Here is a 60948-nt window from a genome sequence, read left to right on the forward strand (position 1 = left end):
AAAAGGAACAAACAGAGCTCAGAGCCGCCCTGAAATGCAGCGATGAGGACAGCGGGGGGGGGCAGTGGGGCTGCATCGCCGCTTGTCCCATGGAAACAGGCACATGGCGCGCGTGGAGGTGCGCAGTGACATGGAACAGACCCGTCCTGTGGCTCCAGCCGGCACAGGGAGGGCTGTGCCGTGCGTTTCCCAACGTGAGGCTGCACTCCCACCCCAGTTTGGGGTTCGGAGGGGCTGTGGGTTCCTCTGGTGAGGCTCTGGGAACAGAACATGCCCACATCTCCTACCAATCCCAGCAGCACGAGCAGGGAGGTGCGATCCGTCACAGTGCAGAGCTGGAAGAAAAGAGCAGGGAAGGAAGTTTGGTGGAAAAAAAAAAAAAGAAAAAAAAAAGCAAGAAAAAAAAAGCAAGAAAAAAGAAAAAAAAGAAGAGAAAAAGGAGAAGCAGCCCCACGAAGTGACACTAAAATCAGGGCTTCGGCTTTGGCTTTTCCACCTCGGAAGCATGAAAGCGGCTAAATTAGCAAAACAGAAGTAAACTGTTGACTGCTTCATTGCAGGATCAAGTGTGATAAATGGAGGTTTTGTTCAGCCTCTGTCCAGATGTTGTGTCTACGCTGGGTGTTTTTTTTTTCCTTTTTTTCCCTTTTTCTATTTTTTTTTAATTTTTTTTTTTTTTTACATTCTTGGCCCGAGGCCCATATATATTTTGGATACTGCAGGGAGTATATAATATCATTGGAAAATGATGTGGTCTGGTAACCTTTTAAATAACATTTCCTCCCTCCTCTCTTTTCTAATAGTTTGTTTTTCTTTCCATGTTTTCCTTTTATTGGGGGGAATTTTTTTTTTAATTTTTTTTTTATTTTTCGGGCAATCAACAAGGCCGAAATTTTAAAGCAAACCAAACAAACAACCCCAGCCCCATCCTCCCCCCCAAATAAAATAACGTGAGAAAACACCGCTCCCCTCCCAAAATTGGAGGGACTCATAAGGGCGCGGGCTGAGGATGTGTTTGGGACTCTTTTTTTTCCTGTCTAGAAAACCTTCCTGGTTATGTTTTAGCATTCCCGGCGCGTTGGCTCAGCAGCCAGCCTGGCTGTGGGGCAGCACCTTCAGCTCTTTGCTCTGTGGGCATTGCTGCAGCCCCGACCCCAATGCGTGGGGTGGCCCCGTGGGTCGGCAGCACCTGCAGTGCTGCTTTGAGGAGCACAGAGTTAAGGTGCTTGCAGTGGATGCACTGTTACAGCAGCAGGGAGGTGGCTGACCTCTCCCCATGGCCCCGATTTTAGCATCCGCACCCCATAAAGACAAGCCTTATTGCTGCCTCTTGGCAGTGCTGTGCATCCTGCAAGCAGCAGGGTGCTGCACGAGCTGCTCTGCCCCACGGCACTGCTCCAGTTCCATGCATCCCTCCAGCACCCCATGCTGCAGGGCTCCCATCTTGATTTTTCCTTAAAATCCCACTCTGGGTGGCTGTGCCTCGGTTGGCAGAGCTCAGCTCGGCTGCAGAGGGAGGCAGGGCACAAGATGAACCTGTGGGATCAGCTCAGCCACTGTGGACCCACACGTTCTGATAGGAGCACTTTGGGGTCCCACCAACACAAGGGAGACAGAGCCCAGGCTTGGCTATGTTGCAGGCAAAGGGCAATGAGCAGAGGGGTGCTGAGCAGCACCAAAATGTGTTGGTTTCACCCCCTGTGCCAGCAGGGTAGGCTGGGAGCTGTGGGGCTCAGGGCAGGTTGAGGGGCGGTGCTCCCCATCGGAGCTGGTCTGGATGCCCCCCAGTCTGGATGCCCACAGCCGGGGTTCAGTGTTGCCCTCAGCCCAGGTACCCCATCCCATAGCTGCGGGGTGCTGTGCTTTGGGCGCTCCCCATTTCCCAGCACAGTGTTTTGTGCATTTGTTTTCCTTTTCCACGCTGATGCTAAGCAACTCCTCCCCCCCTCAGCCCCTCTCTGCCCCCCCCTCCCCCCAGAAAAAAAATTAAAAAAGGTGAGAATTTCAGCAGATAAATTTTGGCCACTCATAGCAGTAAACACCTCCCAGAGTTGCTCCCAATTTTTCTCCCCACCACCACCTCCCCCCCCCTTAAGGTAGCTGTGCGGGAGCTCTGCCAAAACGCTGCAGTCCCAGGGGGAAGCTTTCCTCTCACTGAAAGAGCCCTCGCGCCTGCCAGCCCAATTAAAACAACGTGAAAGGAAAGCAGCATCTGGAATTGCGCTGCCTCTCACAGCCAAGTCACAATTGTTTAGTCTGAAAGTCGGCTCAGGCAGAGCGGGGCTGGCTGCCCCCACATCTGGATCTGCGGCGAGACGGCCTCCTTGGCTGCGGGCCTGTGTGCATGTGCATTTTTAACTTTAGGATATGCTGACAAGTTAAGAAGTCAGAAAGTCACTCACAGCAACAGCCTCCGCGGCCCCTTCCTCCCTCCGCCCCTTTCTAACACACACACGCAGTTGACTAAATACAATTTTCTGACATCCTTTCATCTGGAGAGAGTTTCTTCCCCTTCCAGCCTGCAGCCCGGGTCCCCGAAGAGTTATTTGAGCTGAGCCAACACATGTGAACAAAAAGGCTTCTCTTTGCCTAATGCTCAAGGGCCGTCTGTGCTACCCACATTGCGCCGGCAGCGGGGCCGCCCCGTGTGGGGACTGTCCCTGCCACCTGGCAGGGGGTGGATGCCACTGGGATGGGGTGCCACTGGGATGGGGCCGCCAGGATGGGGTGCTACCAGGATGGTTGCCAGTGGAACAGGGTGCCACCAGAATGTGGCTGCTGTGATGGGTGGCACAAGGATGGGGTACCACCAGGATGGGGCCACTGGGATGGATGCCAGTGGGATGGGATACTGCCAGGATGAGTGCCATGGGATGGGGACACTGGGATGGGGTGCCACCAGGGTGGGGTGCCATCAGGATGAGGCCACCAGGATTGATGTCACTGGGATGGGGTGTCATCAGGACAGGATACCACCAGGATGAGTGCCACCATCATGGGGCCTCTGGGACGGGGTACCACCAGGATGGGGCTACCAGGATGGGATGCCACCAGGATGGGTTGTCATAGGGATGGGCTGCCACTGGGATAGAACAGCCATGGGGGCAGGGCTGCCAGTGGGACAGGGTGCCACCAGGATGAGCTGTCGTGGGGACAGGGCTGCCACTGTCACTGTGGCAGATGCCAAAATGGGACTGGAGTGTGATACAGATTCCCTTGTGCCAGCTCAATGGCATGAGAGAGTGAACTCAACCTTGTGTGCCCCTCACCTGGCAGTGAGATGGCGTCAACCAGTCCCCATGGGTGGGGGCCCTGAAGCACAGATGGGTTCCATGGGAGGGCAGCCCCGTGGCCCCACGCACGCTTTGGGGTGAGCTGTGGGATTTCTTTGCAAGTTCCCACCCCCCCCATGCAACCCCGTGCTGCATCCTGAGTGCTGCAGGAGCGTCGCCACCAAACTGGTTGAGCAGCTCTGCGGGTGAGTTATGTTGTTTCGAAAGGCTCCCAAACACATGTTGTTCGCAAAGCTCTCCTGGATAAATAAATACCAGCATTTCTCTCCTGACCTTTACTCTTTGCCGGGTTTCTCCTAAGCGCAGAGCACACGAAATAGCTGCTGTGCTGCCCGCAGCACCCTGCTCCAGGTGGTTGGGTGCGTGGTGCTGCAGGGCACATCTGGAGCCTCCTGCACATCTGGAGCTGCATCCTCCTCCCTCCTGCAGCCCCAAGAGCCGGGAGCATCGATGCTCGCCCTGCCCTGGGCTGAGCAGAAATGGGAGAGCAGCGCTGCCGTGCCTGCACTCACACGTCCCATGGGAAGCCTCCAGCTGGTGCCACACCACGGTACCGATAACAGCCAGCCCTGATATGTCAGTTGGGTTCCATTTATTTGCTTTCTGGTTTCCAGGCCCACCAGGCAGAGGGCTGTGCCTCGCGGGGGCCGGGTGCTCAGGGCTGTGCAGTCTATCCAAGCCTCATGGTAGGCAGTGTTTGCTCTGAAACCTGTCGTGTGGCTTTGTTCTGCCCAGCATGCTGAAATGCTGTGAGATCAGGGGAGAACATGCTTTCCTACAGCTATAAAAGAAATAAACCCTTTACAAGCACGGCCTTACTGCAGCCCTATCCCTGCAGAGCCCTGAGTTGTGTCAGAGCAGCCCCTGCCCTCTGCACAGCCCCAAGGGTACGGGCGGCCATCAGCTCCCACCCCGCCGTTGTGTTGGCAGAGCTGTGCCTGCATCGATAGCGGCCTGATGGATGGCTGGGTAAACGAGCCTTGTGTACCGACGTGGGTGTCATGCTGACAACAAACAGGGCTTTACCTGAGTGTGTCATACGTGCGGGAGGACGGTAAATAAGCAATGACACGTAATGCCGCTGGAAACAAAGGACTGGGTTCCTCCTCTGCAGGGCACGTTGCAGCAGAAGCAATCGAATGCCTGGTCATCTCCTTGGAAAGCACTGGGGAAAATAAGATCAGCTGCCTGGGGAAGGAGAAAGGGACGCTGTGCCTCGCCCCAAGGTCCATGGGGCAGGGGCTATCTGTACCTCGGTCTGTGCAATTCAATAGGGCACCGTGGGCAGCACAGCTCCACGGGATGGAGAGCCCACAGCTGTCCCCATGCCACAGCCCACAGCTGTGACACACACTGTGACAGCCCAGACACACACACTGGGGTCCTCCAGCCCCTCGTGCCATGCCACATCCTTTGGGTGGTAATTACAGCCCTGCCACCATCTGCCATCAGTGTTTAAGCTCAGGTCCAATTCCTCCCATTCACTGCACACCCCAGGCATGTCTTTTCTCTCAGCTTCAGGTTCCCCACCTGTGACACTGGGCTGGAAATGCCCACAGGAGAGGAGTACTGCTGGGCCCTGGCTCCCGTCTCTCTCCCTTTTCACCCCGCAGCGAGGCAGCGATTTCAGGAGGTGCTGAGCCATAAACCCATGGGCTGAGGGCAAATCCCAGTGCCACGAGGAGCAATCCCATGGGGAGAACAGCCCTGGGGTGCCAGGCGCAGCCGGGAGGTGAGGGGACCATCGCACCATGAGGACCACATTTTTGCTCAGCACCCCCAACCCGTGCCACACGCGCACATGTGCACACACAGCGTCTCTGGGTTTATTTTATATTTTCCCTCGTAAAGATTTGTGTCCGTGCTGCTCTCCTATCAAAGCCAGCAGCGGCCCCTCGGATAAACATGCGGTCAGGAGACAGAAAACTCCAGGCTGAAACACCATTCGTTTCACCCATAGCAGCATAAACTGAGAGGCTTTTAAGAAGGGCGAATGGTTTTCAGTAAATCTCTCATATCAGCAGAAACCTTTGAAAGAGTTTGTTTAAAGGCTGTGGAGATAAACAGCCCGGCCAAGTGTTTGTTTAAGATGTATGTACTCTGTGTCGACTGGCAGGCTGGTATTTGTGTGTGTGGGGGGGTGACCCTTTGCATGCTGGGGCTGTGCGGGGGCTCTGGGGGTGGGGGTTGTAGGGATGGGGGCTGGCACTGAGCTGGCACTGGGGCAAGGAGCTTCCCCCAGAAAACAGAGCAGAATGGGGATGATCAGAGCATCCCACACAGCTGCTGCATGGGGAGGTGGAAAGGCGAATGGTGACCCACTGCCCCAAATCAGCATCTCAGCACCAGTGCCAGTGGGGCAGCACAAGTGACACTTGTTTGTTTGGTTCAGAAGGGACCGAGATCCACTCAGTGCTCACTTTTTCCATCTGGAAGCACCTGGATATCGGGGCTCCATCCTGGAGCTGTGGTGTCCCAGGGGGATGGAGCCTGGGGCACGGTGTAGGCACTGCTGTTTGTGGCTCCTCGGGCCATGAAAACTGAAACACTTAGAAGTATGAAATGGAATTTGGAAGAAACAAAAATCCAGAGCAGAGCGTTTTGTTTACAGAAAATCAGATAATCCTGTTTGGAGCTTTTGGAACTGCTGCCATATTTCCAAATGTTCGAGGCACTGCGTGTTCTCCAAACAAACCCTTTCAGAACCCATCCTGAGCTGCTCAGCCAGGTGCTGCCCACCTGCTCCCACTCCCTCCACTGCACCCTGATGTGCTGCTGCAGTTCTCTTTGAAAAGTTCTGATTTGGCCCAGCCCGGTGACTTCTGCAGTGTGATCTCTCCGGATTATCATTGCTGTGCTTTGCACACTTTCCCCAGCCCAAAACAGCTGCTCCCCCCCTCACCAGGGACACAGCACAGCCATTCCCGTCCCTTTGCAGTGACCCCTCATCCCACGGGGCCGTTATCGGGCCCTCCACAGCCTTTCCCAGTACAGACTAAACAACGCAGCTCCTCCAACCCTCCCCTCGGGTTCTGTTTCCCAAACCCTTATCAGAACCCTCCGCTCGCCTTTGAACTCCCCCCGTGTGCCCCCCTCCCCCCGCAGCCCTGCATCCCCGTGAGCCTTCCGCAGCCCCTCCTGCAGCGTTGGTCAAATGCAGCTCATGGGCTCCAGCCCAGATATCCGTCCCATCACATCACTCATTCCCAAAGCTGTTTCCCAGCTTTTTGCTCGCTGGAAAGTTCCTGGAGCTGCGCAGCAGTGCCTCCATTGGGATCCAGTCCTTGAGGGGGGAGATGGGGCCTTCCCAGTCCATCCCTGTGCACTGCAGGGTCAGGGGGCAAATCCTAAATCCCACCTTCCTCATTCTATGGGATTTGGGTCTCCTTGGTTTCTTCCCAGCCCACGAAGCAGTCCTTCCCCCCTGACCCCATCCCCGCTCCAGTCCCTGCGCAGAGGAAAGCCCCATGCAGACGCCAGAGCCCCCAAGCCCACACTTTTCTCTTCAAACCTCAGCACTTCATCCTCGCTCCCAGAAGGAAGGAAGGAAGCCCCTTTGTTGAGCACACAGCCTGTAATTTCCCTGTCAGCTCCTAGCAGCAGGTCAGTGTTGTGACTGACTGAGCGAGGATCGCTCCCTTCAGGGTAATTACACCAAATTTCCCCCTGAAGGACGGAGAGCTTTCCCAGGATGCGATACGAGGAGCCCACATCTTTCCATTCGCTCACATTCCCCACTTTGTGGCTGTCGCACTGGGAAGGGCTGCGTGTCCCCGCATGGGGACGGAGCTCACGGGCGGATCCGGGATCGGTGCCACCTCCTCTCCCCATCCCTTCCCTCCGCATGGGTGGCACAGCGCAGCCCATCCATCACCACCGGCCCCGCGCTCACCCACCGCGCATCCAGGAGTCACTCATCAACAACAAACAGTTAAAAGGAAGAAAATAGGCTGGAAATATCAATGCACTTTGGTAACAATAAACCCTGCTTTTAATTTATGCTAATATGTAGGGTTGTGGTGACAGTAAGAACAAAATTACAGAGTGGCTTTCTAGCTGGTAATTATCCCTCCATTTTCGTTGCTCGGGAAGATGGACACACAATTATGCTCTCTTGCTGTATATTAATACGGATTCTTGACATCTTCAGCAGACCTGGAGCTGTCATCGGGCTTTTTGTCTACTTTAATTGAAAATTAATGGTTACTGTGTTACCACGGAAACCGTGGCAATGGACGCCAATAGCGCTCACATATCAAACAGGCACTGGTGGCATTGTCTGTCCGTGTTGACCTTGAAAGTTAAAAGAAAAACTTAAATTAAAAAAAATAATAATAAGAATAAAAGGGGAGAGGGGTAGGAAGGAAGGAAAAACCTCGGGAACAGAGTTGGGTGCTGGGAATTAAAGGGAGGGGAGAAGGAAAGAAAAGAGGGCACAGAGCAAAAAACTTGGAGTCCTGTGTGCCTTTAAGGGGAAGGGAAAAAAAGGCTGGAAGTGAGAGTCGGAGCAGAGAAGCAGCGTGCAGCTCTGGGATCCTTGTGGGGACATCGGAGTCGGAGTCCCTGGGAGGGGAGGGCTGGGAGGTAATGGGTTGTGTGCAGAGAGAAAGGGGTCTGGGTCAGGAGCTGGGATCCCCTCCTGCTGGGAGCGTGGCTCTGGCTGCTTTGCTTCCCTACTGTCCTCCCGTGCGCCCTCAGCAGAGCTGTCACCAACTGGGCAGTGAGACCCCAAAGCAGCTTTGCAAAGCAGAGCCCAGATCGGCCTGCTGGGGTGCAACACGAGCTCGGTCTGTGCGGGGGAGCTGCAAGGGGATGCAGCCAGGAGATGCTGGGTGCTCCAACCCATCTTGCTCTGTGCAAGGAGAGGGTTTTTCTGGGGACTGCTGGGTCCCATTCCCATTCTTGCCACAGCCCCGTGTCCATCTCTCCGTCCTCCAGCAGATCCCAATATTCTGCACCCAGAGGAGCTGCAGGACCGGCCTTTTCTCCTCCCTCCTCGCTCCCCATCACACTCCCAGCACCCTCAGTCCTGCTCTCAGCAGGGTTGGAGCACGGGGAGGGGCAGCCGCTCAGTTTTCCCGTGCACCACAAATGTCGCTTTGCTGAAGACAGCTTTGCGGGGACATTGCCAGCTCCCAGGAGGAAGGCAGAGACATCCCCAGGTGGGAAGCATTGAGAGGACGTGGAACAGGAGCAGTTCCATCAGAGTAAGCCAGTGACAGGCTGTGCCCCGTAGCTCTGCTCTACGCACATCCCATCATCCAGCAATGGGGTGGTTGTGGTGGAGCTGCCACCCAGCACCCACACACCTCCTCATGCTCACTGCTTCCACATTCCTGAACACAGTGCCAGTGGGAGGGAGACCCAGGGCCTCCGAATCCCCGGTGCCCTGGGAGCCCGTCCTCTTCCTGAACAAACAAGGAGGCAAACGTGGCAGAGGCGTTCCTGGAAGCGGAGTCTTTTTTCATTTTCCCTGCATCCCTGATCCCAACCTTAATCCCTGCTCTGAATCCTGTCAGCCCGGCTGTTCTCGTGCTGACATTGCTGCAGGCACCTTCCCTGCTGCCTTCCCTCAGATCTGCCTCCTCCTGGGACACCTAAAGAGGACTCCAAGCTCTCTGTGCCGCTGCGCCATTCGCTCCGTGCCCTGCAGCAAAGCGATGGGGTCCTGGGGGGATGGAGCGGGCGGAGGGGGACGGGCTGTGGGGACAGGCAGTGTTCTGGAGCAGGGATGGGACCGGAGGCAAAAGCAAGAGTGAGGGGTGGGTGGGGATGGGTGCTGCTGCCTCTTCTCAGAGCGGGTCTGTATGACGGGACCACGCACAGCTCCTGCTGCAGGGCCCAGCTGGGAATGATGGCTGTGTGCAGTGGGTGGGTGCTGCAGGGAGCTGCTCAGGGCACGGGAACGGGAATAGAGAGACGTTTCCAAGGGTCCTTTAAAAAGCAACAAAGCACGTGGATTTAAATGTTGCGAGCAATAAGAAACGCATATTTTCTTGAGCATACCACTTCCCTATGAACTTAAAATCCATCATTAACCCCGAAACCCAGTGGTACCCACAGCCCAAAAGAGGTATCCCTGCTCTGGAGGAGGCAGGGGACTCTGAGCACCTGGGGGGTCCCGGCTGCATAGTGGCAGCCCCTCTCTGCCCCAGTGCTGACCCGGCTTCTCCTATCTGCTCACTCATTCTCCTCTGAGCATGCACACGGACGTGGAGGGGCTCAGACCCGGCCGAGGGCTGCAGTAACCCAACGCGGGGGCAGAGGGAGAGGGCTGAATTCCTTCAAGAGCCTGAAAATATCTTTCTTTTTTGAAATGTTTGTATAGCATGACTTGGCCGATTTACCTCATAATATCTCACGTTGGCCTAAAGCCGAGGGCATTAGCGAAGCTGTGAGCCAGATAAATGATTCTAGCGCTTTTTCTTCTCCATATCTGCTCTTACAATAAAAAGGGCCCTTTCCTTCCAGCCGCTCCCGTTAACCCAGGCGGTGCTGGGTGCAGTCGTGGTACCCAGGAGCACTCCTTGCACACAGACAAGCACCAGCCCTGAGAGGGGGCTCAGGTGGGCCATGTCAGAGTGCACTGCCGTGCTGGCCAAGGAGGGGAAGGAAGGGATGGGAGGGAAGAAAGGGAAGGAACAGGAGCACCCACATCCCCGCTGGGCAGCGAGCGGTGCAATGTGGCACGTGGAATCCGCTGGTGCTGTGCTGCATGGTTTGGTTTGCAGAGGCAAAGGGGCTTGCGTGTGAAATAACCTCAATTAACCTGCAGAAAATCCCCAGCCCTTACTTTGTGGTGCTTGCGGGGAGTGGAGAGGACCTGGGGGGGCCTCAGAAGCACATGGGGGTGCCGGTGGATGGCTGCAGAAACCATGGGGGGGTCAGCGGGACTCCTCTCCCCATCAGCTCATGTCCCAAAAACAGCTTGCTGTGACCTGGAGCAAGAAGGTACTGATTTCATTTAGCTCAGCTGCTTTAAAGCAAGAACAATTCCACCAGTGCTGGAAGTGCTCAGTGTGTGGCTCCAAGCTGGAGCTGTGCTGGTTTGGCAGGGGATGCGGTGGCTTCTGTGTCGATCACAGCAGCCTCATGCCACACATTTGGGTGCGCATGAATGGGAGTGTATTACTAAGAGTGCTGCTTTCCCAGCTGCTTCTCACAACGACACCTCACCTCTGCACACCAGACAAGATGGTGCAGCTGGAGAGACACCAGCCTTGCTGAAACCTGGGTGGTGTAGTGTCAGAATTGCTGCTGGGTACTGCTAGGGCAAAGAGAAGCACTGAGCAGTGGGCCCAGCCAAGCAGAGTGCTGTGCAGCGCCCGTGTGACACACACGTGTGTGCAGGGCATGGTGGATACTGCTCCTTTCCAGGTGCTCTGGGATTATTGCACACCAAACCTCCAGGGAAACAGTTTTCATGCATTTAAAGAAGTGATCAGCCATATGAGGAGGAACGTGTGCTGGGCTCATCTGCAGCAAGGTAAACACAGCAGAGGCTTTGGGACACTGCTTGGAGAGATCAGGGATCAGAAGTGATGCTGTGTTCAAGCTGTGATCTCACATGAAGGACCAGAACCCGAACCCCACTGAAGGCACAGAGGGGGTGAGGGCCTCACTGCAGGCAGAGGTGCACGTTCAGCCCCAGCTCAACTTTCCCAAATGCCACCGCTGTGCATCAGGGATATTGGGCACGTGCTCTGCCCAGGCTCCTGCACCCATCCCATCACTGTCAGGTATCTCGTTTGGCCCGGGGGGAATTATGCCACAGATAATTGCCTGTTTCCTGGGTGCTGCGACTGGGCTCCGGGGTGAGGGTTTGGGACGAGCCAAGCTGGGTGCGTACCTCCCTGCACGGCTGAGCTCATGCTGCAGACATGGATGAGGTCACTGGGATAATTGCTCTCCCGAAGCGCCGTATCTTGCTGGAAGAGGCTGTTACAAAGGCGGAGAACTTGCTAAGGCAGAAAGTAGATTGCATGCCCCTGGCCGAGGGGAAACTCAGCAGCAGAGTGTGCCAGGACCTCCAAAACTCAGCCCTCGGGCTGCAGGGCACAGCAGGGGAGGAGACGCCCGCAGCCGAGCTGAAGCTCTTGAGGAAGGCAAGGCCCATGCCTCAGTTTCCCTGCACGCGCAGCAGCGCCTTGCACAGCACTCAGAAAGCATTGCAAAAACATCCCAGGAGCGGTGGCATCACCCATCTGACCTCCTTCCTCCCACCAGGGAAAGCACCGATGTGTTTCATCCCCCAGTACAGCACCGCTGCAGCCTCAGGGTGACCCCAGCGCTGCCCTTCCCGCAGCCCTCGGCGGTTCCCTTCGCTCTGCTCTCAGCTGGTTCTTCTCCCCACGGCCCCATGACAGGTATTTGAAAAGCTGAGAGCAGCCCTATCGCATCCCGCAGCCACTGGGACAGCCAGACGGCGAGGAGATGGAATCAGAGTGAGTTTCGTGGGGAAACAAACAGAAATACTTTTGTCAGCACACCAGAAAAAAAAAAAAAAAGAAAAAGAAAAAAATGAGAAGAGGGGGAAAAAAAAAAAAAGAAAATAGCCAGTCCATGGAAAAAATCAGCTCTTTCCTGAATAAAGCAGAAAAAAATGCTGCCGTATTGAGCTGTGACATATGGTTACACAAATAGAAACCACAGAGGGGAAAATCATGTTTTCTCTTTCATTATTTATCACTCTCTAACTGTCTCCAGCTGGGTGAGTAAACAGCCTCATTGGGCTGTAATGAGAACAGCCTGCTGCCACTGTGCTCCGGGCTGCCGGATCCGTGCGTGTGTGTGTGCGGGGCTGCGAGTGCTGCGTTCCCAACCCTATCCCCATCCACATCCACAGCCCTACCTCATCCCCATCCCATCCCATCCCATCCCCATCCACATCCTTATTCCCATCCCCATCCCATCCCCATTCCTTTCTCCCTCTCATCCCCACCCCCAACACATCCTCATCCCATTCCCATCCCCATCTCATCCCCATTCCCCATCCCATCCCCACCCCCTTCCAGACTCCATCCCCATCCCATCCCCATCCCACAGGGACAGGGACACGCAGTCCTAGCACTGTGACATCCTCTGTTCAGTGAGCACTAACTGTGTGCATGCACAGTGGCTGCTCCCGGCAATCGTTCGGGGAGTGATGTGCCCCATTTCCTCCCCATGAGCCACACTGCAGATTGACTCCTAAGTGTCCCGTGAAACAGCCGTGTCAATGGCACATTGAGAAAGCATCGGTGCAGACGTGGGAGGCGGTGGAGGACAGACTGTGCTGCTTTCTCACTCTGATTTCAGCGCTGCATCGCCAGCTCTGCACACTGCGGGTCCCTTCGCTGTGCCCATGGTCCTGCTGCTCCCCAAAGGCACTGCCCATCCCATCCACTGCTCCCCACAGGGCAGTTCTGTGGCTCTCAAGGTCCTGAGGACCAGAGACCACAGCCACGCTCCCTTCCCACCAGGACTGCAGTGATGTCCCCTTTGGAAGAGGTGCCCGTCCCACCAGCCCTGCTGGGGTCCCTGCAGGTGGGTGGCAGCAGCTGGCTCATGCCCCCCAGCCCTGATGCCTTTCTGGGGAGAGATCAGCCTTTTGGATTCAGATCCCCCCAATTAGGCTGTGGATTAGGCTCTGAATTAGGTCAGAGTATCAGAGGGTCCCTCCTCGCTGCCTCCTTCTTTCCCCTCGTATCTTTCTTGGCCCCAACCCACGTGCATAGACTGAGGGCATGAGGCTCCATCAGCCTCCCCTCCCAGCACCCAGTGCCCACCACAGGGACCTCGGGGCCATTGCATCCATCTGAGCACTTTGGGGATAGACAGTTCTGCTACAAGGCAGCAGGTCCTTAAAAATGAGCAATGGGGGTGAGCAGTTTCCCATGGAGACTGACCCACTTCTCTAGCAGAGAGCAGCAGCCGTCCCTCTGCCACGAGCAGCACTCCGAGCAGGACCTCGTCCCTCCAACAAATGAAGAGCTATCAGCACTCGGCTGCGTTCCCAATGCAAACTGACCCAGTTTTGAATGCTCTCCTCCCACCTGAGGAATAGTATATGCCACATTTGGAGTGAAACTGGGTCACTGTTGAACAAAGGTCATGAAAGAACAAGGAAAGACTTTTCAGTTGGAAACCCCATTTTCCACGGTCCCAAATAAAGTTATAAATAGAGTGGCACAAATGTGCACGGAGCAAAAGAGCCGCGTGTTTACCCAGTACAGCCAGCTGAAAAATCCGGCTTGAACCAAACACCGGTTTCACCACAACTGCGCTTCCTGCGAGCTCACGGGGCCGGGGGGGGTCAGAAGGAGCAGTGAAGAGCCTGGTTAGAAGCCGACCTTCTCCTGCTAAACCTTTGCCCCGTCCCAGCGTGGCCATTGCTGCGGGATGGGGGCATTGCTGAGCTCCCCCAGGGGACAGCCCAGCCCGGCCCGGCACGCGCTCCATCCCATTGCCGTAGCACTGAACCGAAGCCCTCTTACAGTCAGAGCTCGCTCAGCTCTCACAATGCCAGCTGATGATCTAATCCTGCCCGCTGCCCCGGGAAGGGATTGCACTCGGGGCTCCTTTCCGCAGAATCCCAGAGATGAGCACCGGATTTGGAGTCATTGAGAAACACTGACAAACAAGCAAATGAAGGGGAAAGCGTGGGGCTGAGCTCGCCGGCAGGCAGCTGCGCAAGGGACGCTTTCCAAAGGGCAGGCAGGGGTGAGCAGGGGCTGGGGGGGATCGCAGCCTTCTCAAGCTCCTTATGGCTGATCCCAAAGTGTGAGCAGTGGGCTGGGAAACGTCTGCCTTCATGTGAGGAGCACGGAGCCCTGGTCATGAGATGGGCAGCTCTGACCCCTTGCTGGACCTGGTTTGGAAATGTCCTTGTTTGCTGGCAGCTTTGCACACACGCACACACACATCTCTATATCATACAGCCAAACTCTGTGCGTATTTTCTGTTAACGTCCTCCTCGTGTGGATTTTAATGAATTGGCATCAGGTGAGCACTATCACTAATCAGCAAACGTTAATTTTACAAAAGGACAAAAAGAGGTTTCACTCTAATTGATGGAGAATCGGTCATTCCATGCCGGGTTATTTCTCCGAGCTGAAGCTCTCATCCCCAACGCTGTGTCACGAGCCTGGGCTGGATGGGAACACCCTGTGCCCTACCCACTGCTGTTGGTTATGGGCTGGGCTTTGGGATCCCTGCTCCCATCGGGGCTGTGTGCCATGCTCCACACACTGGGGCTGCGCAGGCTTTTATGGCAATGCGATAAGGCGGCTCTCTGTGATAGGAATCTTCGCCTTCATTAAAGGGAGGAGAAAAAAAAAAAAACACCACACCACGTTGCATTTTGAAGGCTCACAGGGACAGTTCATTAAGCAATCAGCTCCTTTAATGAAATATTTCTTTGTTAAAATATTCATTGATCTGATGCAGTTTTGCATGCAGAAAGGGAAAGATGCTTTTCTGCAGAGCATTCCCAAGCGGATCGTGCCCCTATCATGGGTGTGAGAACTCCCCCCTGGGAGGAGCAGAAATGTGGGGCTTTCCCCTTGTTTTTTCCTCCTGTATCTCGGCCCAGTGATGGCAGGCAGTAGGATGAGGAGGAAATTGGGTGAGAACGTGTGGAAATGGGCAACTGTAGTGTGAGCAGAGGTGGTGGGGGGTCGAGGGGAGGGCTCAGTTCTGTTTGGGGTGCACTGAGGACCTGTTCCACTGGGGCTGCGGGCTGATGCCATGGGGTGAGGGAGGAGGAGGGAGCGTGGGGAGCCGGGCCGAGAGCACTGGCAGAGGAAGAAAGAGAGGAGGGGAAAAATGTATCCTGAAATGAACAACTGCAGACAAAGGGCCAAGTCTGGCTCCCCCCCTTCCTTAAACCTTACACCATGAGTAATCCCGGCTCCACGGCGCAGTCACCGCGTGCGGGTGAGCATCTCCCCAGGGAAGCAGGGCAGACAAACACGGAGCACAGCCGTCCTGCTCCGGATGAGTAACGTTATTTGAAAAGCAGAGACATGACAGACAGGGGAGAGGGGAAAAGAAAGAAGTAAAAACACATAAAAAGCACACACAAAAAAATGCAAGGAGAGAGAAGTTGGGGGTGCTGCGGCTCTGGGTGCCAGCATAGCACAGCATGGCACAACATGGCACGGCATGACATAGCATGGTGCAATATGGCACGGCGTGACATGGCGCAGCATGGCATGGTGCAGTATGGCAAAGCAAGGCACGGCATGGCACAGCATGGCACAGCAGGACATAGCACAGCATGGCACGACATGGCAAGGCATAACATGGCACGGAATGGCTCCACTGCAGTGCCGCGGTGCCGGCTCACTGTTGGCGTGCTGCAGCGCACTGATCCACGGCCCTGGGCTCACTGCCTCCTCCCTCTCTCACGCTGAGGCTTTGCAGGCACGGAGGAAAACTGGTCCCTGTCTGGAGCCCTCCCCCCCTCCCCACTTCCTTTTCTCTGTGTGTGGGAGCAGCACACCCACATCACACCCACAGCTCCCTGACACCTCTGTGCAAGGAGGGGAAACTGAGGCACTGCACTGCGAACCTCGTGCTGTGCTGGGGATGCTGCACCCTCTGTAATATCCCCAATACGGGAAGGCTGAGCTCCCATCCCCAGGGGTTATCTGGGTGTGTGGGGGGGCTGTGCGGGACTCAACGCAGTCTGTCGCTTTAACAGAGAGCCAGGAGCCTCTCATCACTTACAGTAACTCGGTGCATCATTGCTTTGCCTTGCGCAACACGTGCGCTGCTCCAAGAGCTGTGGGCTGCCAGCACATCCCATCCACCTCCTCCTGCCCCCAGCGCCCGCACAGGACCATGTAAATGGTGGAGCCCCAGAGCGCTGCCAGGCACCGCTGTGCCAAGGGCTGTACGGAAACACGGGCTGTGCTAGAGTGAAAATAGGATTTTCTGCTTTGCACCTTGGAAGGGATGGGAATTTGGGGCTAAGCTGTGTAAATGCACCCTGCCCTCTCTACTAACTATAAATCCAGAAGGGAAAAGGTGGCACTCTCCCTGTTTTCCATATTTTCCCATCCACAGATTTGTTTTCCCTTCTTTCCATCTTTTATTTTTCACTGTCATTATTTTACTTTTTGTCTTGTAAGAAGTCAGGGAAGAAGCAGAATCCGGGACTGTTCTCATCCTCATCCTCTCACTGCTTTTCAAACAAGAATAAACTCAGCTTTTCTTTTTCAAGCTGCTCTGCCACAGCAGAAAAGATTTCAGCTTTCTGTCAACCTGATGGCAAAACGGAGTCGTTCCCTTCCAGGTAACCGCCTCTGATTGAGAACATCCACTCACCAAAGGTTTTCAGTGCTTTGATGGGGGAAGCAGAAGAGGAGAAAATCCCCAAAACTAGTCCATACACAGTGCTCCTGCAGCTGCCCCACACACCGTGACTGTGGGGTTTTGGTCCTGTCGGTGTGTCTGGCAGAGGTGTGCCTGCCTCCCACTGCATCCCACTGCATCCCACTGCATCCCACTGCATCCCACTGCATCCCACTGCATCCCACTGTATCCCACATCTTTCTGCCAGGCTCTGCAGCTCCTCTGAACAAAGAGGGATCTCTGGGCCGCCCTCCATCCACCACCTCCCCTCAGTGGAAGCCTGCCCATGTCTTTTTGTGCAAATCCTTCCCTCTCGGATGCTATTTGATGTCTTCAAAGGGGCTATTCTTATGTGGAGAAAAGAGGGTGAGCTCAGGTCTGACAAGGCTCTTCGCTCGCAGCGCAGCTATTTTTTCACTCAGAAGAGTGCCAGTTTGGGATTTCAAGACAAAAAAAAAAAAAAATTCTCTTTTTCACAGACTGATATTTGGGTGAAGAACTTGCAAAGTCAGGACACTGCATCACCGTGGGGACGGGAAGGAGGAAGGGGAGCAAGCACATGGCTGTGTGTCCGGGGGGGAAACAAAGCTCTGCGTGCTGTGCAGACACCTCGGGACGGTCTGAGCACTGCGGGCAGTGGCACGTGGTGCCTGCCCCCAAACCAGGGGAGCCCCAAACCAAGGAGAACCCTAAATAAAGGGACCACACACCAAGGAGACCCCTAAACAAGGGGACACCAAACCCAGTGGCCCCCAAATCAAAGGACCCCTAAACAAGAACATCCCAAACCCAGGGGGACCCATAACCCGAGGACTCCAAACCAAGGGAAACGAGGAGACCCCAAACTCAGGGGGATCTCTAAATGGGGTGACCCCACACCATGGAAACTCCTAAACAAGGGGACACCAAAACCAAGGGATTCTACACCCAGGGGACCCCTAACCCAGGGACCTCAAACCAAGGGGACCCCAAACTGAGGGGGACCCCAAACCAAGCTCAAATCCAAGGGGGCCCCTCGATAAACAGACTCCATACCAAGGGGACCCAAGCCATGGAGACCCTGAAAAAGAGGATCCCACACCCAGGGGATCCCAAATCAAAGGATCTCTAAACAAGGAGACCCCAAACCCAGAGAGAGCCCTAAACAAGTGGGCAGCAAACCCAGGGGATCCCAGATCCAGGGGACCCCAAACCAAGGGGACCCCTAAACAAGGAGACCCTAAACTCAGGGTGACCCCCCACCCAGGGGACGCAGTGAGCCCCAAAAAAGGGGCCCCAAGCCTGGGGGGGCACAGCCGGGGCCCCATATGCTGCGCCTGCTGTTCTGCCCCACAGACATTCCAGGTGCACAGCTTTTTGGCTGAAGAATAGCTCTGATTTTTGTTCTCGTTTTTTTCCTGTTAAAAACGAAATGCTCAAGAAAAGAAAAGAAAAAAAAAAAAAAGTAGTGAAAAAAAGCTTCTCATTCCAATTTCACTTTTAAAACTATTTCATTTCTCCAAAGCCCATCGATGTCCACTGAAGCACGAGCAGCGCTCCCACGTTGGTGCTGCTGAAACAAACTTCGGCACTTTGCAGAACAGTTTCTTCCCCCGATTCCACGTGAGATTTGCTGAGCTGCCCCCGGGGCAGAGCTCCCCCCCAGTCCCGGCCCCGAACAGGGTGGGTTTGGGGTCTCACAGCCATTTTGTGATTTGGGGGGGGTGTGGGGGAGGTGGGTCCCCATCACCGCGCTGTGATTTGGGGTGTGGGCCCCCAGTCCGGATGTGGGGCGGCAGATGGATGCCGGCTCGGCCGCTTTGCCGCGGCGGGGAGTCGGTGCTCTGGTGGGGGTCGGGGCCCGGTGGGTAGGCGTTGGGGGGCGGGGAGGGGGGTGCGGGGGTCACCCCCTCGCCTTTTCCCTCCGCACAGCGGATCCCTCCTCCCCCCCCCCCCGTGCCGCCTCCGGAGCCGCTCCGCCCCGTGCCTCAGTTTCCCTTCCAACGCTTTTCCACCGGGAGACCAAACGCGGCGGCGACCAATTAACGCGGGCACTAATTAACAAAAAAGGGGGAGGTGGGGGCGGCACCGCGACCAGGAAACGCGGGCGCACGCGAGTGGGGACGGCGCTTCCCCCACACAAAGCGGCGGGCGGGCGCGCTCCCCCCTTCCTCCCTCCTCTTCCTCGGGGGGGTGGGGGGGGCGGGCGGGGAAAGCGGCTGCACCTGCTTTAGAGGAACTATGGTAGGGCGGCCGGCGCCCGCCCCGCGCCGCCGCGCCCGCGCCGCCGCCGCCACCGCCGCCGCGCCGAGCGGAGCCCCGGAGCTGAGCGCGGAGCGAACGGCCCCGGCCCGGCCCCGGGCTGCCCGCGCTCCGCACGGCCCCGGCGCGGCGCCGCCCAGCCCAGCCCAGCCCAGCAGCCGCCGCGGGGCTCCAGGGGCGGCGGCGGTGCCGGTGCCGCTCGGGCCGCCATGGCGCTCCGCTCCTAAAGCCGTCAGCAGCCCCGGCGCGGCCGCCCCGTCGAAGTTTTTTCGGTGGGGAGGAAGAGGAGGAGAGGAGGAAAAGGAGGAGGCGGTGCGGCCGCATGCCCGCCGCGGGCCCGCGCTCTGCGCGATCAGGTGGGTGAGAGCGGAGCGAGGGGGCGACGCGGGACCCCCTGCCCCGTCGCGACTGGCAGGTGTGGGGCTCGGGGGGATCCGCGGTCCGGAACTCTGCGGGCACGGCCCCCCCTCTTCCCCCCCCCCGCCCCTCTCCGCGCCGCTCGGAAGTTTGTGCGGCGCTCGGACAAAGGCGGAGGGAGCGGGGTCGGTGAGTGCGGGGCGGAGGGGGGCGGCTCGGGGGGCTCCGCTCGGTGTGTGGGGGAGAGTTCGGGTGTGCGGGTGCCGGGGGCGGGCGGGGGGCTCCCTCCCCCCCCCCCCAGGCGTTTCCCCGCCGGCAACGGAGGAGAAAGAAGCGGGGGGGGTTTTGGGAGTGGGACTCCGAGCTGACCCCGTGCCCGCTCCCCCCTCCCCTTCGGCCCGATCCGCTCCGCAGCCCCCACCGCTCCGCGCCGCGCTCCTTTGTTGGGACTTCGCGTTTTCCCCCTTCGTTCCGTTGCTCGCCGCAGTTTTCACGCCGGCCGCTTTGAGAGCTTTTTCTTTTTTTAATTACCATCATTTTATTATTATTATTATTATTTATTTTTCCCCCTGTCCTTCCCACCGTTTCCACCCCCCCTCGCCTTCCCTCCCCTCCGCATCCCGCAGCCGTTCCCTCGGTCGGGAGCGAGAACTCCAAGCGGAGCGGCCCCAACTTTTTGTACCGCACCGCCGGGCCCGACCCGTGGCCGTCGGACCGCTCCGAGGTGAGGGGGGGAGAGCTGGAAAAAATGATTAAACATAACAATAATTAAATTGCGGGAGGCTGCGGAAGAGCCCCGCAAGTTGGGGCCGGCGGGGGGGACGGTGCGGCGGCTTTCGGGGTTCGGTGCCTTTGTTCGTCGGGGCGGTGCGCCGGAGGGGCTGCAGGGAGGGAATGGGGCCGGGGGGTTACATTGCATCGCCTCCGCGGTGGGACAGCCCCGCCCGAAGGATCCCGGCGGGGTACGGGGGGGGTGGGGGCTCGGTCCTTCCCCGCCGGTGTCACACGGCTGCTTGGGGACGGCCGCTCAGTCGGCGGAGCGCTCCGGAGCAGCGCCGGGAGAGAACAAGTGGAGCGCGGTCGGCTTTTCATTTTCCAGCTGGAGATTTTTTTATTTATTTATTTATTTTTTTTCCTTTTCTTAAAAACTCACCGACCAAACCCAAAGCGCGGAACTGTTTCCTCTTCTCCTTCCCCCTCTCCCCCTCCATCGCCGTGCACTTTTGATTCGGGTAAATCAGAACACTCCGTGCTGTGCTGGGGGGGTAAAGTTGCGTTGGGCGCCGCTCTGCTTTGCACAGCCCTGAAGGAATCCTCTTCCATTCCTCCCAGAGCCACCGGGCACGTTGTAAAGCAATAAAAAAAATAATAATAATAATTAGTTCTTAGTTTCTGTATTAAAAGCTTGGCCGAACCAGAAGTAAGATTACTTTTTTAAAAAATTTATTATTATTATTATTATTATTATTATTATTATTATTATTATTAATGTATTTCTTTGTGTTAAAAATCTCCGCTGTGTGATGGGAAATCAGTGCAGTGCAGTGGGATCTGTTGGGGTCTGTGTGCTGTCCCCCCCTCAATTCCCCACAAGCAGAGCTCTGGGGCTCCTGTAAAACCCGACTCGGAGTTTCTTTCTTTCTTTTTATGAATTCCCACCTTTCCTTCAAGTCTAAAGCCCAACAAGCCCCCGGGGGTGGGTGGGTGGATGGATGGAGAAATAAGCGGGTTTGTAACATTTCTCGTATTCCTTCCCCCCTCCCCCCCTTCTTTTTTTCTTTTCTTTTTATTATATTATTTCCTCATTTCAATCTAGATGAACAACAGGGAAAGGCCGTGGGGTGAAATTCTGTGCGTGGTGTGGGGCTGTGAGTGGGGCCGGGTTCGGGGGCTGCTCTGTTTGTGTATGTGGTTTTATTAATTACTGGGGGGGGTTGCTGTTGGGGCCCCCCTGGCTCCGTGTTTGCTCAGCCCGTGCATTGCTGGGTGCAGTGAATTCTGTTGAGCTGCTGCATGGAGCCTGGATTTGGGTTTGGGGCAGAGGAGGAATAGGGAAAATCCCCCATCCCGGGCTCAGGAGGTGCCCCCCAGCAGCAAGGTCCTGGCAGCGCTGTGTGTGGGGAAGGGGAGCGTTGGGGCTGTGCCTTTATTGAGGGAAGGTGCAAGGAGAAGGCGTAAAGGTGCGCTTTGGGGTCGTGGCCTTCCCTCCTTTCCCCCCCCGCCCCCCCTTCCCACCTGGGAAAAGGGTGGCATTGCTGAGACCCCCACTAATTTTCCGTCCTCCCTCCTCATCCATGACTTTTATACAGCCGTGTTTAAACGTAGCACACGGCTGTGTCTGTCGGTGCCGGGGGCTCAGGAGGACTCCTCTCCTGCGGGATGTTTTCCCTTTGCCGGGCTCTGTTGGAGCCCGGAGCGCTATGGCTGCAGACTGGGGAGGGTTCCAGCAGAGCCCCCAGCCCCACTAGGAGTGAGCGCCGGGAATCTGCTGCGCTGCGCTGCGCTGTCCGCTTTGATTTCCATCTCCTGCGGCTGAGCCGTGAGCTGGGGACGGAGCGGTGGGGGGAGCGGAGCCCCGGGCTGGGACCCGCCGCGCAGCCCGGCGATGTGAGCGCACGGCCGGGTCCTGCGGGCGCTGTGCGGGGCTGCGCCGCTCGCTGTGATGCTGCTCAGGACTGGAATCGCTTTGCAAAGTTGTGCTCCGATGTAAAGCCCGCGGGTAGCGGGGAGCGCTGCTGGGGATCGGAGCGCTGCGGGGAAACGCGTTTGGGAGTGAGAAGGTCCGGGGGGGGAGATGGGGCGAGAGGAGATGCTGCGGCTGTGCGCTCTGTGCTCGGGAGCTGCGAGCTGGGCCGGGGATGTCCGTGCAGGGCTGTGCCGAGTTATAGTGCCGGCAGCATTGCTGGGCACGGGTTGGCTCAGCCCCATTTTTTCTATTAAAAAAAAAAAAAAAAAAAAAAGGATAAAAAAGTGAAATACAATAAAATAAAAGCTGCGTTGGCCGCGTGCTCGGAGCCGTCGGCTCAGCTCGGCGCTCCCCATCCCCGCACATTGGCAGGGAGCAGCGCTGAGCTTCGTGCTCCAGCAGAGTCCTGCTGTGCTGCAGGAATCGGGTCCGAGCAGCACCTCGGGGTGGTGGTGTGGTGGGGTTGGGGTGGTGTTTCTGGTTTTTGTTTGTTTTATGTATTTTATTTCTAAGCAGAGCAGAGCATGACTGAGAAGCAGAAGGGGTTTCTTGCGGCTCCTCTGCCTGCACGCGTTTATCAGAAGTGTGGAAGGTGCAGTAATAAAACTTTTTTTTGTTTTATTTTTGTTGTTGTTGTTTTGTTTTTGAGGAGGGGGAGAAGATTCCTTTCAGGTACACAGGCAGCTGTGAAAACATGCACCAAAAATAAAAATCTTTTTTGACGTACTGGATGGGGGGGGGGGAGAGGGAAAAGAAAACCCCGCCGGGGGCCCCGCTTTGGAGGCGATCTGAAAGCTGTTTATTCTGCCTCATTGGCAAAGCTTCTGCACGTGACTGTGCTGGGAGGTGGTACAGGGACCCCCCCCTTCTCCCTTCCAGGGGTTCTGCTGGGCCGTGGGGCTGTGCTGGGCGGTGAGCAGCTCGGGGCAGCAGGCAGTGAAGCAGCGCGTTGCCGTGCACCTTGCCCAGCTCCTTGCACAGCTGGGGTTATTGGGTCGGGATGGTTTGGCTGTGCTGGGGGGCTCATAGGATGCAGAACAGTCACACATTGCCCAGCACCACAGCCCAGCTCAGTCCTGCCTGCCCCTCATTGTGTGTGAGCACGGAGTTGATCCTGCACACCATAGGGTTCGGTGAGTGATTCTTATTGCTGCTTTCCTGTCAGTTTGTGAGGGGGTCTGCCCTCTGTCCGTGTGTTCTGCATAAGGACCACCCCTGAGGAGCTCGCACATTCCATGTCACAGGTGTGCTCAGTTTCAGGGACGCAGCCGCTGGGCTGGGCGGGCAGGTGGGTTATGTAGGGAAGGAGAACAGCAGGGCTGGTGCCGGGGATGCGCTCCGGTTCCCCCCAGCAGTGGGTTTGTGGCTCCTTGAGGTGTGTGGTGATGGTCTGGGGAAGCGTTGGGTGCCCTGGGATGGGGTTGCCAGCACGGTGACTCCATTCAAGCCAGGTAGTCCTGGAGCTGCTGTCAGCCCCAGTGGTAGAACAAGGATGGAGATGCATCCTCAGCCCCGCTGTACGCAAGCAGAGGGCTTCGGGGCCTCAGGCTGTTGTTGGGAGCCTGTGTGCATAGACAGCAGCAGAGCTGTGTGTGTTGTGCGTTGGGAGAGATTGGCTGCCACAAAACCTGAGGTTGGCTCAGAGACCTCGTGTTGTTGTCCTGGTGGTACCCTGCAGCCTCGCCCTGTGCAGGGGCTGTGCTGGCTTTGGGGCTGCACAGAATGCCGGAACGATGTGGAAGTGGAGCAGGGCAGCGGTGCCCAAGCAAACCCCAAACCTGTGGCAGTGTGTGTTCTGCCTGAGGCATCTCCTCCATCTCTGCCCTGGGAACAGCCCTGCATCCCATCCTGCGTGTGCCCAGTGCTGGGGTGGCAGCTCCCCGCAGCAGCGCACAGCTCCGAGGTGGGAGATGAGCGCAGTGATGTTCACCTTCCTGGGGATGGGGCAGGGAGAGAAAATGAAGCATGTGGGGGGCAAAGTCCTTTAGCTCCTGTGGCAGGAAACGTGGATTTTGAAAATGTGCTATTCAGGGCACAGCTGCAAAAACCACTTCTGCTGAGATGGGTTTGGGTGGGGATGAAGCCGCAGCACTTATGAACACCACGCTGGGAGATGTGTGCAAGGGGGCTGCAGCAGAAGCAGGGCTGGGCTGTAGGTGTGAGGTGGGAACCAGGGAAAAAAGGGGAAAATGGATAATGGGGAGCTGACAGCACACCTCGTCCTGCGCCGGTGCCGCGTGCTGGACCAGCAGAGATGCATCACATGGAGCCACTGTGCCCATCAGAACTGCGAAGAGGAAGAGAAATGGGGAAGGAGCCCCGACCCCCCAGCACTGGGTGAGGTGTGCCTGGGCAGTCCCACACTGGGATTTGGGGCCACACTTCCCTCCCGCAGCCGCACGCGTTCCCCTGTTGCTGTCTGCAGGCGGAGGTTTGCGCTTTGGTGCTGCTGGGGTTGGCTGTGCTGCAGTGCTCTGCTCCATGCGTCGGGTCGTAGCTTGGCTCTGCTGCCCTGGGGTGAGGAGCTCGGGGGTCTCTGGATCCTCCCCAAAGGTTGCTCCATTCAGGCTGTTGGCGCTTCGCCTTTTCAGCAGATTTTATTGATACTTAACGTGGCGCATTCTGCTTTTAGGATCTCTTTGTGAATCCCTTGAAGGTTTCCCCTTGATGCCGGCAGGCTGCAGCCCGCACAAACAGCTCTGATGGCAGGGAGAGCTGTGGCCTAAATCTGGGTCAGGCTTGGGGCTGTAGGATCAAACAGTGCGTGAGCCCTGCAGGTGGCATGGAGCACAGCCCCATCCTCACTATGATGCAAGGGCATTGAAGCAAGTGGCTTCAAAGCAGGGTTGGGGTTAGCAGGTGCCCAGCAGGGCTTGGGGCATGGGGATCACCAGAGGGGTCATCCCTGCTGGAGTCAGTGCTTTGTGCAGCGTCCCTTTGCTGGGACGTGCCCTGAGGAAGGGGGATGTGCCCTGCCCTGCTGCTTCCCCGCATACCCCAGCAGTGCGGCTCAGTGCCTGGCACACACCAGTGGCTTCGGGGGGAAACCATTTCCAAGGGGGGCCATCTCTCACCCTGCCCATGCTTCAGGAGTGGATGCAGCTTTGGGGCAGGTGGGGGCTGCAGCCCTGCCCCATCTCTGCGGTGCTGGCAGTGATGCCACAGCACTGTACTGTGGCCGCCCGCTCTCGCTCACCCCAGGGTGGGCAGTGGGGTCCCACGTGCCGTGATCCCACTGCACCCCCTCACCCTGGTGCGCCCCATATCCTTGTGAAGGGGAGAAGCCCCCACACTTTGCCAGGTGTGCTTTGCGGTGAGGATGTACCTGGCGCTGTGTGCACGGCACAGCACTGCCCATAGCACTGCCTGCGCACCCCAACACCGAGCAGTTTGGGTTCTCCCGTTGTCAGGAGCACTGCCTGCACTGTGCAGCACCCAGGCAGTGCAGTCCCTCAGCACAGCTCCCTGTGCTCTGCCTGACCCACAGTGCTGCCACGACTGGGGCACCATAGCCATAGTGCTGCAGAGCAGGAGGTGCTCAGGGAAAGTTGTGCTCCACCGCTGCCTTTTTCCTTCTCTCTCCTCATGAGTGGCAGAATTTCTGGATGGAAACCACACGGAGATGGGACTCGAAGTGGAAAGCATCGGCGTGCAGCAGGCGCTGTGCTGGGGAGAGTGCTCTCTGGGTGAATTTTTGCGCAACCATCACCAAGTCTGGGACAAAAATTGCATCATCCACGTTCTTCCCACCACGGAAATAATTGCCGTGAAGTCTTTGCAGCTCCAGGACTGCAGTGGTGTGTTTCTCCTGGCTCTCACCTCGGACACCTCCCTGCTGCTCTCCTCTCCCTCGTGCAGCTGGGCACTGTGCTGGAGCACCTGTGGGCATTTTCCCTCTCAGGTGCAGAGGGAGGGGAGGGATTTGCACGTTGTGTGTGCATGCACGGCATGCTGCATGCAGGTGCTGCTGCATGTCCCTGCTGCATGTGCTTGTTGGTGATGGGGAGCAAAGAGGCACATGTGTTGTGCGGGAAGGAAGACACTTAAGCCCCAGCCTGCATTTGCAGGGCAACGCTTAGCAAGATGCTGGTGTCGCAGCAATGCATCCTGACAGCGGGACGTGCGGGCGTGGGGACACAGCTGGGGCTGCAGTACAGTGCACATGAGCACGGGTGTGTGCATCTGTGCATGTGAGGAGAAGTGTTTGTCTGTGCACAACAGCACAGGTGTGCGTGCGCAGTGTGTGCATCCATGCACCTGAGCAGAAGTCTCTATGCACGCATATGAGCACAGATGTACGTGCACCCGTGTGCCCAGACGTGCTGTTTGGTGCACAGGTGTGTGTCCGTGCACACTGGCACAGCTGCACACAGCCGGGTCCCGTTGGGGAGCAGCGCTCGGAGGTGCCGTTAATTATCTTCATGGGGTTTTGCAGCAGAGGTGCCCCGCTGCTGAGCGCCGTGCAGCCCTCAGCCCGTGTGGGACACGCGCGTTTTCCTCCCGTTGCTTTTCTTTAATTTCTTTTTTTCCCCCCAGGAGTTTGGAGTGGGGTTTTTTTGTTGTTGTTCCCTGCGGTTTTTTTTTTTCTTTCTCCCCCCACCCGCTTCGTTATCGTTTTTGTTAATTAGATTGTGACGGGAATGGTCTCTATTCAAACAGCGAACCTCGGGGATGTGCGCTCACAAGTGCGTGTGTTTCAGTGTTGGGGGGGTTGAGGGGCCTTGAAAGAAACCATTTTACAAATAATTTCTTCATAAAGCTCCTTAAAAGCAAAGCCCCCCCTAATTAAGCGATTTGAATTTCCCCGTTAACCGCTCGGTGCCTCCTCGGATGATTAGAAAGGGATATTCATTTATGCCTTTTAAACGCCGCCCCGATTAAAATCAGAGAGATTTTTTTTTTTTTTTTTTTGCCTTCATCAAAATCTAACATCCTTGAGAAATTAATTTGATGCCTCTTGTTATCAATTAATTGAATCTCGTTGGGAGAGAGCCTGGTGCGGTGGGCGCTGTGCCGGCCCTTCCCTTCCCGTTGCTTTCCCCCTCTCTTCCCCTTCTGCCGCTGCTTCTGAACGCTGTGACATTATAAAAACTCGGCCCTGCTCCTCCTTATTTTCACCATCTCATAAAATAAATGAATAAAACTCGCTCCCCCCGCTCCCCCGTCCCTCCTCCCCCGTTCTCTACAGTTCCTCCAGTACAAAATACCCTTTTTTCGTTCTCCCTTTCCTATAACTTACAGTGGGAGAGAAAAGAAACTTGGTGCTTTAGCAATCTCCCGGCGTCGCGGAGCAGCCTTGGTCCGTCTTTCTTCCTTTTCTTTGCTGGATATTGGATATTTCATTTGAATCTCCCTCTTTTCAATTAAAAGCTCCTTCCCCTCGCCCCGCTCCATTCTCCTCCTCTGTCTCCGCAGTGATTTTCCTTTCTTTAATATTTCAGCTCCATCCCCGGAGATGGATCTGCCCGCGTCTTTTTTTTTTAAATAGACTTTTTCTCCCTCTATTAAACTTTTCCAATCTTCGTCCCTTTATTTTTTTTTTCACCTTCCCACCTCTTTAAGCAAAAAAAAAAAAAAAGAAAGAAAGAAAAAGTTATAAAATCAAACTTCCCGAGTGCCCCAGTTCTATATTTAAATAACTGAGCCAGGAAAACCTCGGCGCCGGCTCCATTTGAACTCTCCTGACAGTGAATGCGGTGGGTTTGGGTTTGGGGTCCCACAGTTGGCCCCACTGTCTGCTTTGGGGTGCTGAGGGCTTTGGGGTGCTGTGTGGTGTGGTTCCCTTTGCTGCGTGGAGCAGAGGGGCTGCAGGCGGTTGTGTCGGAGTTCTGCTCCCCTCCAGCCCTGTTCTGCATCCAGCATCAGTGTTGGTTCTCTCTGAGCTTCTGCTGCGTCCCAGCACTGCTGCTTTTGGGCCCCTCTGTCACTCTGGACTTGAAACCTTCACTCTGGACCTCAGAAGACCATCTCTCTATCCGTGAGCATCTGTAGGGGACCCTAAACCCATCCATGATTACTGCAGGGGATCCCACATTTCCTCCGTGAGTTCTTAGAGGGCATCCCAAACTCATCCATGAGCATCTGCAGGGGGCCTCAAACCCACCCATGACTGCCTGTAGGGGATCCCAAATCCCTCCATGAGAATTTGCTGGGGACCCCAAGTCCCTCCATGCACACTCATGTGGGACCCTAAACCCATCCATAAGCACCTGTGGGACATCCTAAATCTTTCCATGCACATCTGCAGGGGGGTCCAAGTCCTTTCATGAGTACCTTTAGGAGATCCCAGACCCATCCATGAGCACCTATGGGGGATCCCAAACCCGTCCATGAGTACCTATGGGGGATCCCAAACCCATCCACAAGCACCTGTGGGAGATCCCAAATCCTTCCGTGAGCATTTGTGGAGGACCCAGAATTCCCTCCGTCAGCACTTATGGGACACCAACACCCATCCACGAGCACCTGTAGGGACCCCAAACCCATCCATGAACGCCTGTGGGGTGTCCCAAACCCACCCTGTAGGAAATCCTAAGCCCAACCATGAGCACCTGTAGGTTACCCCACACTCACCCATGAGCATCAGTGGGTACCCAGTGTGGGATGCTTGCACCCCTGCCCCATGGTGGGCGCCCATGGGTGGCACTGGGGTTCCCCTGAGTGGTTGACTGAGGCCCAGGCACCGAGTCACTATTTAATTAGAGGTCCCTGATTAACAAAACTTGGTGTTCGGCTTCCTCCTGCCCTCGTCTTTCCTGGCTCCGAATCAATGGCTTTGATATGCTAATTAGGGAGTAATTTAATTTCAAAAGGCCGCAATTAACAAGGGTGTTGTGGACATGCTGTAGTTAAGCGGCGTAATCTAATTTGCATTAGTAACAAGCAGGGACTAATTAGAAGCTTAATTAGACACTTAGACGGCTCTTGTGTTTACTTTCTTAATGAGATGGAGTGGGGCTCTCTCTGTCTTTTTTTTTTTTAATCTTTTCAAGAGCACAACGGAGGGAAACGTGGCATGGAGCCACGTGCCCGGCCCTGACCTTTCTGGGGGGCTTGGGTGGTCCCAAAAAGTGGGGCAGAACCCCCATACGGAGTCAGAGCATCGCTGGGTGCAGCTGGAGCACCACTGGGTGCAGGTGGAGCACCACTGGGTGCAGCTGGAGCATCACTGGGTGCAGCTGGAGCATTACTGGGTGCAATTGGAGCATCCTCGTGTCTCCAGGTGCGCCTGGTCCGGGTCGAGCCAGCAGTTGGGTGACCCTCTGGGGACATCCCCCCTCGGTCCCTGGCGATGGGGAGTGCTGCCCCATCACCCCATGCCCTGATCCTGGGGTGATGCAGCCCATGGGCAGCGTGCAGTGCTCAGTGCTGCCCGGAGGAGTCGCTGGGAGTGAGATGAAAGTGGGAGATGAAAGCGCCTGGAGGTGCGATCCCATTAAAGCGGTGCCCAGGCTTAGCCAATCCTCGGTCCTTTAAATCTCTTCTAATTTCCAGTAATGCTTTAGATTCATTTTAGCTCCCCCGGACTTTTATTTTTAATCCCCTTTCCACATTTCCATGTGTTTATGTGTTAATTAAAGGGTAAAAAGCCATTCTCCAAGCAATCCTGGCTGCCTCGGATTTGGGGCGGCCGCGGAGCGTTCCCACTGCTGTGCATGGGGCTGGGGACAGCCACCCCATAGATGCCATATCCCTCCTCCCAGCGCCCACCGCTCCATCCCCTCCACGCTCTGTGTGTCCATCAGGCTGTTAATTGCGTTAATTACAGAGCTCGGAGGTGTTAATTGGAAAAGCCCGGTCCCATGCCTGTGGTGTGCGTGTTGGGGGTGTCGGTGGAAAGGAATGGCGCAGACACCGCGGGTTAGCGGCAAGTCGGGATGTCAGGGAGATGTTGCTGCTCAGATTAAGCGATTGTTAATTAAAAAACGACGGTAATTAATATGCTCTGGTTACCATATGGCACTGCTGAAGGCCGGGGGAGCTTTCGTTGCAGAAGGTGCACGCTTCAGTGAAAGGAGGAAAAAAAGCGCAGACCTCGCCGTCATCATTTTTATTATCTTTTTTTTTCTATCGGGTTTTGTAAAACTTTTATATGAATGGAAATATTTTCATTACGACGAGTGCTTGCTTTTATGACTTCCTGCACAGTGCTGCTCCGTCCCATCCGGGCTGCAGACTTTGCATCGCGGGGATGGGGCCATCCCCCACCCCACCACATCCCACCCCATCCCACCCCATCCCACCCCATCCCACCCCATCCCAATCCACCCGATCCCATCCCATCCCACTCCATCCCATCCCACTCCATCCCATCCCTACAGCTCCTCACTGCAGAGATTTCCTCCCATTTCCCAGCAGCTCTCGCCATCGACTCATCCCCATGGCCAGGAAAGTTGATATCCTTTCCAAAACTCTTTTTTTGGGGGTTGTTGGTTTTTTTTTTTTTTTTCCTTTTTCTTTTTTTGGCCTTTTTTTAATGCTTCCTGTTGTAGCTCTGGATGTTGCTGTTCTCCGTATAAAAGTCAGATCTCTCTTTTTCAATCCTGCTGAGGGGTTGGCTGCAGTGAGGCCGTGTGACTGCGGGACCTGTGGGTTCCTTGCGTGGCTGCACGTGTCCAACACTGCAGAGTTTTCTGTAGGAAAGTGAGAAAAGCAGCAAAAAAATTGAATTTTTCTAAAGACTCTTGCTTTTGGGGCAAAACAGGAGGAAACGGAGCTCCAGCTTTCCTGGCTGCTTTGCTCCTAATGCAGCATCTGCAGGCAGCATCCCTGGAAGCTGCTCAGCTTGAGCTGTCCCAGGGCTGCTGCTGTGTCCCCACGCACATCCCCAGGCAGTGTCCTCCACGCACATCCCCTTGCAGCAGTTGCAGCATCCCCCAGGCAACATCCCCATGCCCTGGAGCGTCTCCATGCAGTGTCCCCTGTGCACTTCTCCCCATGCACCTTCCCTGTACTCAAGGTGCAGAGAGCCGGCAGCCCCACTTGGGAATTAATGTCAGTCATATACCCTGCGGAAATGACTTCTGAAATGCATATAATCTCAAACATGCAAATGAGAAGCTTGCTTCACCCTGTTTAATATGAATGATCAGCTCCTGAATAGCTATTATTACACGCCACATTTCAGCAATTATGTTGTTCGCGGTTTGTCTTGCTGTCTTTTGGGGCGGGGTTGGGGGAAAAAAGAGAAGAAAAAGGGAAAAATGGTATTTCTTGTCCCCGTCCCTCGTGCTTTATTTCCTCCTGTTGCAGATCAGCTCTGAGCAGTGGTGGTGGGCAACCAGCCCATAGCAGGAGGGCCTTCGGGATCCCTTCCAACCCAACCATCCCATGGTTCTGTGATCTTTAAGGAGGTTGTTCTGACTACTGCTGCTGCATCTTCTGCTTTGTGCCCAGCTCCGCCTGCTCACACAGCAGCAAACTTCCAGGCTGTGTGCCCTGCAGGAAAGTGCTGTGATGCCCTACGGAAAGGTGCCAGCACTGCTGGGATCTTTAGGGGGAATCACGTAGTGTGGCCTCCTCCAGCCATTCTGAAAGTTTGCGACAGCGCCGTCTCCCTCACCTCAAAATGAAATATTTTGTCATTTCTGAACCTGTGATAAACTCTCACATCCTGGTGCTGGAGGTGGGGGTGCTGGAGGTGGGGGGTCACGCTGTCTTCTCACCCTCCGCTCTCTCCTCTCCCTCAGGTCCCTCTAGCACGTCATGATGGTGGAATCCGCCTCGGAGACGATCCGCTCCGCTCCATCCGGCCAGAACGGGGTCAGCAGCCTCAGCAACCAGCCCGACGGGGGCGGGGGCGGCGGCGGGGGCCGGGAAGGGGCTGTCAGCGGGGATAGCAACGGGGAGCTGAGCCCGGTGGAGCTCCTGCACTTCCAGCAGCAGCAGGTAGGAAGGATCCGCGTGGGTAACCCAGTGTTGGGCACGGGGTTGTGGTGGGGACCTCTGGGTTTGGCTGTCCCAAGTCCTGCTCTAATAGGGACACCCGGAACTGGCGTTGTGCTGTAATAGGGATGCCCAGAGCTGCCACCCAGCTCTGCAGCCAGCTGCCTTCTGGATATCCCCAACCGCGGTGACTCCACAACCTCTCTGCGTGCTCTGTCGTGAGGTTCTCCAGATATTTGGGTTTGGGGCAGCATTTGTGCGCGCCCACCCCTCACCCCCAGGGCTGCTCCAGGAGATGGGTCGCACCAAGCCTGGTTCTTGCACACACCTTTAGAGGGACGGAGCTCTGGCAGCAGCCTGGCTGTGCTCTGCAGGGAAGAGTTGCCTGTGCTGGGGAGGGGTTGCAGGCTTGGACCCCTTGGGCGCAATGCACGAGGAGGAGGAGAAAGGCTTTAGGAATAAAGCGAAGGCCACGGACAGTAAAGCAGGAGCAGGTTTATTCTGCTTCAGCCCATCCAGCTGGGTGAGTGCTGGGAGCTCAGAGTGCACTGAGATGAATGAAGCTCACGTGCACAGCAGACACGCATGGAGCTGTGTGTGTGCACTCCATCCTGGCACACACGTGTGCACCTTGGAGGTGGCAAACACATCCCCGTGTGCCTGCAGGTTACCTTTCTAAACAAACTTTGGAGAAAACGTAAATTTTCCTCCTTGGATACTAAATAAGGCAATGATCCCTGCCTCGTATGGAGATCGCCTCCCTGAGCCATAAATTCCAGCGTGAAAGCTGTAAAAAATTGCTGTGTCTGATACTTTAGTAGTGAGTGCTGTAAATCCATTACCTGAATAACAGCCGTTTCGCACGCAGTTAAGCCCCTGTTCCCCTGCTCTGAAGGGTAATCATGCGTGTAATGCTCCCGCGAGTCACCCTGCCAGCGCCTCGCTCCCCTCCCCGGCCCCGAGTTGCACGTCGGATGGATCGGGGACATGCAGCCCTGTGCAGGCAAAGTGCTGTGAGCTGCGGGGAGGGGGAGATGGGGGTCTGCACGGCGCTGTGCTCTTGGCTGCACCCGTACAGGTGCACAGTGCGTGAGGGCCCGGGCTGCATCTCACCTCTTTGCCCAAATCTCACCTCTTGGCCCAAATTTCGTCACTGTCCCCAAGTGTCACCCTTCTGCTTCTCTTCCTTTAGGGCTCCCAGTGTCTCTGACCTGGCATGTGGAGTTCTGAAGGCAGAGGGTCGGGTACAACAAAACCAAACGCCATCTGCAGTGCCACACTTGGGGAGGGGAGGTGACGTCCCCACAGCCATCCGTATTCCTGAGCACCCGCAGGGTCAGGAACGATATCCCTGGGCAGGAAGCTGTGCGCCGTTAGGTGCTCTATGAGGGCCTTGCATCCAGCCCCTGTTGTTGGGTGCTGCTGTCTGACAGCTCCTCCGTGCTGAAGTCACCCTTTTCTCAGCCGTGCAAAGCAGTGGAGGGTGGGGGGCATGGAAAGCCAGCACTTGGTGCCCCCACCTAAGCTTGTAGAGCCGCCAGTGGCTTTGAACTTGGACTTGCTCTTATGGGACATTTCCCAACAAGGTCTCGTTCTCTGCCCTCATTTTTCGGGTTGGTTTTGGAGCTGTGAGCTGCATCTTTGGGCTCTGCTGGCTGAGCTCTGCATCCGATGGAGCGGGAATCCAGATTCCCTCTGTGGGTTTGGACCAGGGCTGCTGGGCAAGGTTCAGAGTTTGGTTTGGTGGTGCTGGGGACCCCTACTGTACCCCTGGGGGAGGTCTGTGCATCGTGGGCTGGTCAGCACCCTCTGGGGCTGCTCTGTGCCCTCCTGGCGCGTGCACCTGTCCATCCCAGCCCATCTCTATGCCATCCATCCATCCCTTTGGGAGCACCTCCCAGGCTCTGGAGGGACCGGAGCGTCCGCGCACCCCCTCCCCTCCCTCTCCCCCAGCCCAGGGGACGGCGTTGCCCTGAAATCCTCAGCTTTCAATGGAGGGGCCCCGGCTGCAGAGCCTGAATAGCTCACGCCGCTTTGTGCCGGGGCTGGCGGAGGGGAGAGGTCGGCCGGGGGCATGGGAGGGCTGCCCGGCCCCCAGCATCTCCCCCCGCCGTTGCTGTGGGAACGCTGACAGACCTCCAGCGCGCCGGCATCCGCGCCCCAAAGCGCCCAGCTGGGGCCATTAAGGAGGGGGGTTAACCCAGGGGTTGGACCTGACCCCATCCAAATGGGGGAGACACGGGGCGTGGGGTGGGGGGCACTGCCCGGTGCTGGGGTGTGGGTCGGGCAGCACTGGGACTTTGGGGTATTCAGGTGCGCCCCATCACTGGGGGGGCTGCTGCTGCTGGGGGGATTGTGCAGAGCAGGGCCCCAAGAGCTGGGGTTGGTTTGGGGCTCACGGGGTTCCCAGATTGCTCCAGGAACGTCCTCCCGTGAGTGTGTTGCACCTCAGCCTTTCCAAATGCTGTGCCTGCATCCTCTGCCCGAACCCCTGATGGAATGGGGTCAGCCGGAGCCCCTCCGTGTCCCCTGCGCACCGCAGAGGCTGCACAAACTCAGGGCACCTCGGTGGCACTGGGCTGCACAGTACCCGCTGATGCCACGGGGCACCGCAGCGCTGTGCTTGGCTCAGGTTTCCCCTGAATTTAGGGGTGTTTGGGGTTTTTTGTTCTTTTTTTTTTTTTGTAATTGAAATTCCACCCTAAATTCCAGCTCCCCGCTGTGCGGTCCTATGGAAAAGGAGCGTCTGGAGAGCTCTGCTTCTCCCGCCTCAGTTCGGGGTTTTGTTTTATTACACAAAAATAGAGAGATATTTACAGCTCATTGCAGACGCGTGCAACATGAAGGGCGAGTTCTTAGGGGAAATAAGGCTTGCAAAGAAAAGCAGCAACTTGGAGAAGTTGGAGGGAGGGGGGCGGGGGCAGCGCTCCGCGATAGCGCGGATCCCATTGCACGGCACGGGGCTCCCATCTCCCACTCATGGCACAACAGGGAGAAAAGGAAACTCGTCCCTCTGCTCGGCGGCCTCTGAGTGCTCCTGAGTGCGCTGCGCACAAAACAGGAGGGATTTGGGGCGGTGGTTTCTCCTTCTTCACGGGGTGGATGGGGGGAATCCCGCAGCGCTCTGCCTTTGTGGGTCTGACCCCAGTCCTCACACAGGGGAGGAATGGGATCTGGCAGCGCTGCAGAGGCCGCCCAGCACTTTTTTCTTTCCCTCTCCCTGTGTCATTTTGCTCATTCTGCTCTTTTTTGAGCCATTTGGTTCTGGTTAAGCTCGGCCGGGGCTGGGCTGGGTGGAAGTGCTTTTCAATATGGCATCATTTACCGTTAATATCCATCTAAAAATATCTGCGCCTCGTTTTAATAGCTCTAATTCTGGAATGTGACGATGTCATTTTTATGAGCTTAGTGTAAAAACTCTCCGTCTTTCTTTTTTTTTTTTTCTTTTTTCCTTTTTCCATTTTTCCTCTTTTCATTTTTCTTTGTTTTTACCTTTTTTCATTTTCCTTTTTCTCTTTTTTTCTTTTTTTCTTCCTTTTCCTTTTTCCTTTTTTTTACTTTTTTCTTTTCTCCTTTTTTTATTTTTTATTTTCTTTTTTCCTTTTTTCTTTTTTTTTCCTTTTTATTTTTCCTTTTTCTTCTTTCCTTTTTTCTTTTTTCTTTTTCCCTTTCCTTTTTTCTTTTTTCTTTTTTTTCTTTTTTCTTTTTCCTTTTTCCTTTTTTTGTTCTTCCCTTTTTTTTTCTTTATTCCTTTTTGTTATTTTTTATCTTCTTAAATTTTTTTTCCTTCTTTTATTTCTTCCTTATTTAAAAAAAAAAACACAACTTTTCATCCCATCTCAACCTCCTTTGATCCTCCAAAAGCACAGAGGGACAGCAGGGGACACGGCCCATTTATGAATGCACAGTCTGTGCACTCACAGGCAAAATTCAAGGGGTGATATCATTTTTAGGGCAATCGACCCAAGACTCTTTGCAATTTTTCCCCATTCTTTCAGCATTTCGTGGTGCTCAGCGTGCACGTGGGGCTGTGGTTGTGCAGCTCTATGGGGATGGGAGTGCTGGCTTTTTTTTGGGGGGTGCCCCTGTACATGGTGTCCAGGCACTTCTCAGGTCCTTCCTTCACTTCTTTGCAGTGCTTACAAAAAGAAAGAAATAAGTTCAAGTATTAAATGAGCAGAATCCAGCCAGGTTCCAGTGCTGGGGCTCACAGCTGTGCGTTGGGGTCTGTCTGCATCTCCCGGCTCACAGCACTGCAGCCCCACAGCATCAGCTCCCAGCGTCAGTGTCTGAGACACTGCAAACTTTTTTTATGGGGTAATTTGCTGATCAAAGGGAGCCGTCCAGGAGCATGATGAATTTGACACAACCCATTCGTTCCTAATTACGGGTAACATGCTAATGACTCTTGAATAACACCGTGCAGCCGGCTACAATTTAAGAAAAAAAAAATCATCTTTTTCTCTACTTGCCGGAGCCGGGAGGTGAGCACACATCTGTGCTGGGGGAGATCTCCATCCCTCTGCCTCCCTGCGGTCCCGGCACTGGGTGGGGTGCACCCCTCTGTACCCCTGGGAGAGGGGATCCTGGCGCCGTGCTGGATGGATGCACACAGCCAGGGTGCCCTGTAACCAGGGTGCCCCATAACCATGGTGATCAGTGATGAGGATCTGTATAACCAGGGTGCCCCATAGAGAGGATTCCTGTATAAACAGGGTGCACCCACCATAACCGTGGTGCTCTATAATGAGGGTGCCCTAGACTGGGGGCGTCCTGTAGAGAAGGTGCCATGTAACCATGGTGCCCTTTAGTGAGGGTGTCCCATAGCAAAGATGTCCTATAACCAGGGTGCCTTATAACCAGGGTACCCTATAGTGAGGGTCCCTATAACTAGGGTGCCCTATAAACAAGGGTGGCCTACAACGAAGCTGCCCTATAACAAAAATGCCCTATAGAGAGGGTGCCCTATAGCAAGGATCCCTATAACTACCATGCCCTATAACCAGGGTGCCTTATAGCAGAAGTGTCCTGTAACCAGAGTGCCCAATAAATAGTGTCCCTAAAATGAGGGTTCCCATAACCAGGATGCCTAATAGCAAAGATGCCCTATAACCAGGGTGCCCTATAATGAGGGTCCCTATAACCACAGTGCCCTATAACCAGATGCCACAATGTCTTTCCTCTGCCCAGGAAGTTTCACCATTCCCCTCCCACCTGTCAGCTCCTGAGCACCATTTCCCTTTGATCCCATACAGCATTTTTGGGGCTCCATGCACATCTGTGCACATCCGTGCCCCGTCCCATGGCTGACCCGAATTGGAGCAGCAGTGTGGGGGCAGCAGGCACTGGGGGGGGGAGTGGTGCCCTGTGTGCGGTCCTGAGGCCATGCCATTTTTTTCCTGTAAATCTTGTAATTTCGTGCTTGAGAGCACACCAAAGTGAGGCAGCCAGCAGGGAGTGAATTAAATTCCCCCCTGAGAGGTGGTGGCTCGGCCCCCTGCGGCCCCACTGCTGCCATGGGACACCTGTGGCACTGTGCCCCCAGTGCCCTGCCTGCCCAGTGCTGCTGCTCACTGTCATTGGTGATGCTCAGCACAGAGCTTGCAGTGATCCCAGGTCCTCCTGGAGCCCTGCAGCTCCTCACTCCCATCGGTGCACAAAGAGCAAACAGGGCATGGGGGGGTGCAGGGAGAGCTGTGCTGCAGGGGTTTCCTGGGGGGCATTGGGCAGCAGCTCCAGGCAGCCTCCAAAGCTGTAGGGGGATTCCATGCGGTGCGGATGGAGGAAGCAAAGCCCTGCACAGCTCTGGCAAATGGACATGTGGAGAGCTCTGAAAGGCTGCATGGGGGCACAGGTGCTTGGGGCTGCTCTGCACAGGGCAGCTCTGTGCATAGGGCAGGTACACACATAGAGCAGATCTATGGGGCAGCTCTGTGCACAAGGCTGCAGTCCCACTCCCATCCCCAACCTGCCCAGCTTCTGAAGCCCCGCAGTGCGATGCAGCGATGCATCAGCTCCCTCCACCCTTTGGCTTTTAACTGGAATTGCTGTTTTCATTTTGAAAAGTAATTAAAACATCAGACCTTGAGCTGTCATAACTGTCACATGGCTTTGTGTGCGCATTACCGATGCGCATCTATCGCTGCTAATAGCAGAGAAGAATCACAGCCCGGGGAGGAGCGTGCCCTGCACCAGCTCTGCAGGCCACAGGAGCTGAGATTCTGTTTTATTTCCGCAGTGTTTGGGTGAAGTGGTGGGTTTCTCCCCTCCTCTTTATCTAGTGAGGATGTATCAAGCTGTAGCCCAATATGTAGTATGAATTCTTAGAGCCTGCTCCTTCTGCTGCCGTGCGACTTCTTGGCGCGGTGCCGCAATGCAGGTGTCCTCCTGCACTTCCCACAACCCCAATCTGGGCAGCAGTGGGAAGCTGTGGTGTACGCTGTGTGATGGCACCCGGTGTCTTTGGGCACGGGGCATGGCAGGCGCTGGCTGTGTGCAGGGTGCAGTGATGCTGGATGCACGTAGCCATGGGAAGGCGCTGGGTGCTGCGGAGGAGTCTGGCAGAGCAGAGGCAGTGCTTTGCGCCGGGATGCGCTGTTGGTGCAGGAGAGCATCTTGTGCTGCCCTCCTCTGTGCCTCCCTAACCAAACCCACAGGGAACCACAGTGGGAGGACCCATAGCTGGAGGGCGAGCGAGCCCGGAGGGAGGAGGAGGAGGAGGAGGAAGAGGGGCGAAGGCAGAGGGCCCCTTCCCGCCGCCCACCCCGTGTGTCTCTTTTGCAGGCTCTCCAGGTGGCACGCCAGTTCCTGCTGCAGCAGGCCGCGGGGCTGAGCTCCCCCAGCAGCAATGAGGGCAAGCAGCCGGCGGTGCAGGTGAGCCCCAGGACCTCCCCCTCTCCAGAGCTTTTTGGGAAGGGCTCGGCTGCAAAGCGGCGCTGATGCGCAGGGCCGGGGCAGTGCCGTCTGTGGATGGCTGCAACACAGCAGGAGCCCAGAGAGAGACAGATGCCCTGCAGAGCTCAGGAAAGGTGTGGGCTTTGGTGCGTCAGCCCCTGGCTGCATGCACATCCCACTCCTTTGGCTGCCTCTGTAACAGCAGGATGGGAAGGAAAGGGTTGCTTGGGGTCGAGGTTGTGTTTGAGGGAAAGGTCCCCTTGGGGGATGTGGAGGGATAGTGGCATGGAGAGAAGGGCACTGGGTGCCACCTCACCTCGGGGCAGCATTTGGATAGGAAGTGTAGAGCTTCCTGATTACAGGGAGGAATTCATGCCCACAGGTGGGCACTGGGTTAGGGGCAGTCCCTGGGGCCAGAGCCAGTGGGTCCTTGTGCAGGGGACCCATGGGGTGGGTGTTGGTGGCACTGAAAAATGGGCTTCCAATGCACACGGTGCCATCAGAGGAGGGGGGTCTTCTTCTGGCTCTGTGCCTTGGCCAAAGGAAGGGGCAGAGAGAAGGGAGAAAAAGGACAGGGAAAAGCAGGGGGAGGGGGGAAAGTGAGCCCAGAGAGTGGGGGAGGTAAAAAAGAAGCAAAACCCAAGTGAATGGGAAGTGACAATTTAAATAGCTGTGTGGAGGGGCTCTCCCTTCAGGCTAATTAAATTTATCGGAGAACAGCAGGTTACCTTATTAGAGCCACGTGGGTTTAATTAACAAAGGAAAGTAATTAGTACGCGTGCTCCCCAAGCTGGAGGTCCTGCCTATGCCAGGCAGTGGGGAGGGGGCTGCGTGGAGCTGGGAATGGGCTCCGGTGGGCTCCTCTCCACCCAGCACAGAGAAGAGCACCGGGATGAGACCATCGCCTGTGCCCTTCCCCTTTGCTTTTCTCATGCTGCTGAATTGCATTTTGGTTGCAAGCAGCCTCTGTCCCCTTGGTGAGGGGCTTTATGTTTGGGCTGCCCCATGCACCCCGTGCTCCTGGCCTTGCCTCGCTCTGTCCTTTGGAGGTTGTATGGCCGGGGCATGGCTGAATTTCAGCATGCATGCAGTTCCGCTGCTCCCCGAGCCACGTGGGTGCCATCACATCCCTGTGGGGCCGGGGGGGACCCACACCCCCAACCTCCATGGGGCCGAGCAGCAGTGAGTCAACATGAGCTGCAGGCAGGCGGCCTTTTTCCAGCGGTGTTTGCAGGAAGGAAATGCAGTCACCGCATGGAAAATCCCGCGCGGGACAAAGGCAGTAAGAGTGAAGTCACGTTCCGGTAAGCGCTGCGCGCCGCTGTCCGTCTGTCCGGCTGCAGCAGGGTTAACTGCATCTGCCGCCCTCCTCCCTTTGTGTTGCAAAAGAACTTGTGAAAGTTGTAGATGTGAGTCAGAAATAGCTCATAACTCAGCAGCCCGGCCTCTTCCTCCCCTGCCCGGCAGCTGGAGCGGGATCTGCGCGGGGGGAGATGGGGATTAAGCGGGCTGCTTTGAAAGGAAGTTTATCTGACGGCAGTGGTGTGGGTGAGACTGGCCAGGAGGCTGCAGGGCGAGGAGGAAGAGAAGGAGGAAGAGAAGGAGGAGGAGGAGGAGGAAGGCTGCGTGCCAGCGCTGAGCACCCAAACCCGAAGCGCTGCGGGTTCCCCACTGCTGGGGATGGGATGTTGGTGGGGCACTGTGCCAGCGGCAATATTAATGGCAGTCGGCAGCAGTGCGCTCCTGAAAGCAAACAGGGAGCTGCTGCTGGGTGCGATAGGGATCGCGGGCGGTGTTTCGTGAGTGTGAACCCTCGGTGCCCCCAGATGCCTGGAGGTGTAGCTGAGCACGGAGCCATGCAGCTGACGCTGGGCTACAGCTGCAGCCCCAAAGCCATCGCCCTGAGATGTTTCTAAGCATTTCTGCTTCTTCGGAGCCTTAAAGTGACGGTGCTTTTGGCGGAGGGGGACAAAGGTGTGGCATTTTGCAGTGAGGGCTCTGCACGGTGCTGCTCTCCATCGCTCACAGTGCCCACGTGCTGCGATTTCGGTGCCACGCTTCGTCCATTGCTGCATCACGGGGTGACCAGAAATCAGCCTCTGGGGCCCCTCAGTGCCGCTGCACAGCTCTGAGAGGGGACGGAGCGCCGGGGGAAGGGGAGAGGAGTTCGGAGCAAACTGCGGGAAATTGCTTTTCTTTTGTCTGCGGCGGCGGGGAGGGCAGCGGAGCGGAAAAGTGTATTTTGTTGATTTGAAACTTGAGTGAAATGGGTAATGAAGACAGATCAATACTAGCCCTTCCGCAGTCCCTCTCCTGAAGGAGGGCAGCAGCCCGTCCCGCTCAGCTCGCACCGCGCTGCATTTCATCTGACCCCCCAGCCCGGCCCTGGCCCCTGTGCTGAGCCCTTCTCCCCCTGCACTGCACTCCCTTTCCCCTGCCAGCAGCCCGATTACACCCCATTAGTGCACCCCTTGTTAACGAGGCACTCAGTGGGGATTGATCTCCACATTCTGATCGGGGTTGGGGCGCAGGTGGGACGAAGGCAGGGGCTCTATCTCCTGCCATTCTGAGCTGACACCCTCAGTTTGTAGCTGTTGCATTTGGGTTTTGGGGCCGTCATTGCGGAAATGGCGATGCTCCTTCCCCATGGCTCCGTGTGATGCTGACTGTGGGATTACTCAAAGCTGGAATGGGTGCTCCGCTCCGTGCCCCGCTCCTGCTCCCGCTGCAAGGACGGTGTGTTCCCTGCAAGCCATTAAAAAAAAAAAAAAAAAAAAAAGTTTTTAAAAAAAAAAACAGAAGAAAGCAAACAGCATTGCTCCCCAGCCCAGCCAAATCGGCTTTGGCTCCGCATGGCGCTGAGCTCCCCCTTAACACCCGTCTTGTTTTCCACCCCCGCCCCATCGCTGGCACGGAGGGATTACAATCCCGAGCGCCTGGAAAATCACCCCCGAGAGATCGCGCTGGCCGACCCGCGCTGCAGCGTTGTCGGGGCTTTTTGTGAGGTGGCCAAAGCTGTTAGTAAGCAGTTCTGCGGGGTGGCAGAAGGCCAGCGGTGAGGCAAGCCCTTCTGTGCGCCCATGGCAGATGCCAGCCCATCACACCGGGCGCAGCGGGACGCAGCTGGGGCTGAGCCTGGGTGCTGGGCAGCCTGAAATGCTCCCATCTCCCACGCTGCCCATTCCCAGCTGCAGTGCAGCTGCATCCCAAGGGCTGCCCTGTGCCGTGCCCCCTCCCAGCTGCCACCAGCCCCCCTGGGTAGCACCTCCCCGGTGTCCCTGTGCCGGCAGCAGCTGTCCCATTCCCCATCCCCACACCGGATAAGCGAGCGCAGCGGGAGCGGACTTTGCTGCAAGTGGGAATTTCCCATTGGACTCCAAGTTCCTGCCCTGCTCAGAGCCATCGCAACATCTGGGCAGGGAGCTGCGCTCCGCCGATGCTCACACCTCACCACACCACCTCCCCACGTCAGCCCCGCGTCGGAGCGCGGGAGAAAAAAGGCATTTAATGCAGACAAAGGTTGTATGAAAATATAATTCCGCTTTTGTTAGCAGCCATCAAACTCTAAAAAGCGTCGCTTTTGTTTTCTTGTAACGTTGTGAAAACCTCGTGTCGGATCGAGAGCTGGGGCCCTCTCGACTAATCGCCTCTCCTTTGTGTTTTTAGATTATAGGGGCAATTAGTGTTGTCAAAACCTCTGGCAATTCTCTTTGCTCTTGACAGGGTGTCAGTCCGTTGGGCGAGAAATGGAAGGTGTTATAACTCTCTGGTAATTAGGATGCCTCCGATTGGAAAATGCCAGCAACGGCGGACGAGGGGCCGTGGAGTGGGGGTGGGGAGGCAGCCAGGATTGGTTGGGGAGGGGGATGCGTACAGCAATTAATTAGGGGCTCTCATTCCGAGCACGCTGCCAGCTTGATGAATCGGTGTAGGGAAATGAGCAGGATGCTCTCCGCTCCCGGCACACGGGCACGGACCCCGCGCACATCGCTCCTCACCAGATGTGTGCACAGCTGCACGCTGCCACCTGAGCACTGCGTGGGTAGGGGGACACCGTGGGGTTGGCTGTGGCTTGAGCTCCTCCTGCCCGGCTCGTTGCTGGGGGTGCTGCTGTCGGATGGGGTGTCAGCCTGTTCTCTGCTTGGCCCGTATCCCTGTGCTGGGACGTCCTCAGGCCCCACTGCTGCCCCTGTGAACCAGTTAATAACTAACCCCGACCCGCTGGTGCCTGGGGGGGCTCACGGTGACAAACGGAGCTCGGCGCGCTCCTGACACCTCCCTCCAGCCTGGTGCCTGAGCAAACAGATAAGCCTTTGCAATCTCCCTTGAAGGTCAGCGCGCTCCGGTGCGGCCGGGTGCCGGCGGGGGGAGGCAGTGCTGGGGCTCCTCCCTGGGCTTAGGGTGAGCTGCAGCCGCAGAGCCACCAGCGTCGTGGATCTGTCTCTTGCTTCTGGAGGTCTTCAGGCCCGTGTGCTTGGTTTGCATGGGGAGCTGGCTACTTTCCTGGGAAGAAGCACCCAGGGAGCTGTGGCACCATCCTGCAGTCTGGGGCTGGGAGTGGGGCTGGCTGCTGTGATCATGGGGGATATGCTGGGGAAGGCAGTGCCCATGCAGGACCCGCTCGCATCCCCTTGCTTTGTCCCAGCCTGTACCCATGGTGGGTGGACGAGCTGTTCCCACAGCCCCCCTCCAGCACATGACATGGTGGTGATGGGGTCACTGCTGTCAGCTGGAGGGAGAGCTGTGATGGAGAGCCTCATCACACTCTGCTCCATTATATGCTTTGCAGATTTGGGTAACAGGGATCTTCCCTCGACGTCCTCCTCCTGCATGCACTAAGAGCCCCGGAGGGCACAGCGCTGCCCGGTGCTGCTTTGGGGTGTTACCCATTCCTATAGGAGGGCAGGGGCTGGAGCTGGGGCAGTGCTGGTTCTCAGTGCTCCGTTCCTGCAGGCATCTCTCTGCCATCAGCACCACATCACATCCCCACACTGGGGTGAGGGTGATCCCAGCATGCCGGAAGGCATCACCAAATGGGATGTGGAGATAGGGGACACAGGGGAGGTGGTTGGCAGAGGGTTTGGGATGGGGGCTGTCAGCATATGGGGAAGGCTGGGACGAGCAGTGTGGTGACATGTGTGTCCCTCCTTTCCGCAGGTCCCCGTATCCGTGGCCATGATGTCCCCGCAGATGATCACACCACAGCAGATGCAGCAGATCCTGTCCCCGCCCCAGCTCCAGGCCCTCCTGCAGCAGCAGCAGGCAATAATGCTGCAGCAGGTAACGCTGCTCCCCCTGGGGCTCCCACCTTCCCTCTTGCCCTTCTTGCACTGGGAGAGCTGCTCTGCAGAAGGCAGAGCAGAGCACACAGTGCTGTGCCCTGGGGCCAGCATGGGACTGGCATGGGGCTGGGGGCCAGGCGGGTGCTACATGGTTCCATCCAAACCCAGAGCTGGTTCTTGCAGTGTTCCCAAGTGCTCCTCACACGTTAAAGGAGCAATGAGGGAAGAGGAGGGAGAAGAGGAAAAAAAACAAACCTGACTGCGGCACAAAGCGGGGCTGCTCAGTAAACACCTCCGCTGGCAGAGAGAGGGAAGGAGCGATCCCACAAGCATCCTCCCCGCCCTTCCTCCTGCCTCCAGTACCTGTTTACTCCAAACAGGCTGATAAGGGCTCAAGGTTGGCCCCAGGGAAAGAACAAAGGGTAAACACTACCCTGGGTGGGTCCTCCCGCAGCCTCTTTGGAGCCGGATAAAGAAACACGTTTGACTGCAAATTAAACAACCCAGGCCGGAATAGCTCGCATTCTCCACCAGAAGCAAACCAAACATCACACCTCTCACCCCTGACCCAATGTTCCCGCAGCCGCGCTCGACCATGCGGCAGAGCCCCGGCTTTGATTGGCTTTCGGGTAAACACCGAGGCCTTCCAAACCTGTTCGCCGACAGAAAAAGCAAAGTTGCTGCTGTCAGCGCTGTCAGCCCTGAGCTGATAAAGGCTTCCCGGCATCCAAAGGGGCATTCCTGAGCCAGAGCCGCCCACCCGTGCTCACCCCCCGCCGCCTCCGGCCCCACCAGCGGTGCTGTGCTGTGGGCCCAGGCTGGTGGCCGTGGGGCTGAGTGCTGCAGGACATCGCCCTCAGTGGCTCAGTGGATGGGATGTGGGTCTGCCTGCCGGAGTGCCCGCCGTGCCCACAGAGCCTGCAGAGGGCGTGGGGCAGCGGGGGACCCCCCCAGTTCCGCAGCAGCATCCATGGGGTGTGTGGGGCTGGGTGGGAGATTCTCTGCTGCTGGAACGTGGAGTTACTCATATCAGAACAGATGCGCTCACACCTCATTGAGAGCCCTCTCCTGGGTGCCCACTCCATGCTTGGGATGGGAGCCTGGGGGTTTGCTTGGCTGCGGGGGTGCAGAGCTCTCAGAAGGGTGCTCCCAGGTTTTATGGCACATGGGATGGCCCCAGTGGTGCTGTGCTCGGTGCTGGGCGGCTGCAGGAGCTGCGTGGCTGCAGCACGGGGCTGGCAGTGCAGGGCAGAGAGCCAAGCGGGTGTTGCTGGTGCTGATCCGTCCTCTCTCCTCCTGTCCCTCCCAGTTGCAGGAATACTACAAGAAGCAACAGGAGCAGCTTCACCTGCAGCTATTGACACAACAGCAAGCCGGAAAGCAGCAACCCAAAGAGGTGAGCTCATGCAGATGGGTTCTGGGCCATCAGATCTGGCTGCAAATAAAAGGGGACCAGCAGGAAGAAAACAAGGCCTGTGTGAATCCCAGCACCTGGGGGAGAGGCAGGGCCTGTCAGAGGGGACGTGGGACTCAGTGGCCCCTGGGATAAATCCCCAAATCCTCCCCTCAAGGGGAGGGCAGAGCAGGATTGGCGCAGCCCTGCCCCATTGCATGGCCCCAGTTCACCCATATGGCAGCAGCGCAGCCTCTAGCAGGAACCTAGAGCACGGTTTAGGAACCCCTCTCTCTTCCCCACTCGCTGTATGTGGTGCTGCCAGGGCTGTTCCATGATGTGCACGTTGCTGCACCCCCAGCACTGCTGCTCTCTGTGGTCCATGCTGGCACCCACTCGAGCTTCACAAGGCTCTGACTGTGGCTGTCATTGCTGTGCCCACGCGGTGTGCAGGGGTTGGCCTTCCTGCAGCCATCTCTGGGAGCTGCAGCTGCTGCTCTTGCTCCAAGATCAGAGCTGGCTTAAAGAGAGTATGGCAACTTGTAATTAAATGCTACAGAGGAAAGGAGAAATCTGTCTGCTGAGAAGTGCTGTGAGGCAGAAGGGGCATGGCCAGGATGGAGAAGGGCTGTGCTGTGTCCCAGAGCTGTTTGCTGTGCTGCTTTGCAAAGGAGAACCCTCAGCATCCCGGTGCTGTGCAAAGGGCTGCTGAGCTGCTGCCCTGTGCCATTCATTCCCAGCTCACTGCTCCCAGAGCCCCACATAACATGGGGATCGCTGTGTGCTCCAGTGGAGGGGGCTGCCCCTGCTCCCCCCCCAGCCCATTCCAGCACAGCCCCCCGAGTCCAGCAGGGCTGGGGAGGGGCGGTGGGGGGCTGCCTCTGCCTCACCTCGGCGTCAGCTTAATGAACTGCTCCTGTCACTCCCTGGTGTCACGCCGAAACTCCTCTTGATGTGCTCATAAATCAAAGTGACGGCGCCTCGCACCCCGTGAGCTGCACCCACTCAGCTGCAGCTAATGTAGGCAGCGCTGGGAAGGTGCTGCGGCCCCAAACGGGGAGGGTCACTGGCATAGGGGTGGGGGGACACTGAGGGATCCAGCTGGGGGATCAGACCCTAGCAGGGAGCCAGGCCAAGGGGTTCAAGCTCTTAAATCACGGCAGGCTCTTCTCCTGCGTCCCATCAGGGACCCCCACCAGTGGGTGCCGTGGGTCAGACCCCCCCAGGTGCACACTGTGTGCACAGTGCATTCCAACCCCGTGCAGTTTTTGGCCGTCTGGTGCACATTTGCTCTCTGAGGTGGGCAGAGGGGCTCCCCAGGGGGGGATGTGGCCCTTGATGTGGGCGACCCCGATGCTTTCCCATACTTGTGCTGCGGAGCTGGAGGGACACACACGTGGGTTGCAGTGTGTGGAGCTGCAGAGCGGGGTGTGCCCACGGGGTCCGGTTCTGCCACGCTGAGTGCCCCGGGGATCCTGATGACTTCATCCACTGCCAATCTGCCCCTGCTTCCTGCCGGGAAGTGCCATAAATGAGGCAGTGTTCGGGGAGCCCAGGCATGCCCAGGGCCCCCGGGGAGGGCGGTGACGGGGCTGGGAGAGAGCAGGGAGAACCCGGCCTGGCTCCACTTTGGGGTGAGGACAGGGCTTGCCAGGGGCACGGGTGTCCACCCCGAGTGCACAGCCCTGTCACGTTCTCCTCCCTGCATCCCAACCCTGCAGGGCCACAGCATCCAGGGTTCCTCTTGGCCCAATGCATGTGGCTTCTCTGAGCAGAAATGGCTTTATTTCTGCCTCAGCCTCCACCCAACAGGGAGGAGGGCGGTGGTGGATAGGAACCCAGCATCCCCCTGGGGCTGAGAAACCTGACTGAACGACATCTGCGCACTGCAGGGACAGTGCTGCCCGGTGGCCAGGGCATGTTGCTCTGGGCTGCACCCATGTGTGCTGACTGCAGGCTGAGCTGCAAGCTGAGCAGGGAAGGAGGGCCGGGCTTAGGGGTCTCTGCGCCCAGTGAATGGGGCTGGGGTTGCAGTTGAGACCCCATGCACAGCATGCCTGTAGCTCGCTGCTCCCAGGGGGCCCCGTCCCGCTCTGTGCCCCATGGAGCAGCTTTGCCATGGGGGTCGGCGCACTGCTGCCAGCCTGGCTCCTCGCAGCCTGCAGACAGTGTTGGAGAAAACAGAGAGGTTCACGGGGTTAGCGGGCTGCCTGCCCTGCTAATGAGGCCGGGCAGCCCGGGGCAGCTCCCCTCTCATGGCCCGCTTGGATTAGCAGCTGCCTTTCCCTGTCCCTAATTGAATTCTCTCCCCTTCAGTTAATTCTCATGGATTTCTCAGTGCTTCCCCAGGGACCCATCCTGCCTAACAAGTTTAGGGCCGGTTCCTCTGGTCAGAGCGTGGCAGGGTGGGGAGGAGCCCCCCTGGTCTGTGCCCCACATAGTGACACCGGGGTGGGCGCCCATGGACCAGCAGCACAGGGTACCAGCTGCCCTGCGGGCTGCCTTGTGCCCCCACCTAAAGGGACTCATAGTGATCATCTGTGGGGAATGGAGGTCGAAGGAGGGTGTGCACAGCCGGTGTTTGTTAGGGTGCATTTCGGGTGCTGGAGACCCCTCTCCATTGGTGATGCTCTGTAGGCAGAGCTGTTTCTCATGCTCATGTAAACAACCAGCTCTGCTTGCTCTCTCCCTCTCCCTCTCTTTTCAGTGCTTTTTTTTTTTTTTTTCCTTTTTTCTTTTTTTTTTCCCACTTTCCTTTTCTTCCCCTCCTCTTCCGATAGATCAAAGCCTGTTCCTGGCGCGGCCGCCAGCCAAGCAGGCCCAGCAGCACGGAGCCCCGGCGTGCTGCCCGCACCTGCAGCCGTGCCCCTGCCCTCCCCGAGGCCACAATGCCAGCGCTCACCGTCTCCCTTTTGTCTCCCAGCAGCCGTTAGGGAACAAGCAGCTGGCGTTCCAGCAGCAGCTCCTGCAGATGCAGCAGCTCCAGCAGCAGCACCTGTTAAACCTGCAGCGCCAGGGGCTGGTGAGCCTCCCGCCGGGCCAGGGCACCGTGCCCCTGCAGACCCTCCCCCAAGGTAAGGTGCGGAGCTGGGGGGCTCGGCGGGGGGATCCTGGGGTTGGGGTTTCCCCGTGGGGATGTGCAGGAGGTGGTGATTTGCACAGTGCAGGAGCAACGCTGAGCACTGGTAGGATGGGGGGAGGGCGGCGGGTGCTGCTGGGCCGTGTCCCCCGCTGATGGCTGTGTCCCATCCCCACGCAGCTGTGTGCCCCTCAGACCTGCAGCAGCTCTGGAAGGAGGTCACCGCTGCCCAGCCTGTCGAAGACAGCATCAAACAAGAGGGTCTCGACCTCACCACCAACACCTCCAACTCTACCTCGTTTTCGGCCGCCAAGGTCTCGCCTCCCATTTCCCACCACCCTCTGCCCAATGGGCAGAGCACCATGCACACGCCGAGAAGGGATAGGTAGGGACGGGCTCCAGCCATTCTGCTTTTACCCCTGGGAAGATGGGTTGGAAGCAGAGGGTCTGCAGGGTTCTTTCTTCCCCACCTTCTGTTCTGTGATGACTGGGAGCCATGCAGCCATGGCTGGGGAGGTTCTTGGGGCTGACCCCCAGAAAGTGCCCGAGCACCCCCGTTCCATGTCTCTGTGTCCTCCTCTGCAGCTCTTCCCATGAAGAGACCCCCGGCTCTCACCCTCTCTATGGCCACGGAGAGTGCAAGTGGCCTGGCTGCGAAACCCTCTGTGAGGACTTGGGACAGTTTGTCAAGTAAGTGCGGCCCTTCCTGGAGGGAGAGCTAAGCTTTGGGGCACCCCAGTGCAGGGAGTCCTGAAATTAGGTACCCAGACAGTGCAAAAGGGGGAACCTGTGCAGAAGGGGAAAATGTGGCAGGCCATGCTGCTGGAGGAGGAAAGACCCCATTTAGGGCTGAGGGGGGTGCAGCTCCCTCCTGGGGGGAGAGGAGGAGAGGAAGCAGATGGCAGCGCGGCAGCTGCTGACACCGCTTGTGGGCTCTGCGCTGACTGATTAACTCCGCTGTCGAAGAGCCCTCTGCTAGCGTCAGGGTCAAACAAATTGTTTTCACGCTTCGTCAGAGGTTTACTTAATTAGTTCATTTGCAATTAGATCTCTTTGTAGCCAGGATTTTTAGCAAAGACATCAGAAGGAACTGACGGGCTCTCTCGCTTGCCACGTTCCCCCCTCCTCTCAGCTGTCTGCTGGCGGTGGGCATGGTGCTGCTCATTGAGGGCTGGGCTTCCAAAGCCCTCCTGGGCACAGTGAGGGCAGCTGGGACCGTGCCACCCTGCCCATCCCCTGGGATGGAGCTGGGCAGTGCCTTTGCTGGGGGAGGATGAGGAGGAGGAGGAGCGCGAAGGCATCTGTTGGGGCCGGGAGTGGTGAGTCAGTGCTGCGTGCCCTCCTGCCTCTGACTCACAGGGTGAAGCCAGATAAGGCACTGCCGTGGCTCTCCAGGCATGTTTGCACGGGGCAGACAAGCCACCTCCGGTTTGGAAAGCTGTGCTGGGTTGGCACGGGGGGGCCAGGGTTGGCTGCGCCACCCCCAGCAGGGAAGGGAGTCGTGGTCTGCATGGTGGGGCTGACCCGGTTGTGGCCTCGGTGGGTGAGGGGCACATTTCTGGCACATCTGAGAGTAAAACCCCACATTCTCCTCCTCAGACACCTCAATACAGAACACGCACTTGATGACCGAAGCACAGCCCAGTGTCGAGTTCAGATGCAAGTGGTACAGCAGCTGGAGATACAGGTGGGTGCTGCTGCACATTGGCCTGGTTGGAGCAGCTCCCTCCCAGCTCTGTGTGTGCTCTGCAGGATGGAGAACGGGGTCAGGGACTGCTGGCGAGACGACCTTATTCCCAAATCCTTCCAAGCATCCGTCCCAACCTGCGGTGCTTCTGTGTTGTGGTCTGGGTGGGCATTGAGGCATGGAGCACTCATAAACTGCTGCCCCATCCGCAATTCACAGCCCTGCATGAATCTGTAGGAAAGGACGAGCCATCCCTCCTGCCTAGGATGCCACAGTTGCCCTCCATGGGTACAGGGGCTGCTGAAAAGCGGGGTGCTGAGCGAGGAGCCCAAGTGTGGAATTTGGAGCCCGGCCAAGGGATGCTATTTTTGGACAGCAGCTCTTTAAATAGTCCTTTTCCCACTGCCTCCGACTCCCCGAAGTGCTGTGCGTAATTCAGTTCATAGGGAAGGGAGGAGATAAAAAGGGGGGAGCGGTGCTTTTTCATCTGGAGGCTGAAAGGGGTGAAGGAGGGGCAGGCAGGGCTCTGTGTGCTGTCCCTGTCCCCATCCCATTCCCTGACCCCTGAGGGGGTCAGGCACTGAGGGGCCGCATTTGGGGCACCCGGTAGTGCTGTTGTCACCCTTTCCCCTGGCTGTCCCTGGTCTGTTTGTGCCAGGTGTCACCACAGGGGACACAGAGCCTGGTGTTGGGGGGGGGGATGCACAGCAAACTCGGCCCCCTGCTTCCCGAGTCCAGGGGCGCTGCGCTGCCATCGCCTGCTCTTGGCATAACGCACGGGGTTGAAAGCAATTACCGGGGCTTAAAGAGGGGAGGGAAGGGAGAAGGAAAAAAGCGAATCCTGAAGGGCTCGCAGAGCGCTGCGTGTGCGAGTGGGGAGCTGCCACCACAGCCACCAATTATAAAGTTTTCAGCACGGAGCTCCCGCTGTGTCGGCGGAGGGCGTCTGCATCACGAGGGGGGACCTGTCAGCTCTAATGAGCGCCGCGGCAGCGCCAAGGCAGCCGAGCTGCTCCAAACTTGCACAAACTCCGCACTGGCTCTCACTGTTAACCCCTCCCAGCCCGGGTTTGAGGGGTCGTGGCAGGAAGGGAAGGTGATGGGAGGAGAGCGCGTGTCAGCTCCCATCGGCTGCGCCGAGCTCGACGCTTCTCCTGGTGCCACAGTGAATATTTCACCCTTCCCCGCACACCAGGGAGTGAATGGGCGGGGGGCACAATTACAGTGATGCTGAGTGTCCGGGCAGATGGATGGGTGGATGGATGGATGGAAGGAAGGACGGAGGGGTGGACATGGGGACGTGGGAACACGTGGGGATGCCCCCATCGCACCTGACCCGCTCCCTGCTGCTTCCTCAGCTGGCAAAGGAGAGTGAGCGCCTGCAGGCCATGATGGCCCACCTCCACATGAGACCTTCGGAGCCAAAGCCTTTCAGCCAACCTGTAAGCACACACCTCCCTCCCTGCCCCACTGCTGCCCCACAGACCCCAGTCCTTCCCTTTTTCCCCACTTGTGCCCCCCCTCGCCTTGCATGTGGTCACTGCATGGATGGGCTTTTTGGAATGTGTGTCATATTCTCCAGTTCTGTTCTGTTGTGCCAGCATCAATGCATGGCATAGGGCAGGAGTGAAATGCTGCTCATGTTGGCACACGGTGCTGCTTTGGTCATGCAGCAGGTGATCCTGTCCCTATCCCATAACTGCATCCCCATCCCATGGTGCATCCCCTCCCCATCCCATGGTACATCCCTGCAACTCCCCCCACTGCACCTCCTGCCCGCAGCACAATCCTACTCCCAGAGCAGTCCCAGCACACCCAGCCCCATACTTTCCCCACTCCCATCCACTCTGCCTTCCTCCCCGCAGCTGAACCTGGTCTCGAGTGCTACCCTCTCCAAGAGCACCTCGGACACGTTCCCCGACGGTTTACCTCATCCCCCCACCTCTGCCACGGCCCCCATCACCCCGCTGCGGCAGGGCCCCTCCGTCATCAGCTCTTCCACGTTACACAGCGTGGGGCCCATCCGCAGGAGGAACTCGGAGAAGTTCTGCACCCCAATATCTTCAGGTGAGCGCGGGGATGGGGCTGCGGGGCTGGCAGTGCGGTCCGAGGGTGGGCTGCCATCACCCCTCCATCCCCTTCTCGTCCTCCCTGCAGAGCTTGCACAGAACCACGAGTTTTACAAGAACGCAGACGTCCGGCCGCCCTTCACGTACGCCTCGCTCATCCGGCAGGTGAGTGGCTCACCCCAAAACCCTACCCCTGGGCAAAGCCGCTCCCTCCCTTCTCTGCAGCAGAAGGCAGGAGTCTCCCTGACTCCTTGCACGAAGCTCGGGCTCTTTGCAAATGATGCTCTGTCCCCTCTCGGCTCCCCAGGCCATCCTGGAGACCCCCGACAGGCAGCTGACGCTGAATGAGATCTACAACTGGTTCACCAGGATGTTCGCCTACTTCAGGAGGAACACGGCCACGTGGAAGGTGAGAGCAAGGCACGGGGCTCCTGCAGCCCCACATCCAGCACAGCAGACCCCAGCACTGCTGCAGGAAATGCTCCCGTTTTTATGTGCTAGGGTCTGGTTTGTTGCACAGCTTGGAAATAATGTAGGGAATGACTTTGCGGCTTAGATTCGAGCATTCTGCCACCAGGATGCATCGCCAGACTGAGGGGGGGGGGTCGGTCCATGTGGCCCACCAAGGTCTGTAGGAACTCCCTACAGAGTTGTATAGCTGGGGCACAGCAGAGCCACACGTCCCTGTGCTGGGAGAAGGGTGGAGAGAAGAGTGAGGCACTTGAAATAGCAAAGAAGGTTAATGATAACCTGGAGGCTGGCAGCACACCGCACACTGGAGATGGCAAAACGTGCTGGGGGGTGCAGCCAGCACTGCCCCATCCCTATGCAAGGAACTGCCCCCACATCTGAGAGCTCTGCAGGGTGCTGGAGGGCTGTGCAGGCATTCAGCACCAGGGCAGGAAGGTGCTGGGGGGCAGTTGTGGCATGGAGATGTGATTGCAAAGGCTGATGCAGGTGGATTGCATGGCTGTCTGGTTATTTAGAAAGCACCGAATGGGAGAGGAGAGAAGGACTGCTTTGCAGATGGAAGGGGCTGCTGTGATGGAAGGAAAGGGTTGCTCTGGAGCTGGGTTTCCCCATGCACTGCTGAAGCAGAGCAGCTGGAGCCTGGCGCCAGGCAGTGCATGTGGGTGATGCAGCGCTGTGCAGCCCGGTGTCCCCCTCATGGCACACGGCAGCACTGCAGCTGGCCGAGCTGCACCAAGCATCGCGTGGGGCTGTGTTCATTTCTGCCAGGATGGGGTTTGGCCGTGGGTCCATCTGGCACAGCCCTTTCCCTGCCCAGTGCCTCAGTTCCCCCACTTGTGGAATGAAACAGTGGCTGCTGCTGATGCCTTTCTCCTTCCCTTCTGTGGGTACAGGGGATAAGCATTTGGGATTTTTTCTCTGCAGCACCCTGTGTTCTGCGGCCCCAAGCTGCTCCTCAGGAGGGGCTGCCCCGACCCCCCGTATTTCCCTTCTTGCTCTTTGTTTTTTCCTGTTCCACCACCAAAGGGGATCCAGACATGCCGGGTCAGGGCAGATTCTCTTTGCGACTCTCCATGCCCAAGGCCAGGTTTCTTTCAAAAGAGGGAGATGCACAGGAAAAAATCACCTTATTTCCTCCCTCCAGAAAATTAATGTTTCTGAGGTTCCTCCCTCAGCCCCTACTTCCCCCCCCCCAGGATCCCATCCCCACACTGGGACAGAGACATGGAGCGGTGTGGGGGCCCTGGGGTGGGGAGCATAGAACAAATATCATTAGAAAAGGCAAAGAGGAGAAGCAAACAGAGCAGCCAGGTCTGGCACTAAACAAACACTGTTAAAATACAAAAGCTGTGTTAGGATGAGGTGTGGACCCGCAGCGCTGCTCCGTGGCACACGGGGTGGCACATGGGTGACATCTGTCACCTGCTCAGTGCCACCAGCACAGTGTTCTCTCCAGGGCTGGGGTCCAGCTGGGTGGAAACATTTAGGGACCACTGTGGGGAGGCACAGAAGGAGGGGTACCCCTCATTTCCACATCCCAGTATTTCCACAGCGATTTGCTCTGCATCTGCCCTATGCAGGTGCATCGCTGCCAGCACCTCCCCATCACAGTGCTGCTGGGGGCACTGGGCTGACAGGGGGCACTGGGGTGGGATGCTGCCAGCTCAGTCAGACTCTGACCATACCATGCACCCTGCTTCTAACTGGGGCTTTGTTTGGCCGACCAGCCCCCTGTGTGTGCAGGAAGGAGGAAGGGGAGGAAGTCCTGTGTTTGCTCACCCGAGGACGGGGGTTCAAGGGCAGCACTGGATCCTGTCCCCCCCTCCCTGCCTGGGGCTGGGGGTTTGCAGTGAAGGCACAAGGATAGAGAGATGAGGAAAGTGGTTTGGGGTTTCCTGTGGGTTCCCAGCTCCCTTCATTCCTGCTGGACTCGGAGGACAGGGAACACCTTTGGGTGCCTGCAGGGACATGGGCAGCGCTGCTGGGGGCTGCTGAGGGGGAGAGGGGAGGGAGGGAGAGGGGCTTTGTTTCCATCCTACATTAAAAAGCAAAAAAAAAAAAGAGGGGGGAGGAGAGGGGGACACTGCTATGTGCTGTGAGTTTCCGGGAACTCTCACAGTTGGTGATGGGGGGGGCAGTCCTTGCGTCTCCTTCTGCCTTGTTGTGCTGGCCGGCTCCTTTGTTTATACAGCCCCCATTCGACCTTTTAAATTGCTGTTAATGTTTTAGCGTAACGAATTAGTCTCTCATCACGAATCAGGACTCGAAATAAAAAAAAAAAAAAAATTAAAAAAAAAAAAGAAAGAAAAAAAAAAACCCTCCGAGGCCAACTTCCTGAAATTGGGGTCATTCTCATTTGCAAGGCAGAGAATCTGAGAACCTTAATGCAAGGAAATTTATTCAAAGGCAGAGCCCCGGCGTGATTAGGCCCTTTGTAATTATAGCTCGGAGAGATTCCACTCCAGCCTCCTGCCTCCCTCATGGATTAGCAAGTGAGTCGGAAAAATACACAGGATTTAATTAGAGGCAAATTAAAATTGGTAATGAAATAGGGGCAGTAGCAAATGGCAGGGAGTTGGAAGGGGAAAAGGGAGCCGGTATCTCTCGGGGCTGCGCTGTCTGCCTACGTGTGCGTCTCTTTATTTTACATTTAGAGATGTAAAGATGGTCGACGTAAAGAAGAAAGGGAGGGAAAGGCCCAAAAGGGACTGGGGAGGGGGAAGAAAGGAGGAGAGCTGCGTGTCCACAGCAGGTGCTGAGGTCTCGCCAGTGTCACTGCCCCTTGTCCTGCTCGGTCCCCATCCCAGTGCCAGCATCAGGCTGAGGGTCACAGCCGTGTCCTGGGCTTGGCTCAGGGCTCAGCTCCCCAAACCTCTGGGCTCCGCAGAGCCTTCACCTCGGGACAGGCTGCGTCAGCCCAGGGTGAGCGGTGGCACCGCGGGGGTTGGGGGTGGAGGAAGAGGAGGAGAAGGAAGACGGCTTTCAGGCTGTGGGTGTCAGGGCACGGCTGTGCTGCTGAGCTGCATCGTCCCCTCCTGCAGAACGCCGTCCGCCACAACCTGAGCCTGCACAAGTGCTTCGTGCGCGTGGAGAACGTCAAGGGCGCCGTGTGGACCGTGGATGAGCACGAGTACCAAAAGCGAAGGCCACCAAAGATGACAGGGTGGGTGCCACCCCCTCCTCTGCTGGCAGCACTGCGGCTCTCGGGGCCGGCGGTGCTCAGACTGCTCTCTGCTCTCTGTCTTCTGCAGGAGTCCGACTTTAGTCAAAAACATGATTTCGGGACTCGGTTACGGAGCACTTAATGCAAGTTACCAGGTGAGGATGCTCTGCTCATCCCCATCCCCTGCAGCACACAGCCAGCCCTGCCCTGCTGTGGGCACGCTCCACTTCCCGTGCTGGCTGCTCACAGCCGTGACGCTGTGCCATCGTGGCAGCACTGCGGTGGCACTGAGCAGCCTCTGCTGCCCCATGGAAATCCCACTGCACCGCAGAGCCATTCCCCCATCGCACCCCTTTGCTCGTTGCAGGCAGCGCTGGCAGAGAGCAGCTTCCCTCTGCTCAACAGCCCCACCATGATCAACACCAGCTCTGCCAGTGGGATGCTGCACGTGGGCCACGACGACGTCAGCAGCACAGTGGAGCAAGTCAACAGCAACGGCAGCAGCAGCCCGCGCCTCTCCCCGCAGCAGTACAGGTTGGTGGGGCAGGGAAATGGGGGGCAGCCACGTCCCTGCAGGGTGCGGGGTTGGAGAAAGGGTGATGGCACTGCTCGGTGCCCTCACCGAGGGGCAGTCTGGTGTTACCTGTGGTGAACAAACCGAAGGCTGAGTGCCAGCAGGGCCGTCCCCGCGAGCTGGAGGGCTCAGCCCCTCTCTCCCCCCTGCAGCAGCCACCCCGTGCACGTGAAGGAGGAACCAGCTGAGGCTGAGGACGACAGCCGGCCCGTCTCGCTGCTGGCCACCGCCACCCAGAATGTGACAATTCCTGACGACAGGGACCTGGAGGAGGAGCTGCCGGTGGAAGACTTGTCCTAAGGACCTCGAGTGCTGCCCGCGCTCCGGCTGCAAACAAAGCCCGGCTCCCGCCTCCCCAAGGTGACCTCCGGCGTTAACCCGTTTCTTCGAGGCACTTCCACAAAGCAAAAGGGTTTCCTCGGGGCACCCGTCCTGCTCCCCACTGCCCGGCGACTGCTGGGTCCCCGGCGCGGGGGACATGTGGCAAAACAAGAAACAAACCCCCCTGAGCTGAACGTTGTCCCCCCTCCTCCCTTGGTTAGTAACTGGTGAACGAGGATGGTAGATTGTTTCTGTCCGAAGTCGTCCCTCCTTCCTTCCCCACACCCACACTCCAAGGAAGGCTCCTCCATCCCCTCATCCCGCACCGCGTGGCTGTGGGCTCTCTCCAAGATGTGGTTCCAGGATGTCCCCAGATCCCCAGCGACCACCCCAGGGAGGCAGGACCCCTCTGCTGAGCCTCCTCCCAGTGGGTTTGCACTACAAGGACCCGCGGTCCTTTCCCACATGCTGCCTCCATCCAGCTTTGGGGGAAGAAACCGCAGAAATGGGGCCGAGACCTGTGCTGCAGCCTCACACCACCATCCTGCGCCTGCTGGGACGCTGCGTGTCTGCATGGCCCTGATGTCACCACTGCTGGTGCCGCCCACCCCCCACGTGCCGTCCTCCAGTCCCCAACGCCATCGGGCTGGTGGCATCCAGGTGGTGACAGCCGTCCTGGCCGGGCGCTGAGGACAAAGCTCTGGCTGCGTTGGGTGCAGCGATGATGGCTCTCACGGCCGGACCCATGGAAGGCTGGGATGGGAAGAAGATCATCGCTGCGGCTGGGATGGGCTCTGGGTCCTGCAGGAGCCACACAGGAGGTTGGCACGTGGAGTCCCACCAGCAGAACCCTGCCCTGGGCTCCAACGCTGCCATCCACGCCGGGCTGGGACGGGCTCAGCCCCAAGCCATGCCCGCTGGAGCCGGGCTCTCCATTCCCCATTTTGCCTTCGTTCCATCCTCCTCTTGTGTGCATTGCGCAACTGCGTCCAGATGGGAAGATACCAAAAGATGTCTAGAGACAGCAGGTCCGTAGTTCAGGTGAACAGATGGTATTGATGCCAAAAAGAAATATTAATAATAACGAGAACGACAACCAAACACCCCTCTTCTCCCTGCGCTTTCTTTCTCTGATGGCAGTGGTGGTACCCAGGGCTCCCCATGGCCTGGGGCTGCTCTTGGTGGACCAACACCCCCCTCCTTTCCTGGGGGATGTATTGGTATGCAGCATTTCTCTAGGGTCAGACCTCCTTTTTCCTCTGCTATGGAGTGGGAGATGGAGTGCAGTGGGGATGTGTGGGACACCTTGTGGGTCTGCTGCCCCCAGTGCTGCATTTTATGCTGAAAATGGGACATGTGTTGTGGGGCACAGGCAGAGGATCCCTGGGTGAGCACTGTTTTATACCCACGAGTCACCTCAGCAACGTCCCCAAGGCGCTGGTGACCCTGCAGCATGTATCCCCTAATTCAGGTCACTGCAACACCTGCATGCTCCCACAAGGCTGAGCAAAACCTCCCCATACTTGAAGGGGCGGCCCCCTGTTGCTCCGCCCAGGCGATGCTGAACCCCAAAGCTCATCCTGGTGAGGGGTCACCAGCATCCCCCGTACACCCCCCCCAAGAAAACCCCAGCAATACAAACCAATGTACGATGGGAAGATCCCTCGGCCCAGCTCGCCGTGCCGGTCGGAGCACGAAGCGCTGCCGGGCTCTCCCCTCGCTAGGTGTCCCCACTCGCCCCGCGTTCCGCCGCTCCATCGCCGCTGCCACCGCCGCAGACGCACAAGCAGAGCGCAGCGCCGAGCTTCCCGCCAGCCCCACCAAAGAATTCCACACACGCACCCCCTTCCCCTCCCTCCCCCCCCCACACACACCCTCCCCCTACAACTTTAATTTTTTTTTTCGGTCTTTTTAAGTTATTGTTTTAAACAAGTTTACAGCTCCGCGCGGAGGTGTGGATGAAGGTTGGCCGGTGCCGTGCGCTGCTGCTTTCCTGCCCTGCGGAGGGGCGCGGGGGGGTTGGGGAGGGGGATCTCTGCCGTGTTGGTGCCCCCCCGCCTCCACCCGCACCCTCTGCAGTTCAGTTTCCCCTCAGCATCCATCCAAGCTTCATTTTTGTCCTTTCAACGTAGGAAGATTTCTTTTTTATCCATACGAACACTGGCAGTGCTTCCCCCTCCCCCCTCCCCGCCCCTCCGTGCCCTTTGCTGGAGCTTTCAGCATCGCTGCTTTGGGGGTTGTGGAGAACATTGGGGTCTGAAGCAGGGCAGCCTTCCGTGCCCTCCCAACTCAGTAGGGCAGTGTGGCCATGGGGGCCAGGCCCCTCTGCCTGCGCGCTGTGCACAGCTCCCGCCGCTCCTCTCCTCGGAGCTGCGTGTTTCCATAGCTGCTCTCTTCACTTATCTTTTCTTCCCGACTTCCCTCTGGGGATTTCATTTTTTTAGCAGCTCTTCCAACGCTGTTTTCCTGCACTGGGCTGAGCGAAAGCACGCACAGCGTGGGCACGCAGCACACTGGCACACCTGCAGCCCGCTGTGCTCCCCCTTGGGCTGTGCTTTGTGATGTTTCAGCTTTTCCAGCGGTACAATCCCCCCTTAAACTCCCCCCAGAACCGCGATGAGGTCCCCCCTGCACCCCCAGCCCCTCCTCGCCCTGTGCCCTGTAGGTTGTTAGCCGCAATCCTGGCTCGCGAGAGCACCATATATATATATTATATATATATATATATAAGTAAATATATAAATATAAAGGAGGTTTTTTTTAAAAAAAAACAAAAACAAAAACAAAAACATGCACAGGTTTGGGATGTCCCATGGCTCCGAGCTGTGCCTCCCCCCCAGCCAAAGTGGGACCACGGTGGGGGGGATGCAGGTGCCACGCATCGCCCTGCTGCTCTCAGGGCTGAGCAGCCCCACCCACACCCTGCTCCCCACCAGGGATGGACCCCCCCCCAACCCCGGGTGCGTGTTTCCTTTTCTGCCAGTTGGGATTTGTACAGAATTCCACATCTTACCTCAAACACGTGTCCGGTGCAGGGGAGAGGGAGAGGAAGGATTGAGGACCAAACGCAGTGCGTGGCGGAGCCCCATGTCTGTATATACGGAGATATATATATACTGGTTGGAAACCCACCACCACAAGCTGCTCTCGTGCGTTGGGATGTTGGTTCTGCTCGCGGCGGGGGCATCTCCCATGGGTTCTCTCTCACTGATGTCCAGAAGGATGTACTCTGTTTTCAATGTCTTTTTTTTTTTTTTTTTTTTTTAATTATTATTATTATTTTTAACGCGGATTCATTTTGTGTGGAATCGGTGGAGGGGGGGTGAGGAGGGGCCCAGCGTAGGGGCAGCGCTGGGTGCAGGGAGTGGGGAGGGGACAGCAGCAGCCCAAACTGCATTAAACCAAAGGGTTTCTGTGCTTTGTTTACATGACTGTCCCGCGTCGCCGCCCAGGAGAAAGCCCCTACATTTGGGTTTTTGTCCTGGAAACGCTGTGGGAGGTGGGGAACGGGATGGAGCCGGGCAATGGGGACCCCCCCCCCCCCGCACCCCAGTGCTGGGCTGAAAGCCCCTCACAGTGCAGCCCAAAGGGGGGGGGGGGGGGAGTGAGGGGAAGCATCGCCCACCAACACTTCTCCTTTATTTCCCCATATTTTTTCCCCCTCGTTGCCAGGTGGGGCGGTGACCCTGGGGAGGGGCCGGAGGGAGGTGGATGGGGGGGACATGTACGAAGCCCCTTCCCCACCGCCACATCCCTTGTGCTGTATAAAGGAAATAGCATTGCTGTGTATTTGTACTCCGACCTTCCGTGTGTCTGCTTTGGCAGACGGTAAACCCTTGTACAGTAGGTCTAGCTGCATGTAATCTGTATGGACAATGGCATTATAAAATGCAATAAAATGAATTACCTATTATCTGGAGTGCTGGCTGCTTCGTTGCGGTTATGGGTGAATGCAGCATTTGTCGGCTCTTCCAGCACTGCTATGGAACCCACGTGTGCCAGAGCTCCCATTCTGGTGGGGCTGCTGGGTGGGGGTCGTATCCTGCTGGCGTTGCAGCAGCCCTCACGTCCACGGGTGCTGGCAGCTGTGCAGTTGTTGTCAGCTGCCAAGAAGGGAGGAATTTTTGGTTCCCAGCACAAGTCGGCACTGCAGAGCTGCGTTGATAATGGGAGCCAAGAGGAGCTCGGCTTCACTGCAGGTTCAGCCCTCTGCGG

At 57.2% G+C, this 60948-nt stretch overlaps 1 protein-coding gene across 3 annotated transcripts; it reads left to right on the forward strand.

The window, feature by feature from the left end:
• Positions 1 to 18640: 18640 nt before the first annotated feature.
• On the forward strand, positions 18641 to 60646 carry FOXP4 (forkhead box P4). 3 transcript variants are annotated; one of them, XM_085210202.1, is made up of 17 exons: positions 18641 to 19228; positions 31605 to 31803; positions 38584 to 38673; positions 43852 to 43974; positions 45286 to 45372; positions 48296 to 48443; positions 48629 to 48833; positions 49034 to 49138; positions 50048 to 50135; positions 51494 to 51577; positions 52001 to 52202; positions 52293 to 52369; positions 52512 to 52613; positions 55717 to 55838; positions 55927 to 55993; positions 56206 to 56372; positions 56565 to 60646. In XM_085210202.1, the coding sequence occupies exons 2-17, from the start codon at positions 31621 to 31623 to the stop codon at positions 56710 to 56712; spliced, it is 1998 nt and encodes a 665-aa protein (XP_085066328.1). In that variant the 5' UTR covers positions 18641 to 19228; positions 31605 to 31620; the 3' UTR covers positions 56713 to 60646. The 3 variants fall into 3 exon arrangements, with proteins under 3 accessions (XP_085066328.1, XP_085066327.1, XP_085066329.1); XM_085210201.1 differs by having other exon boundaries at positions 18642 to 19228; positions 48293 to 48443; XM_085210203.1 differs by lacking the exon at positions 38584 to 38673 and having other exon boundaries at positions 18642 to 19228; positions 48293 to 48443.
• The last annotated feature ends 302 nt before the right edge of the window (positions 60647 to 60948 follow it).

The sequence above is a fragment of the Meleagris gallopavo genome, chromosome 28 (assembly GCF_905368555.1).
Source record: "Meleagris gallopavo chromosome 28, MGAL_WU_HG_1.1, whole genome shotgun sequence".
Lineage (NCBI taxonomy): Eukaryota > Metazoa > Chordata > Aves > Galliformes > Phasianidae > Meleagris > Meleagris gallopavo.

Bases quoted from the DNA above. Each gene is read 5' to 3' on its own strand.
- FOXP4 (XM_085210201.1), top strand. From the start codon at position 31,621: ATGATGGTGGAATCCGCCTCGGAGACGATCCGCTCCGCTCCATCCGGC. The intron at 45,373-48,292 runs GTGAGCTCATGC...TTTGTCTCCCAG, and splicing joins GAAAGCAGCAACCCAAAGAG to CAGCCGTTAGGGAACAAGCA. The intron at 56,373-56,564 runs GTTGGTGGGGCA...TCCCCCCTGCAG, and splicing joins CTCTCCCCGCAGCAGTACAG to CAGCCACCCCGTGCACGTGA.